Below are 66,833 nucleotides of genomic sequence, written 5' to 3'. Positions count from 1 at the left end.
GGTTGCAATGGCTCCCTCTCCTGCTCCAGAACTTAAATGGCACCTTATCAGAAGGTCCCTCCCTGGCCCCTCTCCCCCACCCCCAGGGATTGAACCCAGGGGCACTTAACCACTGAGCCCCAGCCCCAGCCCTTTTTATTTTCTACGTAGACGCAGGGTCTTTCTGAGTTGCTTAGGACCTCAGTAATTTGCTGAGGCTGGCTTTAAACTTTCGATCCTCCTGCCTCAGCCTCCTGAGCTGCTAGGATTACAGGCATGCGCCACCATACCTGACAGGATGGATGGGTACTGTTTTAAGAACAAAATAGATGAAATGCCTGCCTTTATTAGTTAGAAGTTCTGGCAGGAAGATATGAAGGACTGCTCCAGGCTGGTAATGACCCCAAAGACATTCAGGTCCCATCCTCAGAACTCATGAACTCCTCTGTTTCCTAGAGCTGCCCGTAACCGGACAGCGAGGGACTTAACTAACAGGACTGCAACTTCTCTCCATTCTGGAGGCTGGAGCTCTGGGATCCACTGCTGGGAAAGATCTGTTCTATGAACTCTCCTCTTGTGGACTTCACACGGCCATCTTCTCCCTGCACCGTCGCCTGCCTTCCTTCTGTGCCTGACTGTGTTCTAATCTTTTCCCCGAAGGACTGTGAGTTCAAAGGATTCAAGGATTTTGAGGATTGCGAATTTCCAGGATTTCGATTCGAGGATTCGAGGATTTCGAGGATTATATAATCACACTCTGAGCCACCAGGGCACGGATTTCAACATACGGGTTCTGGGGAGACAATTGAGCTAGTAACTGTCGCCACATATGGGGAAAGGGTCTTCGCAAATGAACTTGAGTTAAAGATCCTGGTGTGTCCCAAATGCCATGACGAGTGTCCCTATAAGAAGCTGGAAGGACTGCAGGCCAACAAATGGGAAAATCTTAATATAATAAGTAAATTCCTGCAAACACACAACCCACCAAGACTGAATCATGAGGAAATAGGCCATCTGAACAGATCAATAATGAGTAAGAAGTTGAATCTGTAACAAGAATTCCAACAAAGAAAAGCCTAAGACCAGATGGCTTCCCTGGAGAATTTTGCCAGACATTTAGAGAATTAATACCAGCCCTCCCAAAAGCCTTCCAAACAATTAAAGAGGAGGGAACACTTCCAATCTCATCCTATGAGGCCAGCAGGACTCTAATATCAAAACCAGACAAAAGACACAAGAAAAGAACTATAGACCAATATCCTAGATGAATACTGATGCAAAAACCCTCAACAAAACTCTGGCAAACTAGATACAATAGTATATTAAAAGATCATAGGCACCTAGACACAGTGGCACACACCAGCAACTCAGGAAGCTAAGGCAGGAGACGGCAAGTTGGAGGCCAGCCTCAGCAACTTAACAAGGCCCTAAGCAACTTAGCAAGATCCTGTCTCAAAATTTAAAAAAAGGGGGGGTGGGGGGTGGGGGCCGGGCACAGTGGTGCAAGCCTGTAATCCCAGCAGCTTGGGAGACTGAGACAGGAGAATCGTGAGTTCAGAGCCAGCCTCAGCAAAAGTGAGGTATTAAGCAACTTGGTGAGACCCTGTCTCTAAATAAAATAAAAAACAGGGCTGGGGGGGTGTGGCTCAGTGGTAAAGTACCCCTGGGTTGAATCCCTGGTACAAAAAATGTAGAGGTTTTCCTGTTCACAAGACAACATACTCCTACATGTAGAAAACCCTAAAGATTAAACACACCCCCCCCACACACACACACACACTCACACACACACAAAAAAAAAAGTTGTTTCTATGTACCAACAAGTGACAATATGCAAAAGAAATTGAGAAAATAATTCCATTTATAACACATTTGCATCAAAAAGGAATAAACCTAATCAAGGAGGTGGAAGACTTGTCCACTGGCCCCTACAAAACATTGCAGAAGAAATTAAAGATGACACAAAGAAATAAAAAGACATCCCATGCTCATTGAGTGGAAGACTTAATATGAAGACGTCCATAGACCCAAAGTGATCCACGTCCTCCACCCAATCCCTAGCAAAAGCTCAAGAACAGTTTGTGCAGAAACAGAAAATTTTATCCTCACATTCACATGGACTCTCAAGGTGCCCCAGAGGACCCACACACTCAGAAAAAGAACAAAGTTGGAAGACTCACACTTCCCGATATCAAAAAGAAATTACAGAGTTACAATGATCAAAACAGTTTGGGGGCATAAAGTCAGACACATCATCTCATGGGCTAGAACAGAAAGCCCCAAAGTAAGCAGAATGGGGCAGAATCTTCAAGAAAATTATGTGGGGAAACCAGACACCCACCTGCAAAAGAATGATGTTAGAGCCTTATCTCGAGCAATATAGATGAACTCAAGACTAAAGACCTAAATGTAAGACCTCAAACTATGAAAATTCTAAACAAAACAGTAGAAAAGCTTCACATCATCCGATTTGGTCATGATTTCTTCAATGTGACACTAAAAGCCCAGGCAAAGAGAGAAAAAATAAACAAAGGGGAATAATCAAACTCTTTTGTATCAAGAACACAATCATCAAAGTGATAACCTACAGAATGGGAGAAAATATTTGCAAATGATGCACCTGAGAAGGGAGAAATATGCAGCATTCATAAAGAACTCCAACAGGCAAGAGTGGTGACACTTGCCTGTGATCTCAGCTCCTCAGGAGGCTGAGGCAAGAGGATTGCAAGTCTGAGGCCAGACTGGGTAACTTTGTAACACCTTGTCTTCAAGTATTTTTTTTAAGGGGTTGAGGGCATAATTAAATGGAGTATTTCCCTAGCATGTGTGAGGTCCTGGATTCAATCTACAGTGCAGAAAGAAAAAAGAAAAAAAAACTCTGACAACAACAAAAGCAAAAAATCAAATAACCCAATTTAAAAATGAGAACAGACTTGAAGAGTTATTTCTCCAAAGATGACCTGCAAGTGGCCAGCAAGCATATGAAAAGATGCTCAACCTCAGGAGCATGTCTCACACTCATTAGGATAGCTGTTATCCAGGAAGGAGGAGGAACAGAAGGAAATTCACGAAGGAGTGCCCATGAGGACATGGAGAAATCGAAACCTTCTGCACTGGTGGTAGGAATGGGAAGTGGAGCGACTGCCAAGAACAACAGCGTGGCACTTCTTTTAAAAATAAAATGGAGTCCGGGCATGGTGGTGCACACCTGTAATCCCAGTGGCTCGGGAGGCTGAGGCAGGAGGATCACGAGTTCAATGCCAGCCTCAGCAACTTAGTGAGTTCCTAGACGGCTTAGTGAGACCTAGACAGCTTAGTGTCTTAAAGTAAAAAATGTAAAGCGTAGGGCTGGGGTTGTGCTCAGAGGTAGACTGCTGGCCAAGCACATGTGAGGCACTGTGTTCGATCCTCAACACCATATAAAAATAAAACATATTGTGTCCACCTAAACTAAAAAAAATAATAATAAATATTTTTTTAAAAAAAGTAAAGGGCTGGGGATATGGCTCAGTGGTTAAGGGCCCCTGGGTTCAATCCCCAGTACCAATAAAATAAAATGAATGGAAAATATTAAAATGAAGCTAACTATGGCATCCAGCAAGTCCTCCTCTGGGTCTATAGCCAAAGGTGTGAATTCAGGGTCTCAAAGAGATATGTGCATAACTACTTTCCTAGCAGCACTGTTCACAATAGCCAAGAGGCAGAAGCAACCCAAGGGTTCATGGAGGAACAAATGGATAGACGACACAAACTGCACGCATGTGCACACGCACACAGAACAGTATTCAGCTTTGAAAAGGAAAGAAGCCGTGTCACCTACTACAACACAAAGGAACCCTAAGGACCTGACGGTAAGTTAGATAAGCCAGTCACCCACAAAAACAAGTACCGTGTGACCCTACTATTGTGAGGTTTCTCAAATCAAATTCACAGAGTCAAAGAGTCAGACAGTGGTCACTGGGGCTGGGAAGGGCAGGGGCAGTGGGAGCTTCATGGGTAAAGTTTCAGGTTTACAAGATGATACAGTCCTGGAGATTGGCTTCACAGCAGTGTGATACGGTGAGAGCAACTCCAGGGCAGATGTAGGAATGGTCAAGATGGTAAATTTTATTCGGTGTGTTTTTCTATTGGTTTGTTGGGGGTTTGGTTTGGTTTGGTTTTTTACTCAATTAAAAAAAAAAAAAAAAAAAAAAAAAAGCAGCAACAGCTAGAACAGACCAGAACAGTTTCTCCTCTGGAGACTCCAGAAAAGTGTGAACTTCAGGGCCTCCAAAACCGTAATGAAATAGTGGTGGCTGTCAGTCTCCCAGTTTGGGTGATTTGTCACAAGAGCCACCAGAAACTAATATGTGAATAAATGATCAGCTCTAAGGCCAGGTGAATCAGCACCATGAGGACAAAAACCCAGGGAAGGTGTCCTGAGGTCCCAGGCTCAAGACATTGGAGGAGTTGAGAGGTGCCCTGTGGTGTTAACAAAAGTGACCAAGAGGAGGAGAAATTAGGATGAAGTAGCCAGGGCGTAGGTCCCATAAAAGCCAAAGTAAGGACTCTGGGTTTAGAGAGACAGAAAGGGTCACCTCAGACCAGCATGCTCAGAGGCTGTGCTGGTAACAGGGAGCAGGGATGTGACTTAGGGGCTCGTGGCCCTAAATGCCCAGCTGGTATCCTGGATAGATGTTATACGTGGAGGCAAAGGACGTGCTGAGGGACTAGATAGAGGGGGTGGGGACAAGATGGGAGGCCTCAAAAACAGGTGCCTGCTTTCAAAGTTGGCCTGCACGACTGGGTGACCTTGGCACCCTTTCCTGAGATGAGAAGCACCTGGGGAGGAGCTGATCTGGGGGCAAATTAAGAGCTCTGACTTGGGCATGCTAAGGTGCCCACTTAGCATCCAAGCTGAGATGCCAGGTGGACACATGGGCCCCTGGGACTGCAGTTCAAGAAGAGGCCTGGAGCCAGGTGCAGTGGTGCACACCTGTAAGCCCAGCTACTAGGGAGGCTGAGGCAAGAGGATCCATCACATGTTGGAGGCCAGCCTGGACAACTCAGTGAGACCCTGTCTCAAAATAAAAAATAAAAAAGGGCTGGGGAGATGGCTCAGTGGTAGAGCATCTCTGGGTTCAATCCCTAGTACCAATTAAAAAGAAAAAAGGCCAAGACAGTCACTGAGTCTCCCATCTGGACGAGGTCACCCAGCAAAAGTAAGGAGGGGGCAGACTGGGACGGACAGCAGGGATCCCACGATGCCATCTGTCTTGGCTAAGACAGCTCAGGCTTTGTCCCCTGCTCTCAGCAACAGTCTTAGGCTCATTTTGTGGCTGTGGCCGTGTCCCCAAGGAGGCTCTTGCTTGTCACCAGCTTTCGTTCAGCCAGGCACCAATTTGGCAAGCTTAGACCCATCCTAAATGCTGACCTGGAATAGGCAAACTTTTTCCATGGGACTCTCAACCCCTCATCTAGAAAACATTGATCATGAAGCCATAAGTAAAATATCTTTGAGTAAACACCAAGTACATATTTGCCACTTGGATAGATTAAAATAAGCCCCCAGTTCCCTTATGTTGGCTGCATCCCTGTCATGAGCCCTCTCTCCAGGTGTCCTCTCCAAGCCCCTTCACCCTGGCCTGGTACCTGCTGCCACCCACTACAGCTGTGCCAGCCCTCCTTGGTCTCCTTCAACCCTGCCTGGTCCATTGTAAACATCCCCTTTATTAAACAAGGTCCCCACAGAGCTCCAGGGAGCCTGCAGTTCCAGCTACTACTGGAGAGACCGAGGCAGGAAGATCACTTGAGCCCAGGAGTTCAGGGCCAGCCTGGGGAACATAGTGAGACCTTGTCTCTAAACTCAACCAATCAATGCCAGGCACAGTGGCACACACCTGTAATCCCAGTGACTTGGGAAGCTAAGGCACGAGGATCGCAAGCTCAAGGACAGCCCCAGTAGTTTAGCAGGACCCTAAGCAACTTAGCAAGACCTGGTCTCAAAATGAAAAATCAAAAGGGCTAGGGAGGGGCTGGGGTTGTGGCTCAGTGGTAGAGGACTTGCCTAGCATGTGTGAGGCCCTGGGCTCGATCCTCAGCACTACATAAAAATAAATAAATAAAATGAAGGTATTGTGTCCATCCACAACGAAAAAAAAAATTTAAAAAGAAACAAAGGGCTAGGGATATGGCTCAGTGGTTAAGCTCCCCCTGGGTTCAATCCCCAGTTCCAAAAATTTTTTAAATACATAAATAAAATAAACAAGGTCCCACTAAGTGTGCTCTCTGTTTCCTGCTAGGGCCTGAGATAAATACCACAGGAAAGCAATGAGCAAGCCAAAGGTTGCAGGGCAGCCTCTGAGGTCCTTCATGTTTCCTTGTGACACTTCACTGTGAGTGTCCAGGGACCATTTGACCAAAAGATACGGTGAAGGCATCAGCATCCACCTAAATGTTAATTACTAGAAAACAAGAATCTAATCTTCTTCCCTGTCCATACGATTGTTTACACCCACAGGGGAGCATCTCCTACTTTGCTGGCCACTGGCCCAAGAGCTGCCTAGATCTGTCTGCACAAATGTGACAGAAGCTAGCTCCACCTCTATCCTCACTTGGCCCAGTTTACAGCTTCCTGCAAGCAAGGCTTAAGCAAGCGGGTGCGTCTAGGGGAGACAGGGTTGCCCCCATGAAGGCCAACATTCTAGAACTGTCCGACTCTGGGCAGCGTACAACACCCTTCCAGTGCTGGACTAGACAGCGGAATTTCTTTGGTCACTTGACTCAACCAAAACCTTATTCAACTGGGCCTCCTCCTGGACCCTGAGCAGAGCCTCTCCAGGTCCCCCCTGACAGATCCCTGAAGACCCCGACTGCTCGAAGTATGAAAGTGAGGGAGCACTGGGTGGTCCACAGATGGGTTTACTCAGTGCATGCTACAGGAGAGGCGGAGGCATCTGCAGCAGCGGTGTGTTCTAGGGACTTCCATAGCTCCTAAGGGAACTGTGCAAGGTCACAATTGTCAGTCCCCTAATGGGCTCCTGGGCCAGTGACAGACCTTTGGCAGGCTCTTTTGGTGGGCTCTTCCTCCTAATCAGGAAGAACCCCAAAACCTAGAGCCCTAGGTGCAACTGCCATTGTTGGGCGGTTCAGTCCCCAGTTGTACGCTGCCCTGACCTGACTCCATGCCCAACATTCCTCCCTTTTTGGTTTATTAAAAGGAAATGGGCACCAAGTCCTCTGGCTACTTCTTGCTGAGTCAGGGGCATCCTGGGGTAGGAGGAAGGGTGTTGGGGACAGAGGGCTGGACAGGAAAATTCATAAGGCAGTGGGTGATAATTAGAAAAATCAGCAGATGCCTGCCTAAGCTGGCAATTTCAGGGGGTCGGGGGTCTATAAAGTACCTTGTCACCGTAGTTCTTTGAGGGCCTGCTCCCAGCCAGACGCGATGAGGGGGTCAGGGAGCAGCCATGCATCTTCGTGCATTGCCTGCCTGGTTGGGGGTCCCAGTGTCATTAGTCTCCTCCATAGATGATACAGGCCACAATTACAAAGAGAAGGGTGTAGATAAGCACTTTGCAAGATCATGAGGATAGACTGAGAACCATGGGAGATATCTATCAACCCCATTACAAGCAGTAGGATCCAGAGGCCGTGGCCGCTGATGAATCCTGGGTGGCACAGCAGAGGCCGCGGACTGGAGGTACCGTAGGTTGAAGTGAAGAGCCTCGGGGCAGCGAGGGTGCAGGATAATTTACAGCGTTGAGAGGTCCCTGGGATAGGTCAGCCTCTCTTGGGAGTAGTTGGTAATGCCTAAGAAGGAGCTGGTTGAAAGTCTGGCTAGAGATTGTTGAGATCTGAGAGCTGATACACCTGAGGATGCAAGGAATGACAGGTAAGATGGCAAAAAAGGCAGCGAGGGACCCCAGCAAGGGTAACGGCCAAGGAAGCCGACTCTCCATGGGCTCCATGCATTCCGGACAAAGAACTGTCCTCGCTTTTCCCTGAGGTCTTTGATGACTTGCTTTAGCTTGTGCGGGCTGTGGTCTGTCTCCCCAGCCTGGCTGACATAATCACAGCCCTCCTCGCCCTGGAACACACCTGTGCCTCCCTTTCCAGCTGTTATAAGGTCTAAGGCCCTTCTATTTTGGAGGACGACCTCTGCCAAGGAGGAGCGTTGGGCCTGGAGGGAGTGGGTGGCGCTGAGGGAGGCCTCTGCCGTTTGTGTGAGTTTGTCCCCTAGGTCTTCCAGCTCCTGAGAGAAGGATTGAGTAATGACCAATGCCCCCGATGGCTACCCCTGAAGCGCTGTGGAAGCCACAAGGCTGACTCCCGCCAGGACGGCTGCTCTCCTGTGGTGATGACTTGCAGGAGATGTAAGGATGTCCTCAGCCTCTGCCCAGGTGCATAGGGTGAGGCTGGGGATAAGGATGATGGGTAACAGGCCCTGGCGTGGTCGGGGAGACGCAGGAGAACAGGTAGGATCTGCAGAGGAAAAGCGCAGGAGGAGGCAGAGGGACGTTGGCATTGAGGGTGTTGTGGGTCCCCGGGGGCAGGATGAGGGAGTGGTTGCCCAACAGGTGGTGATGTTAATGAACAGGAGAAGAGGGGTGTAGGGTGGGAGACATGGGGCTGTTGGTGGCTGGGCAGGACCAAGTGGAGGGGGTGGCATTAATAGCGATAGGAGCCAGTAGGGGTCCCCAGAGGGGCACACTGAAAGCAGGAAGAGAAGTTGGAAGTAGAATAGTTGAGCAGGAGCTGGAGGGAGAGTGTTCAGATCCTATCCCGTGAGAAGGTAGGGAGTGGTTTAAGGATTTGTGCTGTGACTTGGTGTGGATTTGGTGGCATTGAGACGTTGTAGGCCCCCCTTGTGAGGAGGAGTCAGTAATAATCTTTTTTATGATGATTTTCCCTCTGCCACTGTACCTGTTGGGGTTGTAGAAGCCTGCGGCTGCTATCCTGGATTGCCAAGAGGAGGGATCGGGAAACTGAAACGTAACATGGAAAGGACCATGTTGCTGCAGGCTGCTTGGCCCCGGGTCGAGCGGGCTGAGCTCCGCTCCTGCCGCTGCTGTCGCGGAGCACTGCCTGCCGCACCCCTGCTGAGCGCTTCCCTGCTGGGCTGTCAGTGCACGCAGGCTTGCAATCTTGCAACCCGGTTGGGCACAAAAACACAAGCCAGTCAAACTGAGACAAAGTTTTATTTTGTGAGAGGCCGTGTGCGTCCCCTAACAAGTGGGTCCACCACGTGTGTTCTACCTGAGCCGGGGGGACTCCACTTCCCCCGGAACACCCTCCTACCATCCTTTCCCAACCAATGGGAACTCTCCCATAACAAGAGTGACATGAGTAACCTGAGTCCCGAAACGGGCCCAGGTAAACAGCAGGAGACAATTACCATAATGTAACTTAACATAATCATAATCTGAATGGCTGGTTGGCAGTCATTAAACCCAAAGGTGCCTGTATCAATATTTTTGCTGTGGCTCCTAGCACCATGTTACTGGTTGACTGTAGGCGCCCAGCCTGATTCCCCAGTGGGATTTCCCCATGGTGGGATGGGACCAATGATACCCACAGTTCCAGGAAGGGCAGCCCTCCCAGCCCAAGTGACCCTTGCAGCCGTCATTGCGCTGGTCCTCCTCAAAGCATAAGAACTTAGGATAGCTGGCCAAACCATGGCCACATTGATGGGCACAAGTGGAGACTGCATCGAAGGAGAGGGTGATGGAGGGGCAGCTAGCTAATGAGCAAGAGGACTGATTGAGTAGACGGGTTTCCTGACCATGGTTAAACTTGAAAAGTATACATGCCTAGTGGGGTGCTGCAAGAGTCGGGGGCAAGCCCCGGAAGAGGGAGGAGGAAAACGTGTTTGTAAGAGGTTCGTGAGCAAGGCTAGCATGATGTCCGGGAGATGCAGAGCTTAAGAGGCCTATCAGGGTGGAGGTGAGAGGTATAAGGAGGTAGTGCAAGCGAGGTGTGTGAGTGTTGTTCCTCCTTGGCGGGGCCGGGAGTCAGCTTCAGTCGGGAGATGTGAGTCCAAGGGGACAGCGTAGCTGATCCTTCCAAGAGTCTGACCACTGTGGGGGTAGATAGGACAACTTATAAGGGTCCTTTCCATTTTGGGGAAAGGTCTATTCTTGGAAAAGGGGGCATAATAGACCCAAGTGCCTGAGGTTAAAGGGAAGGTCGGGGAAGGATCGGATGCATCAGGCAACAGGAGGTCTTGGTGTTTCCAACGCTCAGAGCTGATGAAGGAGAAAAGGGGAAAGGAAAGGTTTTCAGCCAGGTGCTGGGAGAGGGGGTGAGGCCAGGAGGCAGAACCGGGCATCCATAGAGGACCTCGAAGGGTGAGAGTTGTGGGGGTTTCTTTGAAAGGACTCTAATGCAGAATAAGGCCATGGGAAGGAGCTTGACCCATTCACAGTGAACTTCGAGGGAAAGTTTGGCTAGAATCTCTTAAGAGTCCTATTGGAGCGTTCAACCTTACTGGACGATCATGGATGGTAAGGGAGGTGGAAGATCCAGGGTACACTTAGGGCTGCTATGATTTGTTGTGTGATCCAAGACATAAATTCGGGGTCCGTTGTCTGATTGAAAGGACGTGGGTACCCCGAATCTTGGTATAATCTCAGTTAATAGGAGGTGGGCCAGAGTGGAGGCTAGTTTGTGGGGAATGCCTCCACCCAGCCTGAGAAGGTGTCAACAAAGACCAGAAGGTACTTATAACACCTCACCACAGGCATGTGCATAAAGTCAACCTGCCAGTCAGCTCTGGGGATGTGGCCTCGAGCTTGATGAGTAGGAAAGGTTCCTGGTTTTAGGGGGGGTTGTGGGTTGACTTGCTGGCAGACTTGGCAAGCAGTGGTGGTGTCTTTAATGACCTATTAGTTGAAGACAGGATAAAAAAAAGTGGAGAGAAAAGTCTGTAGGGTCAGGGGTTGGGGTGGAAGATTGAGTGTAGGTAGTGGATTGTTTCTGTCTCTAGCAGAGAAGCATGAACAGTGTGTGGCTGGGATACCAGGAGGCAGGTGGCCGAGGTATCGAAGAGAGCGCAGCTTGCCTGGCTGCTGCATCTGCTCGATTATTTCCCATGGTCATGAAGCTGGCATCAGACTGGTGTGACCGGCAGTGGACGATGCCAATCTTGGTAGGGAGCAAGAATGCCTCTAGGAACTGAGAGATCAATTATGAATTGACTATTGAAGACCCTTTGGTGGTGAGGAGTCCCCTTTCCTTCCATGTGGCTGCATGTGATAGGAGGTTATGGAAAATGTACTTGGAATCAGTGTATAGGGTCAGGATGCATCTGCAGCCAGCTGAAAGGCGCGGGTGACCGTGATTGATTCCGCCTGCTGGTTGGTGGTATTTGGGGGAAGGGGTTTGACCTCTATGGTTCGGTCTAAGGATACTATTGCATATCTGGCCAGTTGGCGTCCATCCACAAGGAAGGAACCGCCATCTGAGAACCAGGTGTGGGTAGAGTTCTCGAGGGGGCCCTCAGAGAGATGAGTAGGGCATGAAGGATCTGTTCCAAGACCTGTCCGCAGTCGTGTAAGGGAGGGGTAGCTGAAATGGGGAGCAAGGAGGCAAGGTTTAAAGGCGCGCAAGCCTGGAAGGAGGTAGAGGTGTCCTGTATGAAAGTCACCAAGAGAGGAAGGATGCGGCAAGGCAGGAGAGTCTGGAGTCCCTTGTATGTTAGGAGTTCTTTGAGATGATGGGGACTGGCAATCCTTACAGGTGCTCCAGAGGTTAACTTTGTAGCTTCCAGGAGCAAGATATAGGCCGCTGCCAGGACGTGGAGACATGGCGCCCACCCCCACACAGTAGGATCTGTTTAGACAGATAAGTCACAGGGGCAAACCAGGGGCCTACATTTGACCCAACACCCCCAGGGCTAGACCCCGGTTCTCATGGCAGAACAGAAGGAATGGTCTTTGAAGCTCAGGCAGTCGCAGCGCTGGGGCTTGCAAAAACTTGCTGGAGTTTTTGGAAAGGCTGGACGAGGTCTCCTGTAGGGACCAGGGAGGGGAAAGACTTGACAAGGTCATATAGGGGTTTCGCTAGGAGAGAAAAGTTGGGAATCCACACTCTAAAGTATCCTGCCAGCCCCAGGAATGAAGAGGTTTCCTCTGTGGTGCTGGGAGTCTGTAATTGCTTGATATAAGCCTTGTGGTTGTTGGTGGTAGCCTTGGAGCGGTAACCTGGGCCTTTGAAAGTTGGACTTTAGCAGGAGAGACCCGGTAGCCCCTTTCAGCTAGGAAATTGAGAAGTGAGGTGTCATTCTGTGATTATTCCAGGGAGGGACTGCAGAGGAGTAGGTCATCTACATATTGCAGTAATCAGGATTGTGAGAGGGACAGGTCATCTAGATCAGTGGCCAAAATATACGGGGGCTGTCCCAGAAGCCCTGGGTTAAGTCCGTCCAGGTCAGTTTACGAGACCGGCGTGACTCAGGATCTGTCCAGGTGAAAGCAAAGAGGTCCTGGGATGTAGGGCCAAGGGAATAGAGAAGTGAGTTGATATCTATCACTGAGAAGTGAGTTGAGGAAGGAGGTATAGAGGACAGGATGGTATATGGGTTTGGAACCAAGGAGTATATGGGTTGGACAGCCTCATTGATCAGCCGGAGATCTTGAACTAAACGAAAGGTGCTGTTAGGTTTTTTAACTGCCAGGATGGGAGTGTTGAAAGGCGAGTGGGCAGGTCTGAGGAAGCCCTTGGTTAAGAGATCTTGAATGATGGGCTGTAGGCCTATCAGGCTGGCAGAGGGAAGCGGGTATTGGGGTTGACATGGATAGGCATCTGGATGTTTTAAAGTAATGACAACGGGGGAGCAGTGTGCAAGTGATGGGGTTGTGGTGTCCATACCTTGGGGTTGACTTTGTCTGGGGGAAAGGGAAGGAGGGGAGTTCCTCTGTTGGAGGTGACATGAGTAGAGAGAGAATGTAGGAGACTGACTTGTCCAGATTGAGGGTGATAGATGTCTCAAATTTGGAGAGGATGTCTCGCCCTAGCAGGGGAACTGGACATTGGGCCATAACCAAGAATTGGTGGGAGAATATGACTCTGAGGAATGAGCAGGAGATTAGGGCAGTGATCCTAGGCATGAGGATTTGGCCCCCTACCAACAACAGAGGTGGGGCCACCCAAACTCCATCAGAACAGAGAATGAGGCTCCAGTGTCTAGGAGGAATGAAATGGGGCATCCGTCTATGGTAAGTGTGACCCTGGGCTCTTGTGTGGTGATGGCCATCCAGGACATTGGAACTTTGGGCAGGGTTTGGTAGGAACCCTTGGGTTAGGGCAAGCCCTGGCCCAGTGGCCATCCCTTCCACATTTGAAGCATGGCCCTGGTGGGCTGCATGGAGGTCCTTTAGAGGATGAAGTTGGGGGGAAGACGCCCGAATGGCCTGAGCCAGCATCTGGGATTTGTGGGGTTTGGCCTTTTCCTCCCTATTATGGCAGACCTTGAAGGCCAGGGGTGAGAGGCCCCCTTTCCAACCTCTTTAGTTTGGCCTTTATGTCGGGGTAGCTTTGGGGGAAGAAATGGGTCGTTAGGAGCTGTCTCCCATCAGGGGTTTCGGGGTCTAAATTAGCATATTGTTGGAGGGCCTTAGCCAGCCTACCTAAGAAAGTGGAGGGGTTCTCATTTTTATCTTGAATGATCTCTTGGAGCTTTTCAAAGTTAACTACCTTCTGAGTTGCCCGTCTGAGTCCAGCAACTAGGCAGGAGGAAAATTGGTCCCTCAGGGCTAATCCTGCAGCAGTATTGTAGTCCCAATTAGGGTCCTGGTCAGGGACTGCCTGAGCACCTAGCAGGTGAGCCTGGGTGGTTTGATGAACCTCATCAGCTTAATTACGGGCTTCCCCCAGACCCGTCTGTGCTCCTCTGGGAGAAGAGTATTGGCCAGGATGGTGGAAATGTCGTGAAAAGTGAGGTTAAAGCCTGAAGAAGGTATTCAAATTCCTCAATGTATGAGGAGGGGTTGGAAGTGTATGAGCCCAGGCACTTCTCAATTTGGGAGATCTGCCATAGAGAAGGGAACATGAGCCCTCACAATGCCTTCAGCACCCGCCACTTCTGGGGGGGGGTGGCGATAGTACACGAAGAAAGGTGAATTTTAGAACAGGTTGTAGGGGGACTAAAAGGGGGCTGGGAAGCTCTGGGGGTGATGCCAGGGGAGCTGAGGGCTGTGGGGTAGGAGGATTGGGCATGGTTGGGAAGCAAGGCAGAGGCAGGGGTTGGGGGGCCTGCCGGTAAGAAGGTGGCTCATCTGCAGGGTCAAAGTTGGAAGGACAGGAGGAGAGATCCTTGCATGGCTTAATGGTGAGAAGAAGGTGGTGTGGTTTATTTTGGTTATCTAGTTGGTACTTTGGGTAATCTTGTATGCAATATTTGATAAGGCACTTAGGTTTAATAGGCTAGGAGTGGACCCGTTATTCAATAGACACCTAACTGGGGGAGTCGACCGGCAGGGAGCTGAAATTCCCCATGACAGGCAGATGATTCAAACAAGGTGTCCCTTAACGAACAATTGCCTGGAGAGAGAAATCAGTTTTTGATGTGGTCGTCACCAGATCAGAATACTGATTGGACTCCAAGGAGCCGAGGGACCGCAGGTCACCCAATATCAGAGTTTATGGGAAAGTCAGACCTGGGCCGGGGCATAAGGGGAGATCCTAACCCATACTAGTAGAATCCGGAGGATTGCTCCAGGGTCTCTGTGACCATAAAGGCCTAGGCAGAGTGAATTCTCCTCCCACAGGTGGTCAGAGGAGCCAAGAGATGATCAATGGTCAGTTTCCCCTGAGGGTACACCTGCTGGTGAGCAACGGAGAAGGGGAAAACTTACCAATGGATGACCGATGTTGGATATGGGTCCAGCGACCAAGGAAATGGACTGGGGATGACCTGGGTGGAGTGGGGGGTGAATCCAGATTGGGGTCCTCACCTAGTGAAGGTGAGGGAATCCCAATCCTAGTCACGGCACCAATGAAAGACCTCTGAAGACCCCCACTGCTCAAAATATGAAAGTGAGGGAGCACACCGGATAGTTCAGAGATGGGCTTACTCAGTGCAGGCTACAGGAGAGGCGGAGGAGTCTGCAGCAGCAGCAGCGGTATGTTCTAGGGACTTCCATAGCCCCTAAGGGAAATGTGCGAGGTCACAATTGTCAGTCCCCTATTGGGCTCCTGGGCCGGGGACTGTCCTTTGGTGGGCTCTTCCTCCTAATCAGGAAGAAGTACCCCAAAGCCTAGAGCCCTAGGGGCGACGGCCATTGTTGGGCGGTGGCCCGGCCCTGACCTGACCTGACTCGGTGCCCAACACCCCCAGCCCTGGGAAAGGACGACAGTGAGCCTGGCAGAGAGGCGTTCTTTTCCCAGATCCTGCGCGTTCGCACCCTGGGACGCCTGGGACAGTCGTGAGTCTTCGCCTTCCCCCCCCCCCCGCCTGCCCCCACTGCAGGGCTCAGGGGAGAGGGAGAGGACCCAGCTGGCGCCCCTCCCCAAGGTGACCTCGGAGTCCTCAAGGTCACTAGGCCTCCATCACCTTCGGCCTGGCCTCCAGGTGGCTTGGGTCAGAAGGGCTCCCAGTGGCGAAACGGAGGCGTCTACACGTCCCTGGTCACCGCACTAGAGCGCGCTGCACAGCTAGCAGCGCCCAGCAGCGAGCTGTCGCCCTCCTGGGGAAAGATGAATGAAAGGAAGAACGGCGGAGGCGGCCGGGCGGGCGGGGCGCGGCGGCGGGGCGGGGCGCGCAGGCTGCGGCCGCAGGGGGCGGGGCCGGAGCGGGGCGGGACCAGCTGGGGGGCGGGGCCGCGCAGGGCATATCCAGCCGCCGCGCGCGCCCCGCCCTGCCGCAGCCCGCACGCCCCGCCCCGCCCCGCCCCTCCGCGCGCTCCGCCGGCCGCCGCTGCGCGGAGCCGGTGCTCCAACCGGTGTCCGAGAGGCGGCGGCGGCGCCGCTAGCCCCGAGCTCCAGGCCCGGCCCGCGCTCCCCGCCTCCGCCTCCCCGGGCCGGCGGCGGGCGAGCTCGCGGGCCCGGCCGCCCCGTCCCGGCCCGCCGGCCCCGCCCCCCGCCGAGTGCATGAGGTTGACGCTACTTTGTTGCACCTGGAGGGAAGAACGTATGGGAGAGGAAGGTGCGCGGGGCGCGGGCGCGGGCGGGCGCGGGCCTGGCCGCTAGCGGAGCCGCGGGCGCGGGAGGGGGCGGCCGGGCCGCCGCGGGGGCCGGGTCTGCCGCGAGGCCGCGCCCCTGCCTCCCGGGGATGAGCTCGCCCTTCCCCAGCCCGCAGGCCCCTCCCTGCCGCCTCCCACCCGCTTCCCCGCTCGCCCGGGTGGGCTGCCCTCCCGCCAGCGCTGGCGGAGCACCCCTCCTCCCTTTCATCCCGGCGGTGCCCCTTCCCGGCGGCCCGCCATCCCGGCCCTGCCCACCCGGCGCCGGCCTCCGTCCGCGTGCTCCGTTCACCCTGAGCCACCGCTTATCCGGAGTGGAACCCGGCCTAGGGAATAAAGAGCGGCTGGAGGAGCCGCAGCCCTGGGTTCCAGTCGCCACCCCGCGCGGCCGGGTTCCGTGACCTTGAGCCAGGCGCCAATACTCTGGGCCTCAGTTTCCCAGTGTGTCCAGTTGGGGACCAGGTGGTCAGTCCCCGGTACTTGTGATTGGGAGCTGGACGGGCAGAGAGGGAATTTGCTTCATGAGAACCGGTGGCTGTATACTGCCACTGCGGGACCCCTCCCCCTCCCCCTGCACCAAACCAGGTGCCTACCATTATCTTGGCTGGGGGAGTGACTGCCTTCTAGCTTCTCTTTAGCCCTTTCCCCTTTGCTGAACCCAAGGGTTAGGGCTGCACAACAATTAGGGTTCAAAGACCCCCAAGAATCCCAGTCCCACGGAGTCGGGGGTCTCCTCTGGGTTTCCTTTGCTGACTCCTCACATAGATCCATTCAGTTGCAAGCTGGGCCCTAATGGGCCAGCTCCATTCTCCCCTGGGGTTTCCACCAGTCTTTATCCAGGCCAGTGAGCACCTGCCTGGAGCACAGGGACACCTCACCATTGCACCTTCCTTAGGTCCCTGGGTACTCAAAAGGAGTAAGTCATTGCTTTGGAGCCTGATTGTAAGATAGGGCAAGCCTTGCCCTCTCCAGAGCTCAGTTCTCCCCATCTGTACAATGGGGAGAGGCAAACCTGGATGTCTTATAGGGTCTGCTAGCTCCAGGGCCCTGGGATGACTAAGCATACCAAGTGGCTGGCTCTGCAGCCCCAGCCCCTTGTCAAGTCAGGGCATGGCTAAGCTTCAGTTAGAGCCAGCACCTCTGGGCTTTCTGCTTGTCCCCTCCCAGCATAGGATGCGCCAATCCAGTCCTGTCCAGTTGCTGCCCTTTGAAGGGCCTCTAAGCAATTTTTCCTGGGCTGTCAAGGGAGGAAAGGGACAAGATTGTCACCCTCCACCTTATTTCCAAACCCCACTGCTTTCTCCTGGTTTACCTTGCCAGAACCTGAGTTAAAGAATGTTGTTGCTGGACAGTGGACATCCAATCCTCCTCCTCAGTTTACAGATAGAGGTGCTAAGACCCAGAGAGGCTTAGTAGCTCAGCAAGACTCAGACCACTGTCCTTTCTCTTCTCGCTTGGCACAAGGACTGCTTAGCCTGGGTGCTGTGCCCTGGGATTTGTGCACGTTCGCATGAGGTCAGCAGGGCAGGCTGGGCCTGTGCCAAGCTGCACCTCTGGAGAATGGTTCCTGACTCCCTTTCCTCCCTGCAGGAAGTGAGTTGCCCGTGTGTGCGAGCTGCGGCCAGAGGATCTATGACGGCCAGTACCTCCAGGCCCTGAACGCTGACTGGCACGCAGACTGCTTCAGGTAGGGTGGGGTTCTTGCCCTGGACAAGGCCTGCAGACACCTGGTACTCTTCCTGTGCTGTCCCTAGGTGCCACATAGTGAGTCCTTGGCCTCAGTGTCCTTCTGTAAAATGAAGCGTTTTGACTAGAAGATCCCTAAAGAACTTCCAGTTTTGTCATTTCAGACCCCTAAGGAGAGGGTGGGAAGACCTGCTAGTGCAGTTGTGTCCCCCCCATCTACAGGGTGTAGGTTCCAGGACCCCCACAGATACAAATCCTTTTTATAAAATGGCAGGGTATTTGCAGTCTAACCTATGCATATGTGTGCATTGGTGTGTGTTGTTGATGGGGTCTTGCTGCGCTGCCCATGCTCGCCTCTAGTTCATGGACCTAAATGATCCTCCTACCTCAGCCCCCCAAGTAGCTGGAACTCCAGCCAGGCATGCGCCACCATGCCTGACTTCAACAGTATACTTTAAATCATCTTTAGATGACTTCTGATACCTAATAGAGCATAAATGCTGTGTAATTAATTGTTATACCATGTTGTTTAAGGATTAAAGACAAGAAGGAAATCTCTACATGTGCAGTACAGATGCAATTTTTTTTTTCCTGAAGATTTTCAATCCAACGCTGTTTGAATCCACAGTGTGGAACCCGTGGGGTACAGAGAGCTGATAGTATCACCAGGCCTGCTGGTCCCTGGGTGGGGGAGGAGGGGAGGACAGTGTGTCCTGCCACTGCTTCAGGGGAGGGAGAGGACAGGACAGGCCTTAAGGGGAGTTGAGCCACCGTCACTGTGCCCCAGCTGGTTGTCAAGATGCATAGCCCAGTGAGACCAGCCCTGGCCTCCAGACAGATGGGCGGTGGGGGCAGGGCTGTGTCAGAGGACAAAGCAGCACATGGCAGCCCAAAGGTGCCCTAGTGACCCAGTAGGATCATCATCATCCTGAGCAGCCAGGTGCAGAGGACTGCTGAGATTTAGCTATGGAGCCACAGCAGAAGTCTCCAAGGATGTGCGAATCCTGGGTGGAAAAGCATCATGCAGAGGGACTCCAGGCAGGGATCTGGCACCAACTGCAAATGAGAGATCAGGAGAAGCACTGTCAAGGGAGGGAGGTGCAGCCACATCAGAGCATCATGGCCAGGGGCTTATTTTAGGTTTCTTTTAATTTTGAAGAATAGGTCATAGGACATGGTGACACATACCTGTACCTCTATAATCCCAGTGACTCAGGAGGCTGAGGCAGGAGGATAGAAAGTTAAAGGTCAGACTCAACAACTTAGCAAGGCCCTAAGCAAAAATGGTGATACCCTGTCTCAAAATAAAAAGTCAGAAGAGCTGGGGATGTGTTTCAGTGGTTAAACGCCCCTGGGTTCAATTTCTGGTACCCCACCCACCCTCAAAAAAGAATAAGCCTAGGCTAGTATAGGCATAGGTGGCCTTTAATCCCAGCTATTCAGGAGGCTGAGGCAGGAGGATCCCAAGTTCAAGGCCAACCTGGGCAATTTAGTGAGACCATATCTCAAAATAAAATAAAAAGGGCTGTGGCTGCAGGTCAGTGGTAGAATACTTTCCTAGCACTCATAAAGCCCCAAGCTCAATCCCCAGTACCACCAAAAAAAGAAGTAGTCATCTTAACATTTTCTTGCACTGAGCAAGGACCACGTGCTGTTCTTAGTACTACACATTGTTAGACATTGTGTCGTTTCCATTCTGCCAGAAGAAAATTGGGACACAGAGAAGTTAATTCTCTTGCCTAAAGTCACACAGCCAGTGAAGAGAACATCCAGTGTCCACTCTGGTGGTAAGGCCAAGAGAGAGGCAGGTGGTATCCCCGGGTTCCCTATCAGGTCTCAGAAGGAGGCCCTACACGGGGAGTGGGGCAGTGCCGAGAGCAGGAACAGCCATTTTGGTAGCAACACTCTGAGTCCAGGGATGGCTTGAGGAGACCGAGTTGAGTGATTTGGGAAGGGTACTGAGTACTGTGACTGGGACCTTTGAAGGGGACAAGCAGACCACTGGGGAGGGGCATGGGCAGACATGCTGCTGAAGAATGCCGACCCGCTGGACAGATGGTGGCAACTTGGCAGGGAAGGAACTGTAACTAAAGTTCAGAGCTCTGTGCTCATACACCTGACCTAGGATAAGGACAGATAGTAGAGAAGAGTTCAGATACAATATTTGCAAGTACAGATCGAGTGTCCTTAATCAAAAAAGCTCCAAAATCAGAAATGTGAGCACTGACATGGTGTGGAAAGTGGAAAGTTCCATCACGGCTGACCTCACAGGTCAGGTCGGAGTCAGAGCACATGCCCGCTATACGTTGTGCGGTGACCTTCAGGCTCTGCGTGAGGGGATGGGAAACACAAGTGAAGGCTGTGTTTAGACTTGGGTCCTATCCCCAAGAGGCTTCATTAGGTATATGCAAGTATCCAAAATCCAAACAAATTCAAAACCTGAAACAATTCTGGTCTCCCTCATTTCAGATCGGGGAGACTCCACCTGGACTTGTGGTGTTAGCCACCCTTTATCAAGCACGCTTTAATTTTCCTCCCTCACTGTTGACCACATGAAGTACCAGATCTGCCCCGTTTGTGTGGAGGGTTAGCGGGAGCTAGCACCTTGCTCCCGTGAGCTGGAGCGCACCTGTGCCGGCTCCCTCCGAGTCCCTAGAGCTGGAGCAGGGATGGCCGGTGGGGTGGGGGAGGGCTGATGAGTGGCAGGTCTGTGGTTTTCTAACCTGTGTCCTGGGAGTGGGTGGTCCCAGGATGCTCATGATAGCTCCTGACCATGCTGAGTTGGAGATAGGAAGGCCAGAAGGAATGGGCCCCTCGGAGCCGGTGCCGAGATGTGAATGGCTTTGCAGGGGCCAAGAGGTATCAAGGGAAGACCTTGGGGGCCGCTGAGCCTGGGATGGGAGGGAAGGTGGAGCCCTGGAGATGTGAGGGAGGCCAGGTGCAGCCCCAGTGCCGCAGGAGGGAAGCAGAGAGGCGAGGCACGTGGTGCCTGGCTTTGGAGCAATCTCCCTGCATCACCAGGAGAGGTGTGAGGCCCAGCCAGGGACCATGGGGAGAGGCATATTCAGGTTGTCCCTGATGTGGAGGGACACAGGGTCCCACAGTGGGGGAGGGCCCACAGAAAGAGCCACGGTGTAGAAGCGTTCCTGGCCCAGTGGTGGGTTTCTCCCAACCGCCAAAGTGAAGGGGTGAGGCCAAGTGTGTCCTCACCCATGATGGAAAGTAGCTCAGGGGTCACTGCTTGCCCAGGCACATGACTGACAGGCAGCCAGAACAGCTCTGAGCAGGATCCCTAAGGCTCTGGACCCTGCTAGGTTTCCCTCTGGAAGTGTCACAGTGCTGTGATCCCGTAAGTAACATTGAGACCTTTGTTCCAGGGCCCCTGTCCCCTAAGCTGCTCAGGCAATAAGCTGTGACAGCCCTGCAGCCCCCAGCCAGCTCCTCTGTGACTGTGATTGCCATACCCCACCTTCCAGGACCCCTCTGCAGTGCCTTTCCAAGTGGTACCCCTGGGTCCAAGCCAGTCACTCACCAATGGTGACAGAGCCCCTGCTCTATACCGGCCCCCCAGCAGCCTGTGAAGCGGGTGCTGTCTGTTGAAGCAGCTTGACAGATGAGGAGCAGGCCCGGAGCTCAGCTGTGTGCTCAGGGACTCCCTGGGAGCAGGCCAGAGTCCAGACTCAACCCGGGTGGCCTGGCTGCAGAGCCTGCCCTGTCCCTCCCAGAGCACAGGTCCCTGCCTTAGTAGGTGAGCCAGGCCCTAGACAGATGCTGTCAGGTGGTGCGGAGACAGCGCTCTGGGTGGTTTAGGTGGAGCGTCAAAGGAAGCAAGGGAGCAGCCATGGGGATCCCGCGACCCACAGAGGACTGCATGCAAAAGTCTGTGGTGGGTGCCGTGTGCTTGGCACGTCGGGCATCAGCCGAGATACTGGTGTGCTGGAGTGGAGTCAGCCATGCCTAGGGGATGTTTTGGGGGAAGCCTGTCAAAGGGGCCATTGGCCCTGCATCTTATTTGAACCCCATGGTCTGTGCCCTTGAGTGCACTGAAGTCCCAGGTCCTCTCAGGTGGGACAGCAGGGCTACATGAGAAGAGTGTCACATCCTCTGAGCAGCGGGAGGCTTGCTGCAGACCTGGCACTAGGACTGGGCTGTGTGGCACCTGTGCTTGCCCCTTTGTCTCTTCTGATGGGCCCACCCCAGGAGATGTATGGCCAGGCCTAGTAGTCCAGGCTTCCCTTTGGCCCAGCTATTGCTTCTATGCACAGCCAGCAGCCAGCGGAAGCCTCCAGTGCAGGAGCCCTCGGGCTACTGTAGCTCAAGATCTCCCTGGAGGCTAGGTTGGCTGGTGAGGAGGGGTGAGTGCATCTGGCCATGGGTTGGCTGGGGTGCAGACTCTCCTTCAGGGAACCTTCTGTGCAGGGACAAACTGTCCATGGGAAGTTGACTTCTGCTCCCTTGGGGGCAGCACCGGAAGAGGCAGCTGCTTTTGAGCTTGTCCCTGTCACCAGAGAGGCGCAAGCCCTCAGTACCTTTGTCTAGGCAGAGGCCAAGGAGGATACAAGCTACCTTTCTCCAGATGTGCAGGAATAAGGGCAGAATGGTCAGGTCAGAGCCTAGATCCCTCCTTCTTCACCCACTGCCTAGACTCAGGGCCTATATCCCTCCCCCTTTTCCCCACTGCCTGGGGTCAGCCTAGATCCCTCCCTTTTCACCCCACTGCCTAGACTCAGAGCCTAGATCCCTCCCCCTTCACCCCCGCTTCCTGGGGTCAGAGCCTAGATCCCTCCCCCTTCACCCCCATTGCTTGGGGTCAGAGCCTAGATCCCTCCCTCTTCACCCCACTGTCTGGGGTCAGAGCCTAGATCCCTCCCCCTTCACCCCCACTGCCTGGGGCCAGAGCATAGATCCCTCCCCCTTCACCCCCATTGCTTGGGGCCAGAGCCTAGATCCCTCCCCTTTAACCCCCACTTCCTGGGGTCAGAGCCTAGATCATCCGTCTTCACCCTACTTCCTGGGGTCAAAACCTAGAACCCTCCTTCTTCACCTATACCAAAGCTTAAGCAGAAGGCACTTCAGCTGCTTCCTGTTGCAGTCTCAGACCAAGACCTTCACACCACACTGTGGTATCCTCCCCATGTGGTGTGGCCACGCTGGCCCCTCCCTCTGCAGCCTCCAATCCTGAGCCCCTGGAGCAGCATAGGGAAGCTCTGGGCTGGCTGCCCTGCACTCCCGCAGGCCTCCAGAGCTCCTGCCAAAGGATGCTGTTGGCCTCGGTCCTGAGAAGACGCCGCTTCCTCAGAGGGGCTAAGTAAGTGGAAAGACCCTTCCCACCTAGTTCTGTCCCAGGCTCCTGGCAGACCCAGGACTCGTGGGCAGACCCACCTGGGCCAGCGTGGGGCAGAACTGAAACTCCCTGGTCATGGCTGGCCGCCATGTGGGGAACAGGCAGCTCCCAGAGCTTTTGGCCCTTTGGGTACAGTCTCCCCAGGAGGCTGGCCTCCAGCCATCCTTCTGCCCTGGTGTCCATCCCCTGGAGGGACACCCTCAATACCTGTCCCTGCAGTTTTCTGCTGTCTCCCAGTCCAGCCTCTTCACTGCAGGGCACGTCCCATGTCCCTGCCTCTCCTCTCCTGCCCTAGCCTGGCGCTGCCCCCGATGTCAGGGAAGGGACTCCACAGTGGGGCCAAGGCACAAGTCTCTGCAGGAGTTCTCTCACTGGCCCTGCCCCAGCTCCATAAGCCATCAGTACCTGCCCTGCTTCACTTGACACTTGAGGTCTCCTGTGGGGACAGGTAGCCTGTGCCCCCTCCACCTGCCTTTTCTGGCTCCTGGCTGGATGTGGGCCTGAGGGGCAAGGGGCTGGACAGGGGCTGGGCTCTCTGGTACCTTCCACCCACAGAGGTCTGCGGGGCGCAGAGTACTGCTGCTGAGCCAGCACATGAGCCGTGGTCTGGCCCAGGAAGCGGGCAGAGGGGGCTCTGGATGCTGGGGGATAGGGACCCCAGAAGGGCTGGTGTCCTCTTGGACAGCTTTGCAGCTGCCCAGCCTGGGACCCCAGGGAACTAGCCGGTGCAGGCGGAGGGGTGGGCCCAAGAGGGCTGCTGGTGCCTGGTGCACTCGCTTGGGGACCACCCGGGAGGGGAGCCCTGGTGCACTCGCAGAGCCCTTGGGAAGGTGATGAGCGAGCCACTGGCCATCAGCAGAGGAGCTTCCAGGCAGGCGGGCGGAGGAGAGCAGCCGCTCTCGCTCTCGGGAGGCGGGCAGCTCAGAGTCCCCACCCACAGAGAGGCCCTGCTTCCTACAGCCAGCCCCAGGGAGCCGGGGGAGGCTCCTGTGACGTCCTGTGACCAAAGTCTGGAGTGGTCGGTGGAAGGGCAGGAAGCGAGTCACAGATGACCAGCGGGGGCTTTCCCTTGGGGACAGGAACTGCCACCCCTGCACAGACCACTAGTTAGGTTGGACCGTGGGAGGCGCGGCTCCGCCCCCATCTCCAGGCTCCGCCCCTGCCTCTGGTGTCCTGGTTGTGGTCCTGGAGGGTGGGCAGTGGCCTTCCGTCATGGCTTCTATCCTGCACCCTTCTGCCGTCACCCCCAGAGCTAATGCGTCAGGTCCCCTTTCTGGGAGCATCCCCACCCACGTGCTTCTGAACCCTGACATTTTGTGCTTCCCCCACCCCTCCCTGCAGACTGCCAGACAGTGGGGAACTAGCTGGGTCCTCTTAAAGGGACAGTGTTTCACTGGCTATCTCAGGGCTCACCTCCTGAGGTCACTGGCCACGTGGGGAAAGGACTGTCCCACCCAGGCCCAAGCCCTCCACTCTCCTGGATTATTACCCTGCAAAGCCTGGGTCCTCCTGTCCATATGTGACCCAGCAGCAGAACTGGCCGGATCCCCTGGCCTGTTCCCTGTGGGGTGGGCAGTCTGGCCACACATACCCATGCACAGCAGGAGTCTGGACGCCACTCTCCTGGAGCCAGTGGGACTGTGCTCTGCAGGTCCCTGGGGGAGCTTGCTGCTGGCTCATCGAGGCCGCTGGTCCCCCCAACCCGGGTGCTTGGGCAGGAAGAAGCCAAGTGTGTAGATCTAGCTCCCGCACGGTGGCCAGCACCCAGAGACAGGAGCACCCCTTCTCTCCATCTACCCCTCACCCACCCACCCTCAGGGTTCCCATGCTAGTCCTGGTGACCAGGCAGGGGACTCTGGCCCTGACCACACAGTGTACCTGGGCATCCCACTGCAGTGTGACCACTTTTCTGAGGAAAGGCAGGGAGACTGGCGCTGAGGTACTGAACTGGCCCGAGCACCCTTCTGACCAGCAGCACCTGTGGGGCACTGAGCTCTGAGAAGCCAGGAGATCCTTTGTCTGGAGTGGCAGGTCCCAGCTGGTCTACATGAGCCAGGTCCCTGCCTAGATCTTGGTGAGATGGGAGCAGATTTGTGGGACCCCAGGCAGCATGGCCCCCTGCACTCCGCCTCTTCTCTAAGTTGAGGTGACACCCCTGCCTCATGGTGCCTGGAAGGGTAAGAGGAGTTGAACCAAAGGAGCTGAGATGCTAGTGCTCTGCAAGCCTCCGGCGCTGAGGGCCAGGTGGGGCAGGGAGGAGCCCACTGGTCCATCCCCGCGTCCTCCACCTGGCTGGCGACCAAGAACAAGTCACCTTCCTTGTGGACCCTCCTCTTTGCATGACAAAGCCTAGATGAGAAGTGTCCCTTACCCCTCCAGCCAGCTGCCAGCCCTGGCCCTGTGTGCAAGACTGCGTGGCTGTGCACTGTGTGAGGTGTGGAGGAGGAGCTCAAGGGGGACCGTGTCATGTCTGCCAAGCCCTGTGTCAAGCACGGGCTGCTTCTGTCCAGAGGACACATATTTTGCTATTCTTCCAGAGGCTCCTGCCACTGGCTAGGCCCAGGTGTGTGGGAAGCAGGGCGCGGGCGCTGGTGACTCAGCCCACCCTCTCTGCACAGGTGTTGTGAATGCGGCGCCTCCCTCTCGCACCAGTACTACGAGAAGGATGGGCAGCTCTTCTGCAAGAAGGACTACTGGGCCCGCTACGGCGAGTCTTGCCACGGGTGCTCGGAGCACATCACCAAAGGGCTGGTCATGGTGAGCACCCTGCGCACGCCCCCCGCCCCTCTGTGCCGCACGCTGCGCCTGGAGCGTCACTGCTCCAGCTCATCATCTCCTTTTTTTCCCTCTTGCTGCTTCTCTGAGCCCCTCATGCTTGCTGAGCCTGACTGCCGTGTCCCTCAGCCCCTATCTGTGTGGCCCACACTGTGCTTGAGTCCCCGCCATGTGTTCAGGGCTGCCCTTCTGAGAAGAGGCCACGTGGAGAGAGCGGAGGGGGCCGGAGGCTGGGTCAAGTGGCTCAGCTGGGTTGTCCCCACCCCTCCGCCAGGTGGCTGGGGAGCTGAAGTACCACCCTGAGTGCTTCATCTGCCTCACATGTGGGACCTTCATCGGCGACGGGGACACCTACACGTTGGTGGAGCACTCCAAGCTGTACTGGTGAGTGTCCCGGCCCCTCTCTGCACCCGGGGCCCCGCATCACGGGCTGCCAGGATGCTGGCTTTCCACACCTGGGCCTGTCTTTCCATGTGGCCAGGTTTGAGGGGGCAAGTCCCCCCAGAAATGCCTGAGACAGCAGCCACAGGAGAGAGGTCCCTCCCTCGCGTGGTCTGCAGTCACCAGGAGTGGCCCAGACCTCAAAAGCTAAGGACAGTCCCTAGCGAGACTGCCCTCCCCTCAGGCACCATCTGAACATCCAGGGGTCCCTGGGCACTTGCACCTCTGTCCGTCTGGCTCCAAATGCAGGGCCCCGCAACCCCGTCAAGCTGGATGGTTTGATGAAAGACGTGGCGCCCTGGAAGGCCCGAGGCGCAGGGCTCCAGTTTTATCACGAGGGCTGTAACTGGGACCTTAACACACAAGGCACCTCCCCGAAGCCTGGTGCTCGCTGCCAAGGCTTCACAGGGCATCAGCATCCAGGGATCTTACTGGGCTTCATTACTCCCTCGTGATTGGTTGGCCACATGATTAAGCTCAGTCTCCAGCCCCTCCTTGAAAGCAGGCTGGCTGGAAGCCCCAGCCCTTCTGTCCCCCAGTTGGTAGGCCCTTCCAGTGACCAGTCCCAGCTCTGAGTCTTCTCATTAGCATAAACTCCAGCGTAAAGTCTGAAGGGCCATAGATAACAATTCACTCCTGTTCAGGGAGTGAGAGTCTCTCCCAGGAAGCAGGGACAAAGCCCAGACAGATTCCTTCTCAGCAACAGCGATAAAGCTGCATTAGAGAACAGCAGGCCTCCCCCCAGACCTCCTGCTGCACAGGATGCACCCCAGCCTTTGTCCTGGACATCTGGCAGCATTGCTGGGACTAGACAGCCCAGATGACTAAGCCGCAGAGAGGGCCAGGGCGCTGGGCATGCTCAGTTCTGGTTCCTGGTCCCACCAGTCAGCTGGAAGGGGAAGAGCACAGAGCCCAGGGCGGGGACCACGGTGGGTGGTGATGCTAATGAGGACATTGACATTCTTTTCTTTCTCCTCTTTGGGTCCCACCGCGGGCATATTTTGCAGTGGGCACTGCTACTACCAGACTGTGGTGACCCCCGTCATCGAGCAGATCCTGCCCGACTCCCCTGGCTCCCACCTGCCCCACACAGTCACCCTGGTGTCCATCCCAGCCTCTGCTCATGGCAAACGTGGTCTCTCCGTCTCCATCGACCCACCCCACGGCCCTCCAGGCTGTGGTGCAGAGCACTCCCACACTGTCCGCGTCCAGGGGTGAGTGGCTAGCTACTCTGGCTGCAGGGGGTACAGCTTGGCCATTGATGTGGTGGATGGCAGACTGGTCTGGAGATTGCATGAATGTTGGTGGCCTGGCTCTGACTGCCTGGCACAGCAGGCACCTGGTGTGGTTATGGCCTGGAAACCATTGCAGATGGAACATAACAGAAAACATTTTCACCAGGCGCGGTGGCTCATGCCTAGGACCACAAGTTCAAAGCCAGCCTTAGTGAGGCCATAAGCAACTTAGTGAGACACTGTATCTAAATAAAATATAAAAAGAGCTGGGGATGTGGCTCAGTGGTTAAGCACCCCTGGGTTTAATCCCCGGTACCAAAAAAAAAAAAAAAATCCTGGATTTAATCCCCATCATCCCTACACTCCCCAAAAAAGGTCAAGGCAAAATTGTAAAAGTTTAGCTTCAAATGACCCTCATTGGTAGTGTACCCAGGAACTGACAATCAGGTCTCCTTCCAGAGGACCCATCTCCAGGCTTCAGTGAAGTCCCCTAGATGGGAAATCTAAGGGCGACAGGCAGAGCTCAGGAGCAGAGCCCTTGCCTGGCATGCACAGCGGGAAGCCACCAAGCACATGAGGAAGCAAGGCTTCCTGTGCAGAAGGCAGCAGGGATACCAGGAGGCTGGCAGCTAGAGCCCCAGAGCCCCAGATACTGGGTTAGCAGGGATGGTACAGAACAAACAGGCTCCATATGTTCTCAGAATCCTGTACGTGGAGCACATATACTTGGAAGAGAACCAAATGGAATCCCTAGAAGTGAGATGTGTGATTATCAGATGAAAGTCTCCTGGCCAGGGTTTAATAGCACAGTAGGGCTTAGAGTCTCTGAGGAAAGAATAGATAAAACGGTGAGCACCGTGCGAGAGAGGTGCAGATACTCAGGACGGGGTGAGGGTGTCCCGTGACCATCAGCTTGAAGTCCAGAAGGGGAGAGTGGGAGACAGGAAATATTTGAAGATATAGTGGCTAAAAACTTCCCAGAACTGATTAAAAAAGTCAGCCCACAGACTTGAGCCCAATAAATCCCAAACAACAGAAGAAATCCACCCCTGAGCCCCTTGAGTGAAACTGTACTTCAGAGGCAGAAGAAAAGACCTGAGTGGACCCAGAAAGAACAATTACTTTCAAAGAAAGGACAGTGAGATCAACAGCTTATTTCTCGACAGAGACCATGGAAGCCCAGAATCAGTGAAATGATGTTTTTTTTTGTTTTTTGGGGTTTTTTTTGTGCACTAAGCACAAGTAACCATCAACTTAGGGTTTTTCTGTCTACTTTATGAAAGTATCTGGCAAGGGCCAGGTACAGTGGCACATGCCTATGATCACATCAACTTGGGAGCTGAGTCCAGCCTCTGCAGTTTAGCAAGGCCCTAAGCAACCTAGTGAGACCCTGTCTCAAAATAAAAATAAAAAGCTGGAGGTGTGGCTCAGTGGCAAAGCATCCCTGGGTTCAGACCCCAGTACCAAAAAAAAAAAAAAAAAAAAAAAAAACCCTCGATAAAATAAAAGGTATGTGATAGCCAGTTTTCAGTCACTATAATGAAATACTTGAGATGATTATAAAGAGAAAAAGGTTATTTTGGCTCATGTGGTTGGAGGTCTAGATCCAAGATCAGTTGGACACATTGTTTTGGGCCTCTGATGAGCATGCCCCACGGCTGTGGTGGGAACCATGTGGCAGAACCACCTGTTCACCTCATGGCTAGGAAGCCAAAGAGGAAGAGCCTGGGGTCCCACAGTTCCTTCAAGGGCATACCCCAAGTAGACCCCATCTCCTGAAGTTTCTACTGTCTCCCAAGAGTGTCAAGCTAGGGACCAGGCATTTAGCATTTAACACCGGCCTGTGGGGGACATTCAACATCCAAATTACAGCAGCAGTAAAAGAAAACAGCCATGATGGGATATTAGAGATTATCCCTAAAGAAAATGTAGGAAAGATCTCTGAGATGCAAGAACAGAGTAGAAATCCAGCCCAGGTGCTGATATACCTTGTGACTTTGAGCAGGTGTCACCACTGTCTGGACTTTGGGGTCCGTCTGATTGTTTTGTGTAGCTATAACACAACGTAGGAGGTAGGATACTTTATAAAGAAAGGGTGTTAGCTCTCCGTTCAGGTGACTGGAAAATCCAAACAGCATGGCACCACCTCTGGTGGGGGCCTCCCTGACCACATTACAACATGGCAGACAGCAGAAAGGGAAATGGCCACAGGCAGAAGGGGCCATTGCTCTGCTTTGGCTAGAGCTCACCCCATCCTGGAGACTGCCATCAGCCCCTGCTGAGGATATCCTGCCTGTGACCAGATTATCTTCCATTAGGCCCCACCCCTTAAAGAGCCACCACCTCAGTGCCATCACATGGGGGACCACGCTTCCAGCACCACATCCAAACTGGGGCAGGGTCCACCTAAATGGTGCGGGAGCTGGACACCGTGGTGCCCTCAGAGCCTTCACTGGCACATTGAGCAGGATTTTGAACATCCCCACCCCCAGGCATGGGAACTAAGAGCAGCATCCACCTGGTTCAGTGCAGGAGTCTCCCGTACCCACCAGGCACTGCAGCTGGGCACGGGGAGCAGCGAGAGAGGTGCTGGGGAGGGTGATCCTGGGCAGGTGGCGTCTCCTCCCTACACAGCTGGCCCAGACCTGGGCCTCTGAGGAGAGGGCCCCGGAGGCCGCCCTCCCTGCCTGCCCCCTGGGCGGTGAAACCCCAGTTTCCCAGCCTTCTCTGCAGAGAGCTCCCTCCTGAACCTTCCCAGTTGCCCGAGGGCCAGGTGCTGGCCACACTGTGGGATTTTTGGTTTCCTTTGTTGTTTTGCATTTTACAGTACTGGGGGTTGAAGTCAGGTGCTGAGCTACAATCTCCAGCCCTAAGGAGCATTTTTTTAAGGAACATTTTAAGATTATCTTCATTCGAAGCGACGCTGGTTCGGTGGTGCACACCTATAATCCCAGTGACTCTAGAGGCTGAAGCAGGAGGATCACAAGTTCCAGGCCAGCCTCAGCAATTTAGCGAGACCTTACCTCAAAAATAAAAATATAAAAAGGTTTGGAAATGTAGCTCAGTAGTAGGGCACCTCTGGATTCAGTTCCCTGTACCTTACATCCATAAAGGGCTAGGAGAGAAACAGAACATTTTTCAAAAACTTATGAGATGAAATGAAGACCAAAACCAGTTAAAACCAGAATTTAAGAAAAGCGAGGAAATGCTGCAAGTTGGCCGTCCCCTGAGTTAGCCGGTGGTCCTCTGCATGCCTCATGCCCATAACCCTGTACCCAAGGCTCAGGGTGGGCTCTTAGCCCCTCTGCCAATTCAGGAGAAAGGGAGCTTCCTCTTGCTGGACGAGTCCTGGACTTTAGGTAGGAAGCCAGTGGATCCAGACCCTAGGACCCAGCTCGGGACCCTTGTCAGCCCCAGGCATGCCAGGCATCTGGAGGAAAGCTCTGTCCGAGGTGGAGGAGTCATTCACCTGAAACGGGGGCAGACATCTGCAGTGGGCCACCCTTCCCCACTGCCACACCCGTGGCAGACACCCATCATCCATTACGGAACTCATCCCACCCGCCAGTGACATCCTGGAGAATTGCCGCCTTCCTGTCCACGAGATAGAACCTTTTGCCCCCAACCTCTGATGGTCTCCCTGGCCATGATTTCCTGCTGGGGTTCCAGGGGCAGGTGGGAACTGATGGGGGCCATTGCTGTGTCGCAGAGTGGACCCAGGCTGCATGAGCCCAGATGTGAAGAATTCCATCCACGTGGGAGACAGGATCCTGGAGATCAACGGCACACCCATCCGGAACGTGCCCCTGGACGAGGTAGGTCCTGAGACCAGGGCGGGGTGGGGGCAGAGCCTTGGGCCCAAGCCCCTCCACCGCCACCGCAGCGGCCTCAGCTGTCCACGTCCCCTCCCCAGATCGACCTGCTGATACAGGAAACCAGTCGCCTGCTGCAGCTGACCCTTGAGCATGACCCCCACGACCCGCTAGGCCATGGGCCAGGGCCCGAGCCCAGCCCCCTGGGCTCCCCGATGCACGTGCCCAGCGGAGAGGTGGGCAGCTCTGCCCGGCAGAAACCTGTCCTGTAAGTCAGCCTGGTTGGCTTGGGCGGGTACTGGCGCTGGCACCAGGCCTTGGGACACTGGGACCTGGTCCCTGCGTCCACTGGCTCCGTCTGACGGAGAAGTCAGCTCAGCCTGGGGGTGTGGGGACGAGGAGAAGGGAGCAGGTGCTGCTTCCCGGCTCGAGGGGTGACTGGGTGGTGGGCTCCAGTGGTGTGAGGCATGGCGGAGTCTTTGGACCTTGTCCCTACGTCGTAGGGCTCCCACTGAAGGATGTGGCAGCAGTGTGATGTGTTTCACGAAGACCACTTTGGCCCACCACGCGGGAGGGACTGGGGTGGGGACACGCGAGACCAGGGACAACTGGTGGGCCCTTGAGTGGTCCAGGCAGCAGGTGCCAAGGGTCAGTATCTCGACCTGGGCAGGTGGGAGGAGGCAGCCTGGCCTCCCCCCGCTCACTCCTCAGGACGCTGACGGAGACCTTCAGGGAGGCCACCGCGGGCAGCCTTGCCCTACGAGGTCACGCTGCTGAAGGCACACACTCCCCTGTCACCTGCACCCTCCAGAGCCTGGGCCACCTGTGGGCTGCTTGTTCCAGGGTCATGGGCACCCTAGACAGGTGTCAAGGCCAAGGATAGACATTCATCTAAGGCACCTGTGAGACAGTGGACCTCAGACAGGAGAACAGGAGTGGGGGCTGGGTACTGCCCTGTGAAGGCCGAGCTGTGCCACCCGTAGCATGGAGCACCACACGACCCGGCCAGGATGGGGCCTAGCGGGCAGGGGCAGGGCCCCAGCCAGGGCCCTTCCTGTGACACTGGGCACCGTGTGCCTCCACAGGAGAAGCTGCAGCATCGACACGTCCCCAGGTGCCGGCTCGCTGGCCTCGCCAGCCTCCCAGCGCAAGGACCTAGGTCGCTCCGAATCCCTCCGGGTGGTCTGCCGGCCACATCGCATCTTCCGGCCATCAGACCTCATCCATGGGGAGGTGCTGGGCAAGGGCTGCTTTGGCCAGGCCATCAAGGTACGGGGGGAGGGGACAGCCCTCTCGTTTCCCACCAGTGCCTCGGGGAGGCCACCACGTCTGGCCTCTAGGCTCTCAGGCCAGGGCTCTCTCCTTGGCCTCGGCCTCTTTGGGCTGGGGAGGGGCAGGGACCTGCTAAGGTAGACCCAGGTAGGGGTAGGAGGGCAGGCCAGCCCAGACTGATCTAAGTCCCCTCCTGAGTCTCCATGCTGAGCTTGGTGCCACCCCATCATGACCTCAGGGACCCCTTTACAGTCTCCCTGAGCCTGGTTCTGGTGTCACCTGGCTATGACCTGACTGGAAGGGTCAGGATTATACAAAAGATGTAGGCTAGGCTACTCAGGACCTACCCTGTCCCCGTCCCCTGGCCAGGCAGGAGTTCCTGACCAAGCTACCACTGACCTCCTCACCCAGGCTCAGTGCCCTCCTTTCCTGCCAGCCAGGAGCCTTGGGCCCTGCTAGGACACCCTTGGGAGACTGGGAGCATCCCCTGGGCTCTGCAAAGAATGTGACGCCATCTGTGCATCTGCCTGGCACTCCTGGGTGGCTGTGGCGCCTCCTTCAAGGCGGGCACTGCAGTCCTGTCTGGTGTCCCCACAGGTGACGCACCGGGAGACGGGTGAGGTGATGGTGATGAAGGAGCTGATTCGGTTCGACGAGGAGACCCAGAGGACGTTTCTCAAGGAGGTCTCTGGGGGGCTATCACGTGCCTCAGGGCCAGACTTCGGGTCCCCGCCCCTTCACCACCCAGATGGGGCAGCAGAGGGTTCCCTGTGGACAGGGCTCAGTCCACACGTTGAGAAGGGAGATGCGTCCTCCCAGGGCAGGCGGCCTCTTGGGGGAGCAGCCCCAGCAGACAGTGGGCAGCCAGGGCCAGGGCCTCTGGGTGTTGGGGGCAGGAGGGGAAGGAGCAGCCTGTTTGTACCCTGCAGGTGAAGGTCATGAGATGCCTAGAGCACCCCAACGTGCTCAAGTTCATCGGGGTGCTGTACAAGGACAAGAGGCTGAACTTCATCACCGAGTATATCAAGGGCGGCACCCTGCGGGGCATCATTAAGAGCATGGTGAGTAACAGTGTGGTGGCCTGGAACTGCCACAGCTCTGGAGGCTGAGGCAGGAGGATCTTGAGTTCAAGGCCAGCCTCAGCAACTTAGCAAGGCCCTGTCTCAAAGTCAAAATGGGATAGGAATGTAGCCCAGTGGTGAGGCTCCCCTGGGTTTGGTTCAGTCTTCAGTACCGAAAAAAAACGTGTGTGTGTGTGTGTGTGTGTGTGTGTGTGTGTTTGGGGATACGGTGCCGGGCAGAGCCCCACCTGCCACCCCTGCTGTGGCCAAGGCAGCTCCCTCTGGGCCTCAGCCTCATCTGTTCAGGGGGTGATGGCTGTGGGGCCTCAAGACCCTTTAAGCCCTGATTCCAAACCAAGCAAGGGAGCAACCAGTTCCAACTAAAGCTGGAGCCCCGGGAGGGTGGCACCTTCCCCAGGGGTCACCCAGGCTGTCCTGGAACAGCTGGCTGCAGGCCTCAGGAGCCACCCGGGGAGCAGCAGCCTCCATTACCAGTCCTGGGGCCTTTGCTCTGCTTCTCATCACTTAACCATTTCGCACAATTCAGAACTTTCTTTAAGGATTCGGATAAAGTTTCCAACTCATCTTCAGAAACAAGGTGTTGGGCCGGGTGCAGTGGCAAAGCCTGTGATCCCTGCAACTTGGGAGGCCAAGGAGGAGGATGAAGGGTTCAGAGCCAGCCTCAGCAACCTAGAGAGGCCCTAAGCAACTCCGTGAGACCCTGTCTCTAAATAAAATATAAAGAGGGCCGGGAGGTGGCTCAATGGTTAAGTGCCCCTGGGTTCAATCCCTGGGACCAAAAAATGAAATGAAGCACTGGAGGGAAGCCATCTGGCACTCTTGGTTTCTTGTTGGCCGGCACCCCGGTGACCCGTCCTGCCTTCTAGGCCCTTTCAGCAGTACCCCGAGACCACGAGATCTTGTCCCTTCTCCAGCTTCTGCCGTCTCATTACCTCAGTTTACCTGGCGTTTCCCAAAGTGTGGCCCCAGGAGCCTGCTATGTGGGAGTCCCCCGGGATGTGCTGTAGTCAGGTGGGCTTTAGAGATACCAGGGAGGTTTCCCAGCCTCGCCGCTCACGCTGACGCACCCAGGTACTCCAACACTTCCTCTGGAGCCCTCCTAGGGGATGGCCGGGGGTGAGTGGTCTGTGTGTGTGATCCAAGACCTGGATTAGCCATTTTTCCATGAATGTAACAAAGTCCCTGAGATCATCACTTTATAAAGGAGAAAAGGGTTATCTGGGCTTTGCAGATTTGGAGCTACCACTTCAAGACTGGCTGTCCCCACTGCTTTGGGTGGTGGCAAGGTGGCACATCTTGGTGGGAGCTCTTGGTAGAGCAAAGCCACTTGCCTCGTGGCCAGAAACCAAAAGAGAAAGAGGCAGAGGCCGAGGGCCCACAGACCCCGCAAGGGCATGGCTCAGTGACCTAAGGACCTGTCACGAGGCCCAGCCTCTCTGAAGTTCCACCACTACCCAGTGCCAGGCCTTTCACCTGTGGGCCTACGGGGGACAGTCCAGATCTGGGCCCTGCTGTGGCCAGGGCCAAGCCCTGGTCTCCCAGAGTGGCTCGGTGCTGATGGAGGGTGACCATCACAGACCCTTCTAGCTCCATCTACAAAACAGGTTCAAATTCTTTAAAACTTGGAAGGATTGGGTTTACTGTGTAGAACAACTCCTTGTGTGGCATTTAGGGGTGATTAGTGTTAGGAGTCATCTAGGATGGTGGGACCTGGGTGGGGGGGACCCATGCGGCTTCTGCGCAGCCCCCATGTCATCTTAAGGACTTGCCAGAACCAGCAGCCAGGGGCCGAGGTCAGCCCACTGCTGATGCTGGGGGAGGGGGCTCGAGGTCTTCCTCCTCAGAGGAGCAGCCCCCCGAGGGTTTGAAGTCACTTCTGTAAAGGAAATGTCCCCTTTCGAAAGAGACAGTTGTGGGTGCAGGAGAGATGGGGCCATCAGTCTCCAGGACACTGGCCCCCATGACTCTCACATCCCAGCTGTTCTCCCCGATCCCCAGGACAGCCAGTACCCATGGACTCAGAGGGTGAGCTTTGCCAAGGACATCGCGTCGGGGATGGTAAGTGGCTGGTGACCTCCATGCTGGAAACTGACCCTGAGGAATCTGGAAACAGGCCCCACGGGGAGGCTTTGGAAGGGGGCAAAGCAGACCAAACAGAGTGGGAAGACTCCTGGATGGCCCGATTTGGGTGGGGTGGGAGCCCGGGGCCCTGCACGCCCCTCCTGACACCTGTGTCCCCCAGGCCTACCTCCACTCCATGAACATCATCCACCGAGACCTCAACTCTCACAACTGCCTGGTCCGTGAGGTGAGCAGCTGCAGCCAGTGGCTGGGCTTGTAGGGACACACTCTGGGCTCCAGCCTCAGGGCTTTCCCTCAGCAGAGGTCCTTGGGTCACCTGTGCTACCCTTTGAAGTGGGAGGTGGGGAAGCAGCCCAAGGGCAGGAGGCGGGCAGCCTGGCTCAGTAGTCAGCATAATGGCTTCTTGGGAGGGTCTAGTAACAGAGGAGGAGATCTTGACCTCCTGAGCTGTTAGTGACCAGGACAGGTGATCACCAAGTGCAGCCCACAGCAGGGTGGCCACAGGCTGCAGCAGAGGGGGGCTGGGAGGTCAGCAGGGTGGCCACAGGCTGCAGCAGGCCACACGGGTGGGGGCTGGGAGGTCAGCAGGGTGGCCACAGGTTGCAGCAGGCCGCATGTGTGGGGGCTGGGAGGTCAGCAGGGTGGCCACAGGCTGCAGCAGGCCACACGGGTGGGGGCTGGGAGGTCAGCAGCTTCCCTGAGGAGGAGGGTGCTTATAAGTGGGGGTAGAGGCAGGGTGACCAGGGTCCACAGGCTGGTAGTCAGGGGACAGAGAGGGAGTGAGGGCGTCCAGGAGGAGGCATATTTGCTTCCCAGGCTGACACACAGGGCCCCAGAGGGACGGCTTAAGGCAGCAGACGCTCACTCAGAATTCAGGAAGCCGCACCCAAACCCAGGCTCCCTCTGCAGGCTTCAGAGAGGCGCCGGCTGGGCCAGCAGGGCCAGAAGGTGTCCAGCACTGGTGACCCTGCTTGTCTCCCCAGAACAACAATGTGGTGGTGGCCGACTTCGGGCTGGCGCGGCTCATGGTGGACGAGAAGACCCAGCCTGAGGACCTGCGGAGCCTCAAGAAGCCCGACCGCAAGAAGCGCTACACTGTGGTGGGCAACCCCTACTGGATGGCACCCGAGATGATCAACGGTGAGTGGCCCGCCCGTCATGCCACCTCCTGGGTCCTGGGTGCGTGTCCTGTTGCTGCCACTCTTGGTAGCTCAGGTAACACATCACCCAGCAGCCCGCAGGTCAGAAGTCCAGCCAGGGCCTCTCTGGACCAGCAGAGCTGGTCTGTGAGCTCTGCCAGAGGCCCTGTTGCCTATCGTTTCTGTCCTCAGCTCAGGGCCCTGCCTCCACCTCGGGCCAGCAGCCTCTTGTGTTCACCTCCCCGTCCCTGACTCCAACCCTCCCCCTCCCTCTGATGAGGACCCTGGTGACTACTCTGAGCCACCCGCTAATCCAGGATCATCACTCCATCTCGACCCTAATCCCGGGGCTGGGGACAGTCTCAGTGGTAGAGCGTTTGCCTAGGTCGCACAGGCTCTGCTCCATCCCTGGCACTACAAAAAACAAACAAACAAACAAACGGGGGACCCTGATGCCACCCGCAGAGCCCCAGGGATTGAGACGGGGCCATCTTCTGCAGCTGTGCATCAGCCCAGGGTGCTGGCCCCCTCACTCCCCAGCTCTGCTGTTCCTGCCACGTGGTCCTGTGTATGCCCAGACGACAAGGTCCCTCCTGGGTATGTCCAGGTCATAAGGCCCTTCCCCAAACAGGTGACACACAGGTTCAGGACAGGCAGACCCAGGGTCAGCCTGCACCAGCACTGACCAGATGGATGCAGTTAGTGTCACCCCCAGGTGACAGCTAGTCTAAACAGCCCTTGTCTTCAGGGGCAGAGTGAGGATTCCACGCGGTTTGTAAACCACTGCCAACTGGTTGGCGTTCACTGAGTAGCTGCCCTGAAGGTTTTGACAAGTGGCCGATGATATTCCCATTTGACAAACAAGGAAACTGAGGCTCAGCAAGTCTATGTCCATTTCATGAGGTCACCATAATAAAAGTATTACAGACTTGGTGACTTAACACAGTTGGTCAGGCATGGTGGCGCCCACTTGTGGTCCCAGCAAGTCAAGGGGCAGAGACAGGAGGGTGTCACACTTGAGGCCAGTCTGTGTGATTTAGTGAGACCCTGTTTCAGAATTGAATAAAAAGGGCTGGCGGGTGGTCAGTGGTTTCCACCCTACCAGGGAAAATACTATCCACACAGTGGAGGCGAGTCCCAGACCTGGCACCACAGGCCCCTCTAGGGAGCATCCTGGCTTCACCTTCTCCCCCTGCTATTCTGCTTCCGATGGTCATCACCTCCTCTGCAAGTGTTCTGTGTCCTGTCTCTCTTAAAGGCACTTGTGATGGCACTTAGGACCCCATAGATGATCCAGGCTTACCTGCCCTTCCCCTGCCACTGACTTTCACCACATCCGCAGAGAACACAGGGCCTTGTGTGCTGACCACATGGCCCATTGGGTTGGGCGGTGGCTCAGAGGCAGAGTGCTTGCTTGGCACATGTGAGGGCCTGGGTTCGAGCCTCAACACTGCATATAAATAAATAAATAATCCATTGACAACTAAAAAAATATTTTTTAAAATATTCATTTTTTAGTTTTAGGTGGACACAATATCTTTATTTTACTTTTATGGGTGCTGAGGATCGAACCTGCTGCCTCACGCATGCCAAACGAGCATGCTACCTCTGAGCCACATCCCCAGCCCTAAAAAAAAATTGTATTAAAAAAAAACAAAACACTTTGTCCAGCACTGAGTGACAGCCCAGCCCAAGACCCTTTTCCCAACAAAGTAGCCTCTGGGGCCTCAGGAGTCTGCTTTGCCCAGAGTCCTGCAGCAGGTCAGGTGACCCAGCAGAGCCTGGAACGTGGTATCCCGGGCCCTCATCCTCACCTCTCGATGCGCAGGAGGGTCACTCGGTCGTGGGGGGCTGGGACATAGGATCTAAGCCCCGTGCCACGCAGGCTGTCAGCATTGGCCTGTGGCCCAAGTGGCTGCTGCCCCTGGCCCTGCTCTCACTCAGTGTCTCTGTTCAGGCCGCAGCTATGATGAGAAGGTGGACGTGTTTTCCTTCGGAATCGTCCTGTGTGAGGTAGGTCCAGCAGCGGGCAGTGGTGGCACTGAGACCTGGTGGCTCCTCCCCATCCCACCCTCCTGGGCTGCAGGCTGGCAGCCTCCTGAGCACAGGGCTGCCCAGAGCAGGGGGATGGCCTGACCCATGGGCTCAGTGTTCAGTCCGGGCCTTGGCCTGAGTGACCTGCCTACAGACCCCTGGATGACATCCATCCAGGCTAAGGGGCCCCAAATTAACTGAGGGGCCTTGTGCTGGACAGATCATCGGGCGGGTGAACGCAGACCCCGACTACCTGCCCCGCACCATGGACTTTGGCCTCAACGTGCGTGGCTTCTTGGACCGCTACTGCCCCCCAAACTGCCCCCCAAGCTTCTTCCCTATTACTGTGCGCTGCTGCGATTTGGACCCTGAGAAGAGGTGAGTTGGGGGCCTTGGCCTGGGGCATCCTTGCAGGTGAGGCTGATCCCCAGGAGAGCCAGACCCGCCACCCACCCACCTGTCACCCCAGGCCCTGCTTCGTAAAGCTGGAACATTGGCTGGAGACCCTCCGCATGCACCTGGCTGGCCACCTGCCCTTGGGCCCACAGCTGGAACAGCTGGATAGGGGCTTCTGGGAGACCTACCGGCGCGGTGAGAGCGGACTGCCCGCCCACCCTGAGGTCCCCGACTGAGCCCTGCCCCCCCAGCTGCCCCGCCCCACCTCCAGAGAATCTGCCCTCACCAGGTTCCTCTGCAGGAGGTGGCCAAGGCATGGAGCCCTCGGCCAGGGCCGCGGGTGCCCAGACCCCTCCCCAGAGCCAGGCCCTGACTTGCCTTCTCCCCCGCGGACTGCCCCAGTGCTGCCCAGTTGCCCACACGCGGTCACACCACCCTGCCTTACCTCTTGTCTTGGTGGGGCCGCCCCCACACACTCCTGCATGAGCTGGGGGGCCCAGGAGGGCTATGCCCACCCCACGCACCGCCCAAGACATCCGCACCCTGCATCTGCCCGCAGCTCCTGAGCCAGGCTGGGCTGGGGGCAGCTTCTGAAGATGCCCCATAATGGCCAGGCAAGGAGGAGGGAATGGGTCAAGGGGGAGACCACGTTCCCAGGAGCCAGATGGGAGTCTGGGGCCCGTTATCCCCCGGGGGTGTCTAGGTAGCGGCAGGCGTTGATAATTGTTCAGACCCCCAAACAGAGCGAGGCCTGACCCAGGGCCCGCCCATGGCCAGGCAGCAGCAGGCCTTGCTCTTGGTTTGGGTCTCTTCCCTTTCTTTATCGAAGCCACTTTAGTGAGAAGCAGGTACCAGGCCTCAGGGTGAAGAGGGGTCCCTTGAGGGAGAGGGCACTATGGTGCCTGGGTCAGGGCTGATGGGGGGAGCTGGCCCTGGGCAGGAGTGGCGATCGAGAGGCAGGTGTCCACCAGCAGCCCCGCCCCCAGGATCATCTCAGCGCCCCCTCCCGTGCTCCCTGCCAGTAGCTGGAGGAGTCCCTGCCCCTCCTCGTGCCCCTCTGTCCTCTGGGTTCTTTCTGTGTAATCTATTTTTTAAGAAGAGTTTGTATTATTTTTTCATACGGCTGCAGCAGCAGCTGCTGGGGGCTTGGGGTTTATTTTTTTGGCGGGCGGGGTGGGAGGGCCATTTTGTCACTTTGCCTCAGTTGAGCATCTAGGAAGTGTTAAAACTGTGAAGCGCTCTCAGTGCACTTTGAACCTGGAAAATGGTCGCTCGGCCCATGGGCGACTGAGGGAGGCGGATGCTCGCCTCCCCGGGGAACCAGGACGTGGAAGCAACGAAACCCAGACTCGAACAATAAAATCTGTGCTCCCCACCAGGGCCTCCTTGCCGTGTGCTGGGGCCAGGGGCAGAGCCGCTCTGAGAGGAGTGAGGGGGCCCCTGGGAGAGGAAGGCTGGGGGGGGCAGGCAGGGGGCGGAGGTCCCCCCCCCCCTGAGCAGGGGCAGTGGCAGTGGCCCAGCCAGGGTGGGAGGACTACAGGGTGGGGGTGGGGATGGGGGTGGGTTCAGGAATCTCTAGAGGACTGTCTGCAGGTGTCAAAGACGGGGAGGCAAAACAGGGACCCGGGATCAGGGTACAGCCCGGTACCATGAGTGAGGCCCTGGTCCATCCCCAGCCTGCAAAAGAAAAGGATCAAGGGAAGAAGCGGGTGCTGGGTAAGCCCAGGTGATGCCCTGCCCTGCTGGAAGTGGCTACCTGCGTGGGTCAGGGGGTTAGGGAAAGACTGGTCTCTTGAGAGACCTTGTATGGCATAACCCATGGCCCCTGGTCTTGGTGGATTAAGATAACAGTGACCACTGTGCTCAGGGTGTATGTCTGTCCAGAACTTAGGAGTGTGGCTCCCTTTTCTGGCCCAGGTGGGGCCCTGGGTTCCATCCCCAGCATCATTCACACACACACACACACACACTTCACCTATTTTTTAAAATTGGTTTGTTTTTAACTTTCAGTTGGGAGAGTTCTTGATTCTAGACACAATCTGTCATCAAATAGATGATTTACAAATATGTAAATACGTTCTTGCACTCTGTGGGCTGTCCTCACATTTTTCCCCCCCTTTGGTACCAGGGATTGAACCTAGGGATGCTTTACCAATGAGCCACATCCCTGGCTCTTTTTATTTTTATTTTCGAGATGGGCTCTCGCTGTGTTGCTTAGGGCCTCGATAAATTGCCCAGACTGGTCTCAAACTTGCGATCCTTCTGCCTCTGCCTCCCAAGCAGCTGGGATCACAGGTGTGCGTGCACTCTTCACTTCTGATGGTGTATTGGGATGCCCAGAGATTTTTAGTTTAAGTTTTCTTTCTGCTCAGGCCTTTCACGTTCTAAGCTTCTGGAAGTGGGAAGCAAATTTCTGCAAGTGGGTTATTAGGTGCCATGGAGGCCCCACTCCCAGCTCTGCCTCTCAGTCCCCGTGGAGTGTGGCTGAGAGAGAAAAGGCGCCGTCTGTTGGCCAGACTGCAGCCTGCTGCACACTCCGCCTTTCACTACCCTCTGTTTAGTGGAAGGTCCTACCTCAGGAAAAGTAGCTGTAATTGGAGTCACTACCAAATCAAGGTCACGATCCTGTCTTCTCCAAGAGGCATGACCTTGCCAAACAGCAGCTAAATGCAGAAAGGACAAGACACTTGCCACTCCTGCATGTTTCAAATCTCTGTTGGCCCTTGTCAATCACCTTCTCCCAAAGATAAGAACTGCTGTTTTTTTTTTTTTTTTTTTTTTTTAATAGTCCTGGGGATTGAATTCAGGTGCTTAACTAACCCATTATTATTTATTATTATTATTTTATTTTGAGACTGGCCTTGAATTTAGAGTCCTTCCAAATTGCTGGGATTATAAGTCTGCACCACCGAACCCAGCATAATTGCTTTTTATTTGCCATCCTGAGAAGAAACTCAAAAGGCCTTACACTTGGTCCTTCCTACCCCATGGGTCAGGAACACCAGTAGCTCAAGAGAACCATTCCAGCCTTACATGAAGAGCTGGAAAATTGCAGGGTGTGATGGCACATGCCTGTAATCTCAGCAATTTGGAAGGCTAAGGCAGGAGGATCACAAGTTAGAGGCCAGCCTCAGCAAATTAGCAAAGCTTTAAGCAATATAGCTTTTAAGCAACTCAGTGAGACCCCGTCTCTAAATAAAATATAAAAAGGGCTGGGGATGTGACTCAGGGGTTGAATGCCCCTGGGTTTAGTTCCTGGTACCAAAAAAAAAAAAAAAAATAGAAAAGAAAAAGGGAGGAGGGGGAAGAAAGAAGCAGCAGCCAGTCCCCACCTTCTGCCCAGGCAGCCAGCAGGGCCCAGTCTGCCGCCAGCTGTCTTGTCCATCTCACTCCACAGGGAGCCTCTCCAAGCCTGGACCTCCCCACCCACAGGTGATCTCTCTGGTGACCCCTGGTAGGGAAAGGAACATGCTTTCAGAGCTGCTGTGACCCTGTTCAATGTCAAAGGACACTTTATTTCCTTACATCAAAGAAAATGTGACAGTACCTGCAGACACACACCGCGCTCCAGAAGAAGGGAGGGTGAAGGGGTCCGCTGATCTGCGGGGTGTGGAGAGGGCAGAAGCTCCTCTGGGCGTCTCTATGGTCATGTCCATCCCAAGACAGGACATGGGGAGAGGGAGAGTCCTGGGGAGGTGGCAAACAGCACCTCGTGCCCTACCAACAGCGCCCTGTTCTGGACACATGTTTGGGGCAGATGTGCGTGGGGAGTGGAGGGAGACCCGTGATGCAGGCCCAGTGGACCAGGGGGAAGCTTGCTCTGGCCCCCTGGTCCTTCAGCAAAGGACACCTGCCTTGCTCAGCGCCGAGGAGGGTGACCAAACTCTCCGCCTAGCTGTCTCCCTCAGTCCAGTTTTATTCTAATGGTAAAGTAACCAGTGCATAGGGACGTATGCAGGTACACGGAGGGGTGTGCTCGTTAATTTTTACCAACACAAGTGAAAAAAAAAGTCCTCAGTTCGAAGACAAGATTTGTGGAGCGGAAGGAGGACCAGGGATTGATCCCAGGTGCTTTACCACTGAGCCCCAGCCCTCTTTTTATTTTTTTGAGACAGGGTCTTGCTAAATTGCTGAGACTGACCTTGGATTTGCAATCCTCCTGCCTTAGTTTCCCAAGCCGCTGGGATTACAAGTGTGTCCCACTGTTCTGGCTATAATTGTTTTTTTTTTTTTTTTTTTTTTTTTTTGGGTTGTTGTTGTTGTTTGGTTTTTGTTTGTTTTTGGTACTGGGGATTAAATTCAGGGGCACTTGACCATTGAGCTCCATCCCCAGCCCTATTTTGTATTTTATTTAGAGGCAGGGTCTTACTGAGTTGCTTAGAGCCTCACCGTTGCCAGGGCTGGCTTTGAACTTGAGATTCTCCTGTCTCAGCCTCCCAAACTGCTGGGATTACAGGAGCATGCACCATCATGCCAGCTATAATTTTTTTTTTATTAACAATCATACATTAAAGAACTCAAGAGAAATGCTGGGTGTGGTGACCACACCTGTAATCCCAGTGTGTTTGGAGGCTAAGGCAGGAAGATCTCCAGGTTCAAAGCCAGCCCTTGCAACGTAGCGATGTCTCAAATTTTTTAACAAAGGTCTGGGGATGTGGCTCAATGATAGAGCACCCCTGGGTTCGATCCCCAGTACCCCCTACCCCCCAAAAAAAAACTAATTCTGGCAATCTCTCTTAATTACTGTGCACAAATCATTTGATGTAAGTTCTGAATGGGTTAATATAGTCTGACGTTCTATTATTTATTTTTTACTTTTTCCATCTTTTGTTTCTCTGCTTGTACTTTCCTGTTTCTGGTTATTTAAATATTTGTAGTATTGTTTTATCTTTTGCCATTTATTTGTTTGTCTTGTTGTTGTTTTGGTACTGGGGATTGCACACACAAACACTTTACCACTGAGCCACATCCCCAGCCCTATTTATTAGTTAGTTAGTTAATTAGTACTGGGGATTGAACTCAGGGGCACTCGACCACTGAGCCACGACGTCCCCAGCCCCATTTTGTATTTATTAGAGACAGGGTCTCACTGAGTTTCTTAACACCTCACTTTTGCTGAGGCTGGCTTTGAACTTGTCATCCTCCAGCCTCAGCCTCCTGAGCTGCTGGGATTACAGGCATGCACCTTTGTTCGAGCCTCCCAGCCCTATTCATTTTTCATTTCAAGACTGGACCTTGCTATATTGCTTAGGGACCTGCAGAATTGCCCTGGCTGGTCTTGAATTTTCCTTCCTTCTGTCTCAACCTCCTGAGCTGCTGGGATTTCAGACTTGCAGCAACACACCTTGCTACTTTTTTTTTTTCTTTTAGTTGTTGATGGACCTTTATTTTATTTTTATGGTGCTGAGATTGAATCTAGTGTTTCATACATGCCAGGCAAGTTCTCTACTGCTGAGCCACAACCCCAGCCCAGCCCTGCTACTTTTTATCAAATTTAAAAGAATTGAAATTATGAAATGTCTTCAGATATTAAGGGAATTAAACAAGAAACCAATAACAGAAAGATACCTGGAAAATCTCCAAACTAATACACTTCTAAATAATCCATGGATCCACAGAAAATTTTAAAATATTTTCAACTAAATGAAAATTAAAATTCAACATCAAAATGTGTGGGATACAGCTAAAGCAATACTTAGAAATTAATTGCATATTTTAAAAGAAATAAAAATAAACATATTACATAAATACGCATTTTGGTAAAAATCTATTTATTTGTTTATTTATTTATTGGTGCATGGGATTGAACCCAGGGACACAGCCACTGAGCCACATCCTCAGTCCTTTTTTGAATTTTTTTATTTAGACACATGGTCCCACTGAGTTGCTTAGGGCCTCACTAAGTTGCTGAAGCTGGTTTTGAACTTGGGATCCTCCTACTTCAGCCTCCTGACCCACTGGGAATGTAGGCAGGCGCCACCATGCTCATTGAGAAAAAATCTGAAATCAAAAATTTCAGTTTTTATCTTAAGAAGATGAAAAAATACCCTGGCATGGTGGCACCCACCTATAATCCCAACTCTCTGGAGGCTAAGGCAGCAGAATAGCAGGTTCAAAACCAACCTCAGCACCTTTTTCTTTTCTTTTTTTGTGGTGCTGGGGATTGAACCCAGGGCCTCATGCATGCAAGGCAGGCACTCTACCAACTGAGCTATAGTCCCAGCCCAGCCTCAACAACTTGTTGAGACCCTCTCTCCAAATAAAAAATTTAAAAAAAAAAATAGCTTGGGACGTGACTTAATGGTGAAGCGCCACTGGGTTCAATCCCTGGTATCCAAAACTAAGTGAATAACCAGGTGCAGTGGTGCCTTCCTGCAGCTCAAGAAGCAGAGGCAAGAGGGTCACAAGTTCAAGCCCAGCCCAGGCAATTTAGCAAGACCCTGTCTCAAAAAATAAAAAGGGCTGGGTTTGTGGCTCAGTGGTTAAGTGCCCCAGTATTCCCACACACACACACACAAATTTACATCTATGTTTTCTCTCAAGAGTTGTATAGTTTCAAGACACATCTAGATCCGTGAGCCACTTTAATTGGTTTTGTTTCCTTTTTTTTTTTTTTTCCTGACACAGTGTCTCACTCTGCACAGACTAGTCTCAAACTCAAGTTCAAGCTCTCCTCCCACTCAGCCTCCCCATACCTGAACTACAGACAGGCTCCCCCACACCTGGCAGAGCTCATTTTAATTTGGTGTGAGGTACGGGTCCAACTTCATTCTTTTGTATGTGGACCTTGAAGTTGTCCCAGCAACATTTGTTGACAAGACTGTTCTTAGTCAGGTGTGGTAGTGCAGGTTTGTAATCCTGGCCACTCTGGAAGCTGAGGTACAAGAATGACAATTGGAGTCTCGAGTCTGGGCAACTTTGCAAGACCCTGTCTCAAAATAAAAGAGATGCCAGAGATGTAGCTCAGTGGTGGAATGCTTGCCTAGCGAGAACTAGGCTCTGAGTTAGGTTCCTAGCAAAACACACACACACACACACACACACACACACACACACACCCCTAAGTATTTTATTCTTTTTTAAATGGAACTATTTTCTCAATTTTATTTTTGGATTGTTCAATGCTAGTGAATGCTAGAAATACAATTGATTTTTGCCTATTGATTCAATACTGCAAACTACTAAGCTTTTATTTATTTTATTTTATTATTTGTGATACTAGGGATTGATCCCAGGGCCTTAAACATGTTAAGCAAATGCTCTGCCATTGACTTGTACCCCCTTTCTATTTTTATTTATCTGTTGGTACTGGGGATTGAACCCAGGGGTGCTTTATCACTAAGCCACATCCCCAGCCCCTTTTATTATTTTTATTTGGAGACAAGGTCTAGCTGGGTGCAGTGGTGCACACCTGTAATCCTAGCAGCTCGGGAGGCTGAGGCTGGACTTAGCAACTTAGCAAGACCCTGTCTTAAGATAAAAAATAAAAAGGGCTGGGCGTATGGCTCAGTGGTTGAGGTTCCCTGGGTTCAAGCCTTGGTACCAATAAAATAAAATAAAGGCAAGAGATAATTGGTGTTTTGCAAAATACTCTGAATGAAACAACTTTCAGTCTCAGAAATACCATTTAATGGCTAACAAGACCTTGCCCTGAAATGTGAAACAAAATTCATCTATTCTTCATATTGTTTTTGCTTTAAACAAAATCCATTTATTATATAGTTTTATTGTTTTCAGTGGATTTAAATAATCAGAAATGAGAATTTCCCCAAAATAAAAATCACTTCGGTATATTTAGCTGTTAGTAAAAGTCAATTTTTCCCCCAGCTGTGGCACCATATTATTGAAAGTATTAAGTACCTGAGATTTATGCTGCAGCTGACTTATAAGTCAAATAATATACAGATCTCCCTCCCTCCCACCTCCCCCACCCTTTCCCAGGGCTGGGGACCAAACCCAGAGTCATGTGCATGCCAGGCAAGCATCTACCACTGAGCCACACCCCAGCGCATGGGTCTTCTTTGGAAAGAATGCTTTGTGGTCACAATGACTTCAAAATGCAATTATATTCATCTAATCTAACATCTCATAGCAATTACAGAAGTGTGCTGTTGACAGGGCAATCTCATGAGGCACACAGATGTCAAACGCTAAAGCACACGAGTCACTCCTCTGTTTGAGTCTAAAGTGCTGCAAATTTTAGGTCATATTTTCCAGTTAATATAATAAGCCTATAATACAGCATTCTAACTCATGGAGAGTTCTGGAACTATTAATCAAAAGAAGGCAATACCTTTTCCAAATCATGAGCTTCTGTAAACCAGTGCGGTACTTGGAAATACAACGAAACTATGTTTTTGTTGGAGTCAAATATTTCAATAATCGTTTCCATGGCGAAAAAAAAAAATACCATGTTAAGTACTAAATCAAATGACAAAGGCTTTTCATGATAAGTGACAGCAGAGCCAGTTGTTTTATACAAGTTTATATAGCTTTTTAAATTATGTAATCTTCTTCACTCAGAGAGTGAATTAACACCACAGAACCATCACTGCACATTAAATGTGTTCTGTCTCCTTCTGGGGCTGGTCCAAAAAGGCTCAGGAAAAGCTTTAAAACTCGTGGTGCACACCTGTAATCCCAGGGGCCCTGGAGACTGAGGCAGGAGGATTGCAAGTTCAAGGCCAGCCTCAGCAATTTAGCAAGGCCCAAAGCAACTTAGTCTCATTTTTTGAGACTCCTGTCTCAAAAATGTAAAAAATCAATATTGTGGTGAGCATAGCTCAGTGGTAGAGCTGCCTTGATTTCAGCCTCCAGTCCAGTACTAAAGGAGGAAAATATGCTCCGAACCATGGAGATAGCTCACCTCGCACCAGAATGTCCTAGCAAGGTCCAGAAGATCCGCGGTGTGGTATGCACCCTGGTGCACTATGTCCAGCCTGGGGCCCATCAGCCCCCTGAAAGATGAAAGACTGTTTCCTTCCACCAACAAAGTGTTCACAGTCAGCTGAGGCTGTGGGCAGAAAAGATGGGAGAATCCTCAAGACAAAAAAAAATTTGCTGCAGCTGCCAGGATGGCCCTACAGTCTCGAGTGTGGGCTCAGTCAGCCTGCAGCAGGCAGTCACCCTGTCAGGAGAAATCATTGCTCCTTACTGTGGGAACCCAGAGCTCCCACAGGAGGATACCTCTCTCCTGCCTGGCTTGCCAAAATTGTCACCAGAATCAAACGTGCTGGCCACTAGCCACTCGAGTGTCAAGGTTCAGGAAATGATGTTGGGAGGAAGGAATGGGGTTTATTAAAAGCTGGCCCAGGAGAAGTCAGAGGGGCAGCTCCTCAGAGATCTGCCTTCCAGGCTCAGGGCCACTAAAGGGTCTTATGGGGAGGGGAGAGGAGGAAGTGAGGCTGGGCAGGGTCTGCCTCAGTGAGGCCTGGGTCTTCTCCAGGCCCCAGGGGATTCCCACCTCCTGTGGCTAGTCCCAAGGAAGGCTGCTGCAGAGGCCACCTGGGTTCTGGGAGCCTAGAGGAAGGGTTAACAGTTGACACGCAGGTGAGGCTCTCTTCAGATTAGGGAGGGATGGAGGGGTTGGCAGGGGTGGAGCTCTGCAGTAGGGCACTTGCCTAGCGTGCACCAGGTTCAAGCCCAAGCCCAGCCCCACAAACAAACAAAAAAAAAAAGGAGGGGCCAGAAACTGAGGCAGGGGATCACAAGCTCAAGACCCTCCACCCCAGGCAACTTAGGGAGACTCCGTCTCAAAATAAAGACTAGAGGAGTTGGAAGTGTGTCTCGTGGCCGAGTGTTTGCCTAGCAGGCGCAAGGACCTGGGCTCCATCCCCAGCACCGCCAAAATAAAAGAAATTCAAAAAATCAAAAGGACTGTGATCTAGCTGGATGGTTAAGTACACCTGGCTTCAATCCCGGGTACTAAAAAAAAATTAAAAAACAGTGTGGTGCTATTAGCTTAAGTGGTTAAGCACCCCTGGATTAAATCCCTAGTATAGGGCCCCCAAAATATGTGTGTATAAAACAAAACCAAGTGTAAATGAAAATAGACTTGGATATGTGCGTAATATGTGGGAAAGACGTCAAGGGAAGGTGGCCTTTTTAAGGTCGGGCACCTGTCACCAAAAGGAGGCAGCTGAAGGAGGGCTGGGCTGTGGCTCAGGGTAGCGGACTCGCCTGGAATGTGTGAGGCACTGGGTTTGATCCTCATCACCACGTGTAAGTAAATTAAAAAAAATAAAGGTTCATTGACAACTAAAAAAATATTTAAAAAAAAAAAAAAAAAAGCTGAACAACGCTTTGTTGAGATTCGCTCCGGGGCGAGACCCTCTGGTCCAACAGAGCAGGTCAGGGAGTCACAGCCAGGCTCAGCTGGATTGGAGTTTTAATTGGGTTTAGGGCAGGAAGGGAGGGCTTGGGACTGGAAAGGGAGGCTTTTAGAGTCCCTCGTCCTCCTGGGTTTGGCATCTTTCTGAGACCCTTGTCCTTCCAGGTTTGGTAGCAGACCCTGCTGATTTACAGGTGGTCAGGAGGCACCATCACTGCTGGTCTGGTCAGGCTTTCACAGGCGGGTGGCCTGGTGCTTTGTTCCCTTAGCACCTCAAACCCACCTAACAGCATTTGAGATTAGTTTTTGTTGTTGTTTTGTTTTGTTTTGTTATTTTGATGTGTGTGTGTGTGTGTAAAACAAGAATTGAACCCAGGGGCGCTCAACCACTAGGCCATATTCCTAGCCTGTTTTTTTTGTTTGTTTCTTTCTTTCTTTCTTTTTAGTTGTTGGTAGGCACAATACCTTTATTTTATTTATTTTTATGTGGTGTTGAGGATCGGATCCAGGGCCTCACACATGCTAGGCAAGTGCTCTGCCACTGAACTACAAGCCCAGCCCCAGTCTTATTATTTTTATTTATTTACAGTCTTGCAGTGCTGGGAATCCACTCTACCACTGAGCTACATCCCCAGACTCCGTTGTTTTTTTTTTTGTTTTTTTTTTTTTTACGCTGGAATGGGACCTCATTAAATTGCCAAGACTGGCTTCGAATTTTGGATCCTCCTGCCTCAGCCTTCAGAGACACTGGGGATTACAGGCACAAGTCACTGTGTGGTGCCAGGCTGAGATTAGTCTTGAAAGAGAAGGGCAAAGTTGTCCCTAAGCAAAGTGAGCAGGAGGCCACTGCAGGGGACTTGCTAGGAGAGAGGGGCTGCATGGAGGAGAGGTGGTGGTATCTGAGAACCCCGAGGCTGTGAGATTAAGCAAGGGAGTTGACACACCATGGCTTAGAGGATGGGATCTCCCCGGGGCATTTGCAGATCAGGAAGTGGCTGAGAGCAGAATGAGATGGGGAGGGTAGAAACAAACAAAAAAAGGTCCTCAGGAATCCCCTCAATCAGTGTTTGTGGGCCTAAAATAGAGTTCTAAATTCCCCTAAGGCGGGTCCCCCAGGCTGGTTGATCCAAGTACCAGTCAAAGGAATCTAGAGCACCCAGTATTCTTCCACCCAGACCTCCACCAAGCACCTAGGAGAGCAGGGCGAGGGAGGGGCTGGAATGCAGGTAGTCCCCGCCCTGAGATTAGTGGGTGACTAGCAAGGGTGAGCCTCCCAGGGGGTGAGCTCCTTCTTCATCTTTAGGGCAAAATGGAAGCCACTGGCCACACATGGCTACTGAAGTTGAAGTGTAAATTAAGTTAAAATCGGTTCCACGTCACATCACATTAGCTACACATCAAGGGCTCAATACCTTATGAAATAGCTCCTGAGAAGTTTCTGATTTGGGGTACAAAATAACCTGAATGTTTTCCCATCACAAATGTCTTAAAATGGAGCCAGGCTTGGTGGTGCTTCTCTGTAATCCCAGGGCCTAGGGAGGCTAAAGCAGGAGGATCCCAAATTCAAGGTCAATCTCAGCAATTTAGAGAGACCCTGGTCTAAAAATTTTAAAAATTAAAAGGGCTAGGGATGTAACTCAGTGGCAGAGCACTTGTTTAGGATGTGAACCCAGGGCTCCATTCCCAGCACTGCAAAAAAAAAAAAAAAGAAAAGAAAGAAAGAAAGAAAACTGCAAACGTAAAAAGGACTAAGGGATCTTAAGGATTGCAATTCAAAATAAAGAAAATGTGATATGGGCTGGGGCTATAGTGTTAGACCAGGACGCAAGAAAAGACCACTGACTCCAAATAAAATCAAATTAAAGCAAGCTTATTATTTCGACCAGCCGGGCTGCCTCTCTCTCCCAAAACAGCTGGAACAAGACAGCCCCCCAGCTTTCCTGCAGCCCAGCTTTATAGCCCAGAAAGTTACACAAAAGGGGGTTACAGATAACAGAACTCTGACAAGCATCACACTAATGGTAGTTTACATTTTTTTGCTGGCCCCAACATCAGAATTTATGAGGACCATTAGAGCCTCAGAGAGGGTCGTTGTCTGGCCAGGGAAGGCCAATATTTATGAGGTGTCACTAAAGTTTCAGAGAGGGCTGCTAACTGGTCAGAGAGCCAGGCATGGGTGAGTTCAAGGCATGGGCAGGCATTCCAAGCAGGTTCAGAATTTGCAGTAATTTATAGTAAAGCCGAAATTATCTTTTCATGGCTTTGTGGTGAGATGGCTCCCAATTTTAAGAAAAGATCAGGTTGGGTTTATCAATAGCTCAGAGACAGAGGGCTTGCCTAGCATGCATGAGCCACTTGGTCTGATCCTCAGCACCACATAAACAAAATAAAGGAATTCTGTCCATCTATAACTGCAAAAAATAAATTTTTAAAAAATGTGGTATATATACACATTGGAATACCACTAAGCCATAAAGAAGAATAAAATTATGACCATTGCTGGTAAATGGATGGAACTGGGGGTAGAGATGGGGGCGGGGGGGTGGGGGTGCCAGAGGATAGAAGTTCACTGGATTAGACAAAGGGGCCCGAGGGAAGGCAGGCTGGGTGGGAATGGGAAAGAGAGTAGAATGAATCCACATCACTTTCCTGTGTTCCTATGAATATATAACCAGTGTTACTCCACATCATGTACACCCTCAAGAATGGAGAGTTACACTCCATGTATGTGTGATATGTCAAAATACACTCTACTGTCATGTATAACTAAAAAGAACAAAAAAAATTCATTCCAAAAAAATAAAAATATAAGAATTGCCAGGGCTGGGGATATGGCTCAAGCGGTAGCGCGCTCACCTGGCATGCGTGCGACCCGGGTTCGATCCTCAGCACCACATACCAACAAAGATGTTGTGTCTGCTGAGAACTAAAAAATAAATATTAAAAATTCTCTCTCTCTCTCTCTTTAAAAAAAAAAAAGAATTGCCAGGCATGGTGGCACGTGACTGTAATCCCAGGGGCTGGGGAGGCTGAGGCAGGAGGATCACAAGTTCAAAGACAGGCTCAGCAAGTGAGGTGCTAAGCAACTCAGTGAGACCTGTCTCTAAGTAAAATACAAAACAGGGCTGGGGATGGGGTTCAGTGGTCAGTGCCCCTGCATTCAATCCCCAGCACAAACCCCCACCAAAAAAAATTCAGTTGATAGCATGGAGCCAGAACGCAAGAAGGCAGGAAGAGTGGTGGCTCCTGTGGGGTGGCGAATGTTAAGAAGGAACAGGGCTAGATGCCTGAGGGTAAGGAATGGATAAACAGAAGGCAAAGTCCAGGAAACAAGAGCCCTACAACCTCTCCTTTGGGGGGAGCACCAGGGATTGAACCCAAGGTGCTTTCACTGAGCCATGTCCCCAGCCCCCCCCCTTTTTTTTTTAATTTGGGACAGGGTCTTGGTAAGTTGCTTATGGAGTCTAAGTTGCTTAGGCTGGCCTTGAACTTGTGATCCTCCTGCTGGGATCACAGGTCTGCGTCCCCAAACCCAGCAGAGTCCTATAATCTCTTGACATGCATCTTGAGCCTCTGGGTACACTGTCTAGTCATTCTAGATGCCTTGGGTCAAGGGTGGTAGTAGCCAAAGCTCCCATTCTTAGGTAGTGGCTAAGGTGTACAGGTCCTGTCACCTCCTTTGGAGAAGCTCCATTGACGGTGCTTTCATCCTTATTTTCCCACTGCTGTACAGGACACAGATGGGGACAGAGTGGAAGCATCCTTCTTCAAATACTTCTGTCTCTGGGGCTGGGAATGTGGCTCAGTGGTAGAGTGTGAACTTGGCATGTGCCCGGCCCCAGGTCCATTTTCAGGCACACACACAACAGACAAATCCCCCCACCCTTTTTCTTTGAGAGAATTTTTTTTAATATTTATTTTTTAGTTCTCAGCGGACACAACATCTTTGTTGGTATGTGGTGCTGAGGATCGAACCCGGGCCGCACGCATGCCAGGCGAGCGCGCTACCTCTTGAGCCACATCCCCAGCCCCCGCACCCTTTTTCTTTGTATTGGGGATTGAGCTCAGGCATCTCTGCCACTGAGCCACATCCCAGCCCTATTTTGTAGATTATTTACAGACAGGGTCTCACTGAGTTGCTTAGCACCTCATCATTGCTGAGGCTGGCTTTGAACTCATGATCCTCCTGCCTCAGCCTCCAAGCCACTAGGATCACAGGCATGGGCTACCATGTCTGGCTTAGAAATCCCATTTCTTATTTGAAGTACTTGAGATCTTCAGAACAACTGGAGTTATTCTGTAACATGCACACATTTTTATTTTACATTTTCTGCACAGTTTTCGAGCTAATGAACTGCATATTGTTTTGTCCTCCAAGAAAGTATATTCAAAACTTTTTCTCTTCTTTATGTTCACCGAGTAGAGATGCAGCTTCCGTGGGTCAATTTCAATTTTTCTCATATCCATACTCATTTGTTTCAAAAGCCCTTGGCCTAGAATAACACTCATGCTTTAACAGAAGCTTTGCAGTAGCTCACTATGGATGTTTTGCACAGGGGCGGATCTGAATAGATTTGTGGAGTAACACTGAGTATTTTCACATAAATTGAGTCCAAATTGTTGATCTTAATCTGAACATAAATGTAAAACATATTCCAGGTTATTTTTAGGTAATAAATTAGCAATATTATATCAACAAAATACCAACATTTCAGAACTTTTAAAACAGCAGGAGTCCCCAAAACCAGTATTGCAATGACTATTACTTATGGAGTATTATTTATAGACAAAGAACCGGGAAATTAAGCAACTTGCTTGAGGTCACCCAGATGGTAGTCATGTATCACTTAATGATGGGGACACATTCTGAGAAACACCTGTGAGCTGATTTTGTCACTGAACAAACAACATAAAGTACATCTGCACAAACCTAGCCGGTGCTGTCAGTCACTCCACCCCAGGGAAGGGTTAAAGAGTGCATTAAATAAACCAGTGACACAATGGCTCATTGTCATCTGGGAGCTGCTGTGTAGTCTACATAACTGTGTGTGCTCTACTTTTGTAACCACCCAGGTCTGCTTACACCAGCATCACCACAAACATGTGAGCGATGAGTTTCGTCACAAAGTGGCAACTGCGGCAGGGTCACCAGCTGACAGGAGTCTTTCAGCTCTAATCTGATGGGATCATCTTCATGACATATGCTTGTGGCCCAGGTTGACAGGAACATCATTACATAGCACATGTCTACAGTAGGTGGCTTGGAGAGCATGAGAAACACCAACCCACAGGCTTGGACACACCAAAGGTTGTTCAGATACAGAGCTCTGAGCTGTTCCTTCCAAAGGCTCAAGGGCACAGGCAAGGGTAGAATATGTCCAGGGAGGGGTTAGGGAACAAATCAGGACCCACCCCCCTGAGGATAACCTCAGGAGGGGTTGGACATTCAACTTGGCCATGGGCGCAGATGCAATTATTGCTGAAAGCCCAGTCCTTGTCCCCAATGCCAATCCAATAATGAGGACATAGTTTTGAGAAAAAGGAAAAAGAAGGTTTATTGCTTTGCTAGCAAAGAAAAAACATAGGGGACACTCCTGTCCCAAAGGCTGTGATTCTGCCCATCCGCAGGAATAGGGAGCTTTTAGAGAGGTCATTCAGAGAAAATGAGATTTGGGAGGAGAGATCAGGGAGGAGAAGATCAGGAAAAAGATCAGAGAGGAGGTCAGGAAGAAGATAAGGGAAAAAAGATCAGGAAAGAGAAATTTAGGGAAAAGAAGATTGGGAAAAAGAAAAAAACATGTCAGTTTCAAAGCCACAAGGGACACAAAGTATCAAGTGAGCCCCTGTCACACAATGTTTTGGAACTTTCTGGAGTTGCTGTCAATCCTCTGGATCCTGGGTAGGAGATGGGTTGTATGCAGGAGACCAAAGAGGGGAGTTCCACAGACAGGATGATCCAGGACTGTGCCTTGGGTGCTGGCTAGGTGGGAAGGGGGATAAGCCAAGAGGGGAGAGTGACCTATGGAAGGTCCCAACTCTGAGAAAACCCCAGCCTTCCTAGAAGCCTTCCCTTCTTTTCCATCATTAAGGACAAATGACCCCGTTCCCCCTCGGGAGGGAGGACAGCATGACTCCATCAACCTGGTTCCTGTCCTCCAAGGATGTCACCTTGGGCTGGGAAACTGGAATAAAAGAATTTTAAGGCCACGGGCTGGGACTGTGGCTCAGTGGTAGAGCACTTGTACAGCACCTGAGAGGCCCTGGGTTCAATCCTAAGCACCACATAAAAATAAATAAATAAAGGGCTGGGGATGTGGCTCAAGCGGTAATGCGCTCATCTGGCATGCGTCCGGCCCGGGTTCGAACCTCAGCACCACATACAAACAAAGATGTTGTGTCCGCTGAAAACAAAAAAGTAAATATTAAAAAATTCAAAATAAATAAATAAACATTAAAGTTTGGGGGTGTGTCTCAGTGGCACAGCACCTACCCAGCATGTGTGAGACCCTGGGTTGGATCCCCAGCACCGCAAAACAAAAAATTGCAAGGAGAGGGAAAAAAAAAAAAAAAACTGGCTCTTTTCTGAGCACTGTGCTAAGAGGTCTATGCTGCCTGATCTTGGGCCAGTCACTTTCCCTTCATGGGTGGCTGCACAGCTGTGGAACATATTTGGAAATAACAGACATAAGGGCTGGGGATGTGGCTCAAGCGGTAGCGCGCTTGCCTGGCATGCCTGCGGCCCAGGTTCGATCCTCAGCACCACATACAAACAAAGATGTTGTGTCCGCCGAGAACTAAAAAAAAATAAATATTAAAAAAAAAAAATTCTCTGTCTCTCTCTCTCCCTCTCCCCTCTCACTCTCTCTTTGAAAAAAAAAAAAAACAGACATAAAACACTCATAATGGTGCCAGACATAGTTTGTACTTAATATAAATTACTATGTGCTGAGAATCTTATAAATATATTTATCCACTTAACCTTTACAACTTTGAAGAGGTAGAAGACATGGTCCCTTTATATAGATGAGGAAATTGAGATAAGAGGTTAAATTGTTTCAAGTCATCTAGACAGGAAGAGGTGGAGTTCAGGTCAAGGGGTTCCAGGTTTAATCTGGGTATACTACATAGCAAAGTCAGAGAGGCAGACAAACAAACAAAAAAATGAGTTAACAGCAGTCTGTCCATTCCCGTGGTGGCATAAAGGAGTTTTTAAAAAGATACTTAAATGCATAAGGCCCTGGGTTCAATCCCAGCACCCCCCAAAAAAAAGTAGGGTCTGGGGTTGTGGCTCAGCAGTCGAGCACATGCCAAGCACATGTGAGGCACTGGGTTTGGTCCTCAACACCACATAAAATAGAAGAAAAATTCTGTGGATACACACACACACACACACACACACTTTGGGGATTGAACCCAGGGGCGCTTTATCACCCATCTTCATCTCCAGTCTTTACTTTTTTGTTTGGGGACAGGTCCTTGCTGGGTCGCCCAGGCTGGCCTCTGACTTGCAGAAGGGTCTGCATCTGCCTCCAGAGTTGCTGGGATTGCTCGCGCGTGCCACAGGCCCCGTGCGCTTGCAATGAAGGCTCTGTTAGGCTGTGCTCAGGACACATCAGGGTCGGCCAAAGCTGGGGCAGCAGTACCGCATGTTACCACCATCTCACTCACAGGCAGAAAGGCTGTCGGTTCTCACCACGTACCCCCTCTCTCGCTACAGCTGGAGGATGCACATCTGCATTCCATTGTGCTCCAGCGCGGTGACTTCTGCAAAAACGAGATGCACCGACTCCCTCGCTAGTTAACCACAACCTGCGCTCTCAGCCAAACCCCCGTCCCACACCGGGGCAGCGAGTAGAGCCCGGAGGGCAGAACCTGTGGCTGGCGCAGCCCGTGGCCTCGCACCACCTTCCAGGCCCTCCGCCCCAGGGCACCCATAGCGTGGGACCAGCTCCGAGGGTCTCCGCCTAGAGGAGGTGGCCTCTACTTGGGAGTTACCCGGCGACCACTTGGCCGGAAGAGGTGTGCCCGAGTGTGGGGCGCGGAGGAGCAGGGCTCGGGGTCCCCGCCGGGCCCGGGGTACCGACGCCGAGCCGCAGTAGAAAGCGCCGCGCGTCGGAGGGGGCCCGGCCGGGCGGGGTTGTGTCGCCGCGCGCGGGCGCGCGGGCGGGCGTGGCGGGGGCAGGAGGCGCCCGCGCGTGCAGCGGTGGGGCCAGCACACAATGGGCGGCAGCGGCCGTCCGGGCGCGCGGCCCCCGCGTCGCCGCACCACGTGGGCCGTAGAGCGCGCTGGGTCAGCAGCGGCCCGTCGGCCCAGGCCGGGCGCGGCGCGGCGTACGTGCGCGCGCGCGCGCGTGCGTGCGTGCTATTTGCGATCAGGCGGTGCAGCAGACAGCCCCGGCGGCGGGGCGGGGGGAGTTATATTGCGGGGTCCTTCCTCGCTCACCCTGGTTCCTCTCGGAGCGGAGACGGCAAATGGCGGACTTCGATACCTACGACGATCGGGCCTACAGCAGCTTCGGCGGCGGCAGAGGGTGAGGCGGGCGTGCGCTGGTGTTGCCGGGCGCGGGGGCCGGGCCGCGTCGGGGGTCCCGGGGCAGTGGTCTCGCTGCGCTCGTCTGGGCCGGCGGGAGGCCCGCGGCCGAGCGGGCCCGCGGAGGCCTGGAGCAGCGCCCGGAGGGCCGGGGCCTGGAAATGGCGCGCTCGGGGCCGGGGCGCGGCGGTTGGCGCTGGGGTCTTGCTCGCGGGACAGCGCCCTCCTGCTGCCCCGGCGCTGGTGCGGGCGGTGCTCAGGCCGCACTGCCGGCCGCGGCGACGCTGAGCCCGGGCCCGAGTACCGCTCGCAGCCCCATCCCCCGCCGGAGGGCGGGCGCGGGGCTCGGCTGCAGCGCGGGTACGGGCCGCGGCCTGCCCGGTTCGGCCGCCCTCCCGGGCTCGTTCCGCCCGCAGGCGGGGCCCCGGCCCTTGCAGAGGAGGCCGGCAGGCCCGGGGAGGTCGGAGGCCGCGAGAGGGGCGATGCCCCCGGGGGCAGCACGGGGGTCGCTTCGCGGCGGGCGGCCGGAGGAGGGAGACCAACGAAAACAAGTGCATCACAGCGGTGTCTGTGTCGGCGGTTTTCGGACCGGAGCGCCGTATTGACAGCTGCCACGTGCTTGCTGGTGGAAATTTTTTTATTTCTCCCTAGTTTTCTCTTTCTGACCTGGAGACGGAGTCGCTTGTAGCCTCGTTACGATTCTGGTCCAATGCAGAAGGCTACATTTAATTGAGGCGCCGTCGTTGAAAGGAAAATGTTTGGTGAATAGAAAGCTCATGGTGTTTAATTCAAGGAAATCACCCTGTTTTTTTTTTTTTTTTTAATTTCAAATTGCCGCATACAGAATTTAGAAGATAGGCTGTAAACACCTTGCTGTTGGTCAAGGACACACTTGGTCTTTGTGTCCTTTTACAGAAAGGATTACTTTCCCAGAATAGCACCACAATAGTACCTACTGAGGTGTCTGGTCTCCCAGGTTGCTGTCCAGAAAGTATCTTTGTTTGGTGAAGAATGATCACTTTTAATACCTTGGTTTGGGAATGGCTCAAACAAAGGCTTGTTTGGGTGCAGGAGTGAACCCAGTTTGGTGACACTCAAGCATGGAAGCTGGGATAGGTGTGGAGCCACCTGCATTTCAAAGAATATTTTATTTGCTAATAAAAATGAAATAAATGTTGGATGATGTGTAAAATTAGCGCCTTTGGGGTAGTTTTCTAGACATTAAATTTGGACTTTGGTCATCTTGAAATTTTAATAGCGAGGTCTTTTTTCTAGTTTCAAAAGACATCCAGAAGTTCCAAGAAAAAAGAGTAGTTCAATTTAAGGCAGGTCCAAGGAAGTTTTAGATGAATTGGGACCACATTAGCTGGTCATATTATACTGAGCCTAGAGATTTATTTATTTAAAATATGTCTTTGTTAGATATGCTAGCTCTTTGGTGACAGTGAGGTGTTCAAGATGAATGCATGTCAAACTTTGACAGTTGGAGGAGACTTGAACAACCCAAATTAGAAAGTGATCAAAATGAATTTTATTAAGATGCGTTTAATTTCCAATACCAGCAGCCATGTGAAAATGGCAGCTATTTGCCCACCTGTGCTCCTAAAGCTGAAATGAGCCACTCTAGAAAGTGCCATGCATCTTGTAAGCTTCCTACTGGAAAGTCCTTTACTACATCTATATCTGCTGTGTCTGACCTTGGAATTGTTCACTTGGCTTCATAGTGATGTAAAAGTCCATAGGAAGTTTTGCTTAGTTTCTTTTGGGGGTAGGGTGGTACTGGGGTTGAACCCAGAGGTGCTCAACCATTGAGCCATTTTTTATTTTGAAATGGGGTTTTGTTAAGTTGGCTTGGGGCCTCAATGAGTTGTCTAGGCTGGCCTGGAACTTTGGATCTTCCTCCTTCAGCCTCATGATTGCTGGGATTACAGGCATACACCACCATGCCTGGCCTTGGCTGAGTTTCTTAAAAGTAGTTTTTAAAACCTGTTGTTGGGTTTGTGTGCCCATTTTATGCATGAGCAGACTTCTAGTTATTCTCTGAAATTTAGCAGCATAGTTGACCACATATTCTTCAATGGTCATCTGAGTTGTTATTTGAGTTATATTCATACCAACAAACATCTCGTGGTGGTACAGTGCTAGGCATGATAGAAGTTTGTCACCTACTGGAAAGCCAGTCATGTATTGGTCCTTATGTAAGCTATCCTATACCTTAGCTCAAAAACACCTTAGATTGAATAATAATGCATCTCTGCTCTAAATCGATTGGATCACAGGTAAAAGGAATAGCAGGCTTGCAATGAATAGTTAAGATCTGAAATCCTGGTTTTGAGTTAGGTGGTCCATATAAGCTTGGTGTTTGTTTGTTGTAGATGGACACAATGCCTTTATTTTGTTTTATTTTTATCTGATGCTGGGGATTGACCAGTACCTCATCCATGCCAGAAAGTGCTCTACCACTGAGCCACAACCCCAGCCCTCACATAAGCTTGTTTTGCATTTGTGTTTGATAGCCAGTGCAGTTGTAGGGAGGTGATATTGAAGGACTGCTTTTTACCCCAAGCCTCAACAGACATGTCTTAAGCAGCCAAAGAGAGAACCAGAGACAGCATTGTTGTTCAACGAGCAAATCAAAAAGACAAAATGCCAAGTTATCAAGAGTGAATTATACCAGATCTTGAATGGACGTTGTTTTGCACTTTGCTAAATTATCTTTGTGAGGTTCCAGTTTTCACTTGCCATTGATAAAGTACAGAGAAATACTGATTTTTACATTCCAAATGTCAACAAAGTCTTATGAGCACTTAACTGAACACCATCAATCCTGAAGCAAAGGTTGGAACCCAGAGGTAGCAAGAAATGAGAATGTACCTGCTAAAATGTGGTAAAGGTACAAATTCAAGTTTTCTTGAAATTGAATGTGGTAGCACATACCCTTAGTCCCAGATACTCATATTGAGGTGGGAGGATTGCTGGAACCTAGGAGTTCAAAACCAATGTGGTGAACAGAGTAAAACCTTGCCTCTGTCTCCAAAAAAATATTTATTTGAGGTTTCAGTTAGGGAGCTAGAATTCTAGCCTTTTGGTACTGGGGATTGAACTCAGGGGCACCACTGAGCCATACCCCAGCCCGATTTTGTATTTTATTTACAGACAGAGTCTCACTGAGTTGCTTAGCGCCTCCTTGTTGCTGAGGCTGGTTTTGAACTCTCAATCCTCCTGTCTCAGCCTCCTGAGACGCTGGGATTTCAGGCATGCCCTACCATGCCCGCTGAATTCTAGCCTTTTAGTTGAGGGACTATCAGGACAACTTACCTAGAGGTCCTGGTGAAGAAGGGTATTTTTAGAAATCATGTCGGTGGTGAAAATTTCAAAAAAAAAAAAAAAAAAACAAAAAAAAACCAAGTACAGCTAACTTAATGGAAGTATTGGACATTATGGGTCATTAAGCCCTTTCAAAAATCAAGCAAGGGTGCCTAGCACATGTGAGGCAGTGGGTTCAATCTTCAGCACCACACAAAAATAAATAAATAAAGGTATTGTTCCATCTGCAACTAAAAAAAAAATATTTTAAAAAAATCAAGCAAGCACTCAGTCTGAGGCCACAGCGTGCAAAGGCAGGGAGCGCTGCTCCCAAATCCTAGGTGAGCTGGGTGCTGGAGCCTGATCTTGGCCATCTGACACCCCTCCCCCAAAATGGGCACTGAACCCAGGGCCTTGTACATGCTCCTTGTTCTGTAAGCACTTTACCACTGAGTGTTTCCCCAGCCCTCTGACCATTAAGTAATTTTTTTGTGGTTGGGGGAGCCGGGGAGCTAAGCAAGCACTCTACCACTGAACTTCATCCCCAGTTCTAAGTTTTTTTTATTGTGGTAAAATATACATAGCATCAAATTAACATTTCAAACATTTTAGGTGTACAGTTCAGTAGTATTAAATTGATTCACAATGCAGTGTGCCTGCCCCGCCCTCCATCTTCCTGACTTCACCTGGTAAAGCTAAAACCCGGTACCCATAAACAGTAATTCCCCACTTCCCCTTCCCCAAGGCTCTCACAGCCACTATTCTACTTTCTGTCTCTTAGTATATTTTAAGACTTAAAATGGGAAGGAAAGCAGCATGTAAAAACTATTGTTATTTCCATTGATGCTGCCTGTTTGAGGGGTGGGGCCCAAACACAGGATATTTAAGCAGGCATTTTGCCACTGAGCTTTACCTCCAGCTGGGTGGTTTTTTTTTTTTTTTTAATAATTTGTTTACTGTTTGACCTACTAGACACTATTGTATACCATGCATATAGAAACTTGGCTTGTCCCCTATTCTGTCCTCTGCCTGAAGCATAGGAGATGTTTATCAAGTGTTTGTTGAATGAGTGATTGGCATTTTTTTTTTTTTTTTTTTTTATCAAAAATCAAAAGTGGGGCTGGGGCTCGGGCTCGGGCTCGGGCTCGGGCTCGGGCTCGGGCTCGGGCTCGGGCTCAGTGGCAGAGCACTTGCCTAGCATAGATGAGGCACTAGGTTCTATTCGCAGTACCACATACACACACAAAGAAATAAAGTAAAGGCCCATCAACAACTAATTAAAAAAAAAAAACTTTCTCTTCCCCTACTCTTATAATAATTTTTTAAATTTGATATATTTTTAAAAATTGTTCTTTTTAGATTTACATGACAGTAGAGTGTATCGTGACATTAAACATATATGGAGCATACCTTATTCTAATTAGGATTTCATTCTTGTGGTCTGTTGGGTTTTGTTGGCAGTAGGGACTGAACCTGGGATGTTCTACCACTGACCCAGACACCCCCCCCCCCTTTTTTTTTTTTTTTAAGGCATGGTCTCGCTGAGTGGCTGAGGCTGGACATGAACTTGATCCTCCTGGTTCAGCCTCCTGAGTGGCTTCATCACAGGCATGCACCGCTGTGGCACCTGGCACAGCTGTTTTGTTTGTTCAGTGTATTGTGTGTCTGTGTTGTCTTCCCCTCCTCCAGGATGTCCCTTCCATGAACACTTGAATTCCACCCATTTTGTTCACTACCAAGTCCCTGAGCTGTGTGCAGGCCTGTGACAGAGCCAAGCGCAAAGCCATATTAGAGGAAGGAGAGTGCGTTAAACTGACTGAGAGTGGTACAGGAGGCCTCAGATGACATGGGACTGGAAGGAAGGGAACTAAAAAGATCAAGAAGGAAGAGTGGAAAGGCTCATTCTTAATTCTTGTTTACTGTCATGTCAAGTTGTTGGGTTTGCTGTCATCCTTCACCCATTGCTCCATGGTGCCTCCAATGGGACATGTCCCGTTGCTCCATTGCAAACCCTTATCCTCTCTGAAAAGTGCCACCAGAAATAGGGGTTTCATCAGGAGCACTCTGTAAGTCTACTCTGACAAAGCCCTGGTGTAGCATGTGCAGGCCGCAGGCGCAGGAGCTCGCTCCTGCCCTGCTCCCAGCCTTGTTTTCCCCCATGAGGTGGAGACTTGGTGCGGGGCTGTGGGGTCTGGTGCATCGAAGGTGCTACACAGTTGGTAGCCTTGGTTTTCTCACTTTGTTTTGTGGTACTGGTGACTAAACCTGGAGCCTTGCTGAATTCTCGGTTTTTTAATGGTGTTTCTCTGCTCTTTGGGTAAGTAGGAGTGAGAAAAGTTATCTTGACTGAAAAGAGCTTTTATTTTCCTGGCAATATTTCTAAAGCCAGGTAAGAGAAGCTGTTTTTAAAGGCATAAAACATTTTCTTTATGACCAGAGTAACTCAGTATTTTAAATGAGTACTTAGTGGTTATAAATAATTGTCATATAAATGTGGTTTCTTTTTTTTTTTTTTTTTTTAAAGAGAGAGGAGAGAGAGAGAGAATTTTTAATATTTATTTTTTAGTTCTCGGCGGACACAACATCTTTGTTGGTATGTGGTGCTGAGGATCGCACCCGGGCCGCACGCATGCCAGGCGAGCGCGCTACCGCTTGAGCCACATCCCCAGCCCATAAATGTGGTTTCTAGAAACTTCGTATGTTATGAAATTATTCACCTTACTGTTCTGGGAAGATTTCACAATTTCAACGAGTGTTCCCAGGAGCTTGGAACATACAAAGCAGAGTGTTTGAATGAGTGTCAGATGGCCAAGATCAGGCTCCAGCACCCAGCTCACTTAGGGTTTGGGGGCAGCGCTCCCTGCCTTTGCACTCTGTGGCCTCAGAGTGAGTACTTGCTTGATTTTTTAAAAAAACTATATATATATATTTTTTTTTAATTGCAGATGGACACATTACCTCTGTTTATTCCATTAAGTTGCCTGTACTTGGTTTTTAGAAATTTTCTCCATGTCATGATTTTTAAAAATATCCAAAAATATCCATCTTCATCAGGACCTCTAGGTGAGTTGTCCTGATAGTCCCTTTTTTTTTTTTTAAATAGAGTGAGAGAGGAGAGAGAGAGAATTTTTTTTTAATATTTATTTTTTAGTTCTCGGCGGACACAACATCTTTGTTGGTATGTGGTGCTGAGGATTGAACCCGGGCCGCACGCATGCCAGGTGAGCGCGCTACCGCTGAGCCACATCTCCAGCCCCCTGATAGTCCCTTGACAACATGGTGCCTCTGGTTGAGGAGGACCAGCATAGATGGAGACTAAAAGTCTCCCTTTGCAAACTGTTCTGTGATTCATGTGGAGCTGGTCACATCTAGGGGCCTTTTAATGATCCCACTTAGTCTAGAGGAGACAGCTGGCTTCTCACATCTGCTTTTGTCTCCATCCTTGTGTTACCTGGGTTGATACAAGAAGGATGAATAGCTTACCTCAAACAGATGGAGTTGGGAAAGGTGGGAGTATTGTAATACCTTTTGATATTCCTATTTGATACTACACCAAAACTCAAGTGCTGGTTTTTGTGAAGGCTGTTGCAGTGTGAAATCTGAAACCTCAATAAACTTTTCATACTGTTACACGAAAATCTATCCTTCTGTCTTGTACTTTGAATAGAGAGGCAATGTGTGTGTGCTTTTGTAACATCCATTTAAGATTTGGAAACTGTAGTTTGGCTGAGTTCTGCAGATCTTCCAAATGTTGACACATTTCATTATACAGTATCAAAAAACACATCACTGGGGCCAGGGATGTGGCTCTCGCCTGGCATGCGTGCGGCCCGGGTTCAATCCTCAGCACCACATACCAACAAAGATGTTGTGTCCGCTGAGAACTAAAAAATAAATATTAAAAATTCTCTCTCTCTCACTCTCTCTCCTCTCTCACTCTCTCTAAAAAAAAAAAACACATCACTCTTTGGTTCCTCAGGAAAACCTTTGAACAGGGAAGGCTATGGAGCCAATTACAGGAAGTATAAAATTATATTTTTTGCTTGAAAGCTTGAATTTTGACTTCAACAAATAGTGTTGTTTTTCTTTTTTTTTTTAATTTTTTTTAAGAGAGAGTGAGAGAGGAGAGAGAGAGAGAGAGAGAGAATTTTTAATATTTATTTTTTAGTTCTCGGCGGACACAACATCTTCGTTGGTATGTGGTGCTGAGGATCGAACCCGGGCCGCACGCATGCCAGGCGAGCGCGTTACCGCTTGAGCCACATCCCCAGCCCAATAGTGTTGTTTTTCCTGAAGGTTACAGACTATTTTCAAGAAGTCTGCCCAAATTCTAATGGCCATGCATGCCCAGTGTGGGAAGCATCTTAAGACATTAGAGGGCTGGGGATGTGGCTCAAGCGGTAGCGTGCGGCCCGGGTTCGATCCTCAGCACCACATACCAACAAAGATGTTGTGTCTGCCGAGAACTAAAAAATAAATATTTAAAAAAAAAAAAAAAAGACATTAGAAAACCAGGGCCTGTAGCATGGCATGGGTCTGGAAAGGTCATCCAACAAGGAAAGGCTCAGCAGCTCAGTAGAAAACAACCTTTTAACTGAGAAGTCTTCTTAAACTGGCTCCATGGCACAAAGCTATAATCCCAGCGGCTTGGGAGACTGAGGCAGGAGGATGGTAAGTTAAAAGCCAGCCTCAGCGACTTAGCAAGGTGCTAAGCAACTCAGTGAGACCCTGTCTCTAATACAGAAAAGGGCTGGGGATGTGACTCAGTGGTTAAGCACCCCGGGGTTCAATCCCCCCATCCAAAAAAAAAAAAAACTGAAGTCTTAGCAGCTTTTAACATCTAGCAAATTTAACATCTAGCAAAAGTCTGGCTGTAAGTATAAGAAAACTAGGGCTGTGGTTGTGGCTCGGCAGAGCGCTTGCCTTGCATGTATGAGGCACTGGGATCCATTCTCAGCACCACATAAAAATAAACAAAGATATTAATGTGTTCATGTATAACACAAAATATTTTTTAAAAGTATTTAAAAAGAAAACCATTGCTATGGAGGCAGATTTTAGAGCAAAAGAATTACATCTCAATGCTTTTTTAGAGACTGCAAATAGAATTGCTAGTTGCCTTGGGGGTGATGCTCAGCAGTAGAATGCATGGTTAGCCTGTGCAAGTCCCTGGATTCAATTGCCAGCACTGCCAAAACAGAGCGAGCGAGAGAGAATTGTTACTTGCATTAAA

At 51.8% G+C, this 66,833-nt stretch overlaps 2 protein-coding genes and 1 non-coding gene across 5 annotated transcripts in view; 2 read left to right on the top strand and 1 right to left on the bottom strand.

Moving 5' to 3' along the window:
* The first annotated feature begins 16,010 nt into the window (after window positions 1-16,010).
* Window positions 16,011-40,605, top strand: Limk1 (LIM domain kinase 1). 2 transcript variants are annotated; one of them, XM_026396855.2, is made up of 16 exons: window positions 16,011-16,102; window positions 17,727-17,823; window positions 25,785-25,923; window positions 26,216-26,325; window positions 27,390-27,596; window positions 31,327-31,432; window positions 31,531-31,697; window positions 32,515-32,698; window positions 33,299-33,385; window positions 33,631-33,762; window positions 35,782-35,841; window positions 36,026-36,091; window positions 36,849-37,005; window positions 38,962-39,017; window positions 39,259-39,416; window positions 39,508-40,605. In XM_026396855.2, exons 1-16 carry the CDS (start codon window positions 16,048-16,050, stop codon window positions 39,668-39,670), a joined length of 1,944 nt encoding a protein of 647 aa, XP_026252640.1. In that variant the 5' UTR covers window positions 16,011-16,047; the 3' UTR covers window positions 39,671-40,605. The 2 variants fall into 2 exon arrangements, with proteins under 2 accessions (XP_026252640.1, XP_026252642.1); XM_026396857.2 differs by lacking the exons at window positions 16,011-16,102; window positions 17,727-17,823 and adding an exon at window positions 23,050-23,130.
* A 4,977-nt stretch (window positions 40,606-45,582) lies between these two features.
* On the bottom strand, window positions 45,583-45,656 carry Trnaa-ugc (transfer RNA alanine (anticodon UGC)). Its single transcript has one exon. It is a non-coding gene; the product is annotated as a tRNA-Ala (tRNA).
* Window positions 45,657-58,159: 12,503 nt separating this feature from the next.
* Window positions 58,160-66,833, top strand: part of Eif4h (eukaryotic translation initiation factor 4H) — a 23,350-nt gene continuing 14,676 nt past the window's right edge. The window contains exon 1 of one of the 2 annotated variants that reach the window (XM_026396899.2): window positions 58,160-58,295. In XM_026396899.2, coding sequence (XP_026252684.1) covers window positions 58,237-58,295 — 59 coding nt within the window. In that variant the 5' untranslated portion in view covers window positions 58,160-58,236. The remainder of the gene's footprint in view (window positions 58,296-66,833) is intronic. The other variant, XM_026396900.2, reaches the window with a different exon arrangement.

The sequence above is a fragment of the Urocitellus parryii genome, chromosome 9, assembly GCF_045843805.1.
Source record: "Urocitellus parryii isolate mUroPar1 chromosome 9, mUroPar1.hap1, whole genome shotgun sequence".
Lineage (NCBI taxonomy): Eukaryota > Metazoa > Chordata > Mammalia > Rodentia > Sciuridae > Urocitellus > Urocitellus parryii.
This window is presented reverse-complemented; position numbering and strand designations above follow the sequence as displayed.

What these genes read in the sequence shown, in the direction of transcription:
- Limk1 (XM_026396855.2), top strand. Translation starts at nt 16,048, where the DNA reads ATGAGGTTGACGCTACTTTGTTGCACCTGGAGGGAAGAACGTATGGGA. An exon ending in AGAACGTATGGGAGAGGAAG is followed by an intron (nt 16,103 to 17,726) that starts GTGCGCGGGGCG and finishes TCCTCCCTGCAG; the next exon opens with GAAGTGAGTTGCCCGTGTGT. An exon ending in GCCCGGCAGAAACCTGTCCT is followed by an intron (nt 31,698 to 32,514) that starts GTAAGTCAGCCT and finishes GTGCCTCCACAG; the next exon opens with GAGAAGCTGCAGCATCGACA.